General features: G+C 38.4%; 2 protein-coding genes and 3 long non-coding RNA genes across 9 annotated transcripts in view; 3 read left to right on the top strand and 2 right to left on the bottom strand.

Annotated features, from left to right (window-relative positions):
• LOC105443022 overlaps positions 1 to 1,810 on the bottom strand; it is a 3,463-nt gene extending 1,653 nt beyond the window's left edge. The window contains exons 1-2 of the long non-coding RNA XR_004064017.1: positions 502 to 1,810; positions 1 to 462 (exon numbers count right to left, since the gene is read on the bottom strand). The exon at positions 1 to 462 is cut by the window's left edge and continues 1,653 nt beyond it. This is a non-coding gene — a long non-coding RNA (uncharacterized LOC105443022). The remainder of the gene's footprint in view (positions 463 to 501) is intronic.
• Positions 1,811 to 14,274: 12,464 nt separating this feature from the next.
• Positions 14,275 to 15,623, top strand: LOC115923626. Its single transcript, XR_004064016.1, has 2 exons — positions 14,275 to 15,236; positions 15,468 to 15,623. It is a non-coding gene; the product is annotated as an uncharacterized LOC115923626 (long non-coding RNA).
• A 16,018-nt stretch (positions 15,624 to 31,641) lies between these two features.
• Positions 31,642 to 65,885, top strand: LOC100889000. Of its 4 annotated transcripts, XM_030984695.1 has the most exons (19): positions 31,642 to 32,122; positions 34,003 to 34,086; positions 35,380 to 35,555; positions 36,616 to 36,773; positions 47,407 to 47,697; positions 48,228 to 48,420; positions 48,695 to 48,896; positions 49,383 to 49,420; positions 52,220 to 52,518; positions 53,773 to 53,955; positions 54,256 to 54,472; positions 55,775 to 55,919; positions 56,815 to 56,879; positions 57,398 to 57,462; positions 58,499 to 58,586; positions 60,385 to 60,434; positions 60,955 to 61,038; positions 62,110 to 62,171; positions 62,779 to 65,885. In XM_030984695.1, exons 1-19 carry the CDS (start codon positions 31,954 to 31,956, stop codon positions 62,793 to 62,795), a joined length of 2,586 nt encoding a protein of 861 aa, XP_030840555.1. In that variant the 5' UTR covers positions 31,642 to 31,953; the 3' UTR covers positions 62,796 to 65,885. The 4 variants fall into 4 exon arrangements, 3 of the variants coding, with proteins under 3 accessions (XP_030840555.1, XP_030840556.1, XP_030840557.1); XR_004064013.1 differs by having other exon boundaries at positions 60,385 to 60,402; positions 60,955 to 62,171; XM_030984696.1 differs by lacking the exon at positions 34,003 to 34,086.
• Positions 37,527 to 44,432, top strand: LOC105439620. Of its 2 annotated transcripts, XR_004064014.1 has the most exons (7): positions 37,527 to 37,957; positions 38,820 to 38,915; positions 39,361 to 39,431; positions 40,973 to 41,114; positions 41,625 to 41,930; positions 42,714 to 42,771; positions 43,577 to 44,432. It is a non-coding gene; the product is annotated as an uncharacterized LOC105439620 (long non-coding RNA). The 2 variants fall into 2 exon arrangements; XR_004064015.1 differs by lacking the exon at positions 38,820 to 38,915.
• LOC105439619 (V(D)J recombination-activating protein 1-like) lies at positions 42,203 to 45,330 on the bottom strand. Its single transcript, XM_011668800.2, has 6 exons — positions 44,445 to 45,330; positions 43,550 to 43,818; positions 43,162 to 43,371; positions 43,003 to 43,039; positions 42,393 to 42,469; positions 42,203 to 42,225 (listed from the first exon to the last, which is right to left on the bottom strand). Exons 1-5 carry the CDS (start codon positions 45,270 to 45,272, stop codon positions 42,431 to 42,433), a joined length of 1,383 nt encoding a protein of 460 aa, XP_011667102.2. The 5' UTR covers positions 45,273 to 45,330; the 3' UTR covers positions 42,203 to 42,225; positions 42,393 to 42,430.
• Positions 65,886 to 72,089: the final 6,204 nt, after the last annotated feature.

Below are 72,089 nucleotides of genomic sequence, written 5' to 3'. Positions count from 1 at the left end.
GCTCGAGACTCATTCCGAAGACTTTATCACAAAGATCAATTGATCACTATCGAGTGTCATCGCTTGTTTCCTTATATGACACCACAATTCATGAAACGATTTACAACTTGTTTCATCTTAGTACTTCTCATTACTCGTATTTCTGGTTTATTAAACAGCTAGCACACATGATTCTATATAACGATGCATCTAATGTAAAAATTAAAAGAAAATCAGTTTGAGGCATTCCTCAATGATGGACTCGCTTGCTAGGAAAATTTCAGCTGGTCTTCTGTCATCTGCTGTTGGTAGTGAGTTGGTTGCTGGTGGGCTACTGGCGTCTGCATCTGTAATGGCCGTTGATGGGGGTAGAAGGGTGGGTCATGAGTATACCGGTACTGGAAAGGTGCTGGGGGCTGGCTGTTGAGGATGGCGGCTTGGAGAACCCCTGGACATCCTTGACTCCACTCACTGCTCCGCCATCTATTTCCTCCCAGTAAGGGTGAAGCTTTCCTTGGCCACCTGGAGGGGCCAGACTTCGCACCAGGGCCCTATCCCCTTGCTGTAGCACCCTGCTGCGTACTGCACGGTAGCCTTTTCTCTTCTCTGTAGCTCGTCCCATTTTCTGTGATGCTGAGCCAATGTCATTGTCAAATCAGGTTCTCTCCGTCACTCTGTCTTCTGGTCCTGTATCGTTTGCTCGCTGCTCTTCTCTTTCGATTGATCCAACTGTTCGTGTCATAGGACAGCACATCGTCCTCGTGTCTCTTCGACGATGGCCGTCCTGGCAAGGTCGCCAAATTTGTAGCGCCCACACCCCGAGGGAGGGGGCATACCTATTAAAGGAAGACAAAATAAGAAAGGTGTTGACTAGGATGCATGGCAAAACAAAGTCTTTATTACTTAATCTTCTACAATAACAGTCTTTTCTTACAATAACATATATACGATCAAATGGCATAACAATACTCTTCAAGTATTAAACACAAATAAATCTACCTGTTCGCATTCATTGATTCATTAGCTCTCGGTGTTCTCTTTCTATATCACTAAGAACATCATCTGGGAAAGTTTCATTACTCTACTATCTCTAAACGAAACTATCCTTACTTCCATGCTTTATGTAAAAGTGCAACTCTTCATCGATCTCATAATCATAACTTGGCTACTAATAAATAACTTAACCCTTATCAAATGTCTATAACATTGCGGTATCAGTCAATCTACTTTGGCTTCTAATCATATAACTCTTCACTTAGCGTCTCTTTCAAGAAATCACATATATAGACCTAATACAAGAATGTTGGCATAATCATCCCTATACTATTGCCTAATAAGCTTTCTACTCTTTACGCTCCAAGACTGAGGATCCCTTGTGCACATAGACCCTTAGAATGTAATTCTACTCTCAGCCTTCACTAATCCCTAAATTCACAAGTTACTTCTTGTCTCAGGACTTCACATTAATACTGAATAAACTTATAACTCTTCCTTAACTATAGCTCATGTATTTTCCAATAGTCATCTGCATCACTTTGATCTAATACTATCTTTTTCAGCGAGACTACTGAGCTTGAAAAGATACATCTTCAACAACTTATATCCTAAACTCCTTACAATATTCACAGCACTGGCAAATAGTCTTAGTCTGCAGTCTGTACTAATAGCTCTAACAAACTTACAACCAATATTACGAATTCCTCTTACTGTATAATCTCATCTTCACATACAGTTCATATTCTAATTCTAAACAACAACCAATAGTTTTACTAAATACATGTATATTCATTTCATGGTTATAAACAAAGCAGAGTGAGAGTGAAAGAGAAAGGGTGAACCATACAGAGAGAGAGAGAGAGAGAGAGAGAGAGAAAGAGAGAAAGAGAGGGAGAGAATATAAAGAGAGAGGGGGAGAGAGAGAGAGAGGGAGATATATATATATATATATATATATATATAGAGAGAGAGAGAGAGAGAGAGAGAGAGAGAGAGAGAGAGAGAGTAATTCCCAATAACATTTAACCTGAATTATCATTCCTAACAATATAATACAATGAATTCCAGACAGTGATTATGCAAGTCTTCAACTACAATATTTCATCAACCCATCCATCACTAGCTAACTATTAGACAATTTGACCATGTGTTTCTCAACAAGTGTATTCCCCAACTCAAATCCTTTGTCTTCTCATTTTGCTGACTCTACCAAACTTTCATTCCCTAAGATACCATTTCCAGCATGGGTCAAAAACAAACACATTCTATCTCTAACACTTCTCAACATAGCATTTGGGTATAGCATATACTCTATCTACACTGTGTGCGTGTAATGCATTGCAGTGGATGGTCAAGCTTGGGGGGAGAGGGGATTAAGAACTCTGATAAGAAGTTGTGTTCACATTGAACGCACTGCCATATCCTAATAACACACTAATATTATACACATGGTGCGTCCACACTCACTCATACCATAATACTGAGAATTAAAGATAATCTGGACTTGAACCACTCATTTCACTATTAAAACTGTATCTAACCAAACAAGAATATATAACAATGTGCTTTGGCATAATGCATAGTAAATGGCACATGTCCTTGACTAAGAATGTATATATACACATGAATATCGAGCAAAAGACAAATATACTGACAGTAACAAAGTATATTCTCTTCTCAAAACTTACTTAAAATGTTGTCTAAATCAAACAACATAATCATCAATCTCACACACACGATAATACTTTCCTATCATTTCTACAAGTGATTACTATGTTCATCAATGACATTATCTCTCCCCACATGGCATCTCTTCCCACATGGCATTTCTTATATTTCCACCCATAGTCCACATGTCATATAATCCAACATCTCATAGCCAGAGACCATTAATATCTCTTTTTACACAGTAATACAAGATATATGAATAGTGAAGCTATAATAGTTTAGAAATACACATATTATGAACAACAAGAATATAACACAATTGAATAATATAAGATTCTTTCTTACCTATGAAAGGAAGACAAAATAAGAAAGGTGTTGACTAGGATGCATGGCAAAACAAAGTGAGAAGCCACTCCTGGTATCCCAGCTGGTGTGTTTAGGTTAGTTGTGGGTGAGGCCACTCTCGCAGGAGGGGGTACCTAATTAACTAAGAGGAGGGACTATATGGGGGCTAGAAATATACTTGTGTCATACATACATAGTCAAAGATATACAAAAAAATAGGGGGGGGGGTATTCTGTGGGGCTCCATGATAAAAGCTTGCAGAATGGTCTGAGTAATTGAACTTTGCATAGAAAAATATTCATTGTTTTACCAACATTTGGCTTTTTATTTTTAACAAGCCAAAAACCTGGCTTTCATTGTGTTCACCATTTTCCAATTATCCACTTATGTTGTTAATGTAGTCTGTACCTTGTTTCTCTTTGATTGCTATACTTTTTTTCTTCTTAATCGTTTGATTGAAATGTCATAGTTTTATAATGTTTTTATTGCCCATTGACTGTTTTTTACACATTGTTTTTAATTGATGTTGGAATTTGGAAATAAATGATTTGATTTGATTTGACATTTTCTCTTTTCAGAAATTTAGACAAGGCCAGAGAGTCATACCCACCTGCCCTACAGAGTAGAAATGCCAGTTCAAGTGATGGACAGATTGGAAAGATTCTGTTCAAACAGAAGTGGCATATCTTTAATGAACAGAATACTTTCTTCAAGGATAGTAAACGTGTCGCGAAAGTGTTGCTCTTCCCAAGAACAAAGGTGAATGACTCTGTGCCTTCAGGTTGCGATGAGGAATTGGCTTTTCTCATTGATTCTTCAAAACTTCAATACTCAGAAGATCTCACCTGTGATGAGATGGGAAAGTACCTGAAAAGTAGCCAATCAAAGTGCACTGTAGTACTGGATGAAAATGAAGCATACACTTTAGTTCGAAAGTACTACAAGCACAAAGACACTCCAAACTTTCAGAGAACAATCTATGAACTGCACAAAGAAGAAGATGTACACGCAATCTGCATGATTCGCTATGAATGGAGAGGGGAAAAAACTGAGCTTGTCTTCACTCCTCATGGCAACCAAAAGATTGCAGATCGACTACACATCAAATCCAAGAAACAACTCATTGAGAATCTTAAAACCTCCAAAATGTCCTCAGCTCAGAAAGTAATTAATGAATTCTATGGCAAGGAAGGAGGTGTTAACATTCAGTCCTTTACTTAAGTTCCAAGGGACGCCAGACAAGTGTATAGACACAATGCTGCAAAAGGAAGTGAATCACACTTCAGTGAACTGTTCAAGTTGAACTTGAAAGGAGAATTTGTCATAAGTATTGAGTTACGTCATGTGAAAAGCAAGGGGTCAATGCCAAGGTGTGTTTAAAACTGGGGGTAAATGCAACAGCTAGCGATATCATCAAGGAGGGGAGGAGACATTTCTTTCCAGATAATATGTCATTCATGTAGGTCATGTGGATGATTTCTATTTCCATGTGGAAGATTTTTGAGGAAAGCTATTTTCCAAGGGTAATGTAGAAGATCTAAAAAAGACAGAAGTAAACACAAGTTGCTTTACAGAAGAAAGATAAGTGGGGGTGGTCGAAGGCTCAACAGGAAGCGTATGGGAAATGCAAGCGCATGTTAACTAGTGATGCTCTTCTCGTCTATTATGATAAGAGACGGGATTTGAAGCTAGCCTGTGATGCATCGAGCAACGGTATAGGAGCAGTGATTAACCATGTAATGGACAATGGGAAAGAGAAGCCGATAGCCTTCGCATCTTGCACGTTGACAAAAAGTGAGTGTAAAGGGTACCAAGCCCACGATTGGAAAAAACATTAGAGTTCAACTATGTGGTAAAATCATACAAAGTCTCAGCCATGGGATTCTTTTTCCTAACTTGCATGAGCAGTATGACTGTGATTTTAGGAGAAATCATGTATTACAGCTCATCAAGGACTTTGTACATCACTACCTGGTTACAAGGTTACACTTTGTTGCTTTCACATACACCAGGGACATTCGTGGGCAAAGCATTCGAAATCATCTGTCACGGATGGCGATTTTTCAAAATCAGTAGCACACAATCAGTGCGTTTATCTTCATTGCTTTGAAGCAGCACTAACACTGGAAAAAATCTGATGGAACTATCTGAGTATGTGGAGACTACAAGATGAGGGTTAACCAAGCAGCGAAGGTTGACACATGCCCACTCCCGTTGATTGAAGGTTTATTTGCCCAGGTTGGAGGAGGCAAACTCTTCACGACTTGATTTTTTGTTAGGTTTTAATGGATTGATACATTCGCAGGGCTTGATACACTTGCAGGGATTTATACACTCGCAGGGATATATAGCATCTTGTGGAGGCATCCCAGTCAATTGCATGGCAGTGAAATTGCGTTCACTCTCTATTTGATGTCAAAGTTGAGAATGACGATAAGTCATGATAAAAGCTTGCAGAACAGTCTGAGTAATAGAACTTTGTATAGACAGATCTTAATTGTTCTGCCAACATATGGATTTTTATTTTAACATTTTCTCTTTTCAGAAATTTAGACGAGGCCAGAGAGTCATACCCACCTGCCCTACAGAGTATAAATGCCAGTTTAAGTGATGGACAGATTGGACAATTCTGTTCAAACAGAAGTGGCATATCTTCAATGAACAGAATACTTTCTTTAAGGACAGTAAACGTGTTGCGAAAGTGTTGCTGTTACCAAGATCAAAGGTGAATGACTCTGTGCCTTCAGGTTGCGATGAGGAATTGGCTTTTCTCGTTGATGCATCAATACTTTGCTACTCAGAAGATCTCACCTGTGATGAGACGGGGAAAGTACCTGAAAAGAAGACGATCAAAGTGCACTGTAGTACTGGATGAAAATGAAGCATACACTTTAGTTCGAAAGTACTACAAGCACAAAGACACTCAAAATTTTCAGAGAACAATCTATGAACTGCACAAAGAAGAACATGTACATGCAATCTGCATGACTCGCTGTGAATGGAAAGGGGAAAAAACTGAGCTTGTCTTCACTCCTCACGGCAACCAGAAGATTGCAGATCGACCATACATCAGATCCAAGAAACAACCCATCGAGGATCTGAAAACCTCCAAACGGTCCTCAGCTCAGAAGGTGATGACAATTTCTATGACAAGGAAGGAGGTGTGAACATGCAGTCATTCAGTTCAGTTCCAAGGGACACCAGCCAAGTGTATATGCATGTAGTAGGGCACAAATCCAGCTGAGCAGAGCTAGCAGACGACAGGTGCCGCCCTCACCTCTAGAGGGCGATATTGCACTTTGGGGCCTAGCTGAGCTACACCCAGAGATCCTCTCGTGACTTACGTGTGCAGGGAAGGATAAACTCTCTCTTCAGCAACGACCGACAACCAGAACTCAGGCACCTACCAGACCTTAGGAGGACATATTACCCTCAAGGACTTTAGGTGAGTGAGACATGGTTGTTATTACCAGGTAGACACACAGTCTACTTTATACACAATGCAAAGGTAATTTTCCTTCGAAACATAAATTTAGACCTGATCATCACGCCAAAAACAAAATCATCACATTATTAAATGTGATTATATTAAATCATTACAACGTATCAATCACATTACAACAAAAAGAAAATTGCGATCCAATGACTATGTTAACTGTGAGCTGAACAAAAGCTAGAATTGAATGTTATGCTGGAATAAGAATCACTTGAAATCTATTAATGAATTATTGGAAATTTATATGGGAAATTATTGGAAAATTATATCACCAGCCAGTGATCAGATTAATTCATATCCTTCTTTCGTTCATCTTGCAGGTTCTGGAAGCAGATAGTGAGTGTAAGGAGGTCAAATTTTCATACTTAGAAGAAGTTTCCCCATCGACCTTCTCCTAACCATCCGTCACTGATGCAGTATATTGGCATCCCCTTGCCGATGTGGTGGCATCGATGGGAATACCCTCTGTCAAAGAAACTGGCTCAAGATTAAAACTTACTTTCAAAGATGTCTTTAAGTTTATAGTTCTGAACACTAGGTGATACAGTTACAGTTGGATATAACTTGACACATATGTTTTTCATATGTATGTAAAAAAAATCCCAACATTGAGACTAAAATTCACTCAAATTGAACACTTTAGGAGCTTGAACTGTCCTGCTTTTCATGAATTATTTAAGATTGATTAATCAATCCAAATTTGGTCAGCCAAAATACAGTGGAAACTCACTATAACGAGGTCCTTGGGACCATGAAGATTACCTTGTTATATCAGGAATCTCCTTATATCAGTTTTAAAAAACAAAAGAACATAAAGACTTGGGACCAGCAAAATTACCTTGTTATATCAGGAAACTTGTTATATTGGAGCTCTTTATACTGAGTTTCCACTGTACCAACTTATGCCTATGTATTTAAATTGAATAGCATTTTGTATGTATAATTCAGTGAGAATCCGTTTTCTTTTTTCAATCTTGCAATTTAATGTAGTAGATAATGAAAGTTTTATGGTTTTCAGCACACAAACAATATTGATGTTAAAGCTGTTTTTACCCTTTGGTCAGTAGGTTATGGAGGTGTTTGTCAGACAGGATGTGTTGTGATGGATCCGAGTTACATCGAAAACTAATATTGGTCTTTTTGTAATAATATCGACAACAGAAAATATTGTATGCCTTGTATAGAGTTGTCTTGTTTCATGAAGAAAAAAAAAATGCTTGCAATTTAATAACGTTTTTGCATTTTTGTCTCGAGTCCTTGCAGAAGCTCCTTCCATATTAATGTGGATGTAACTGGACACTTTGCTTTTGTTCTAGTTACATCCACAACCAAGTTGAGTGATTTATTAAAATTTTATTGTTTTAAAAAGTGTTTTCCACCTCTAGTTACTAAAATTAAAGCAGAACCCATTATTGAACCTATAATACTTGAAAATGTGATTAATATTTGCAATTTGATGAATCCATCAAAATGCTGTTGTGGATGTAATTCGGACACAATTTCTGAGTTATGTCCATAACCTATTTTTGTGTTTTTGAAAGTATTATCCCTCACAGAAGTGATGCATGCATTTGATTACATAACTGAAGACTAATTTGTATAGAAAAGAATAAAAATGTGACTTGCATGTTATTTTTTCAATCAACTGGCATATCTGGTTGTGGATGTAACAGGACACCCTGTCCCGGCTCTATTTGTTACATCCACAACCAATCTGTGAGGTATGGCTTAACTGTTTTATGCCAGTTGGTAATTTGACGATAACAAGATTCTAAGTATAATGGACTTTGTTTCTCATACTGCAGAAATAACCTGTTTTGTGACTAAGGTAATATTTTTGGGCAAACTTAGGTAAATCATGTTGTGGATGTAACTGGACGGTGCATTCGACTATAGTTCCAGTTACATCCACAACACAAATTTTTAAAGTGGCTTGGTTTAGTTGTTTGAAGTTACACTAGAATGTTGTTATATTCAAAAGATATTACAAGGAACAAGACACATGAACTCAAGGTTAGATCAACCATTGTTTGAAATTGAGAGTTTAACAAGAACTTCTAACTGTGAAATTTCAATCAATTATGCTTGAAGTCAATGTAAATGCATTCTTTTTTGTCTTTGAAGAGTGTTTATGACAATTTTAGTACTTTGCTCTCATTTTTTGATTTAGTAGTGTTAACGCTTTGAGAGAGTTGATTGAGATTGATAGTTCATGTTTTTCAGAGGAAATGGGGCCCCTTATTTGATAGTGTGGTGTCCCATGTTACATCCACAACACATGCTGACATGATTATATAACCAGCATTATTAATGGTCTATTAAGGAAGTTGGCAGTAGAATCCTTGATGATTCCATGAAGTCCATGGACTAGAGTACTGAGAAATAATAGAATGAAATCATAAAGAGTAACTTGAAATTTTACTTCCTATGTCAGTTTGTGCCCCAACTTTGTGAACAGACCCATATACATTATATACGTAGCTAACTGATGACGCACTTTGATTGGCCTTTAGATTGGCGCGTGCTACGATCAGGGTTGGGGATATGGATGCGTTCTGACTTTAATAAAGAAATCGACCCCAGAGAATTTTGGTTGCAGGTACGTTCGGTATAAATACGGTGCATTCGGGCTGCTAGCTCAGCTCAGTCTCTGATCCCAGCTATGACAGGAAAAACTTCACACGTTTTGGGGTCGATTTTGTTATCAAACCTAAACTTCTGTGATAGTTCTTGGATTAATCTAGGAATATTTTCTCAAACAAGGTTCCAGTTTGCCGTAATATTTACCGTTACTGAGTGTTTTGTTTATTTCTAACGGTTACGAATATTCATTTCGATTAGTTCACTACACAATCACAAACTTAGACCATGCACGCTACACACAGTACATACGACCATACATCTGACACATTTACGTACGATTTACCATGCAGAAGTACCAAACACAAACAACGAGCGATCGCTCGACAGCGAATCATGTATACGCAAACAACGCTTTATCTCACGTGTGACGCATTTTAGACTTAAAAATCGAAGATTGAAATAGCCGGCCGTCCGAGATGAATTTAGAAAAAAGGGCACGTCCAGTTTGAAAAAAAGGCATGTCGGCCAGTTTGAAAAAAAAGGCCTTTTTGGCCGTGAATTTCTCTTTTTTTGGGAGGGCACTACGGCCAGTCAAAGGGGCATCGACGGCCTGGCCGTCGATGGCTGTCGATTAATTTAAGGCCTGTATGGTATGTGGTTCCCAAGCAACTATTTGTCCGCACCTCAGAAACGCAGAAAGCCACCAGGTAAGGATAATTATCTCCAATATCTAGATAAGACCAGAGCCATCTATACACAGAGTTTGGCCAACTTGGTTTCACTGGGTCACAACATGCTGCATATTCTTTTGTTTTGTGATTGCCCAATAAAGCAGTAGTCGCCATATTATGTCCTAGTCGAACCAGGTTGGCCATACGTTGTGTATAGATGGCTCTGGATATCACCATATTCCTCCATTTTGGGTGAATTTTCAATTTATGTAGCATTTATTTTCAGTTAGCATTATGTTTCTCATCTATTATTTGACTATGGATGCCTATGACTTTCCAAGAACAAAGGTGAACAACTCTGTGCCTTTAGGTTGTGATGATCAAATAGTATTTCTAATTGATGCATCAAAACTTCGCTACTTAGAAGATCTGACTTGTAGACTGGAAAATACTTAAAAAGAAGCTGCTCAAAAAACACTATTATACTAGATAAGAATGACAATGTCGGATCTGAGGTAAACACTGCAGATAGCTAAGCTTACACATTAGTCTGAATATACTGTACTACAATCATGAAGATGCACCAAACTTCCAAAGAACATTGTATGAGCTACACAACAAATAAAATGTACTCCAAATGTGCATGATTCGCTATGAATGGAGAGGCGAAAAAACTGAGCTTGTCTTCACTCCTCATGGCAACCAGAAGAATGCAGATAGACAATTCATTGATTCAAAGAAAGAACTTATTGAGGATCCATAAAACCTCCTCAGCTCAGAAAGAAATGAACGATTTCTATGGCAAGGAAGGAGGTGTTGACATGCAGTCATTCAGTTCAGTTCCAAGGGACACCAGAAAAGTGTATAGACACAATGCTGAAAAAGGTAATGCATCAGACTTCAGAAAAGGGCAGCAATCTAGTCCACGAGCTGCGCAACAATGACAAGACGCAAGTGTCCGTCCTGGTGTCCCTCAATGCAGCGGGGGATGTCATGCCACCCCTCATCATCGTTCCGGCAAAGCGGACGGAGCTTTGTGGTCGATATATGGACGGTGCCCCAAATGATGCGATGTTTTCGGCTACAGAGAACGGCTGGATTGATTCCAAGTCATTTTTTTCTTTTGTCGCCAACATGTTTTACCCGTATATCGTAAGCAATAACATTCCACTCCCAGTCCTGCTTTTGGTAGATGGGCACTCTTCCCATCAGTCACCAGAAGTCCACCAATTCTGCAGCGACCATAACATCGTTTTATACAGATTCCCACCCCACGCAACACACATCCTACAGCCGTGCGACGTGTCATTTTTTAAATGCCTCAAAGCGGAATGGTATCTGGCGGAGAGAGCATTTAGGATAGACCATCCAGGATTCTTTGTCACAAAGACAGGGTTTGCCGGATCGTCATGATAAAAGCTTGCAGAATGGTCTGAGTAATTGAACTTTACATAGACAAATTTTAATTGTTTTGCCAAAAATTTTGCTATTTACTTTTATACATTTTCTCCTTTCAGAAATTTAGATGAGGCCATACCTACCTGTCCAACAGAGTAGAAATGCCAGTTCAAGTGATGGACAGATTGGAAAGATTCTGTTCAAACAGAAGTGGCATATCTTTGATAAACAGAATACTTTCTTCAAGGATAGTAAACGTGTCGCAAAAGTGTTGCTCTTCCCAAGATCAGAGGTGAATGACTCTGTGCCTTCAGGTTGCGATGAGGAATTGGCTTTTCTCATTGATTCTTCAAAACTTTGATACTCGGAAGATCTCACCTGTGATGAGACAGGAAAGTACCTGAAAAGTAGACGATCAAAGTGCACTGTAGTACTGGATGAAAATGAAGCGTACACTTTAGTTCGAAAGTACTACAAGCACAAAGACACTCCAAACTTTCAGAGAACAATCTATGAACTGCACAAAGAAGAAGATGTACACGCAATCTGCATGATTCGCTATGAATGGAGAGGGGAAAAAACTGAGCTTGTCTTCACTCCTCATGGCAACCAAAAGATTGCAGATCGACTACACATCAAATCCAAGAAATAACTTATAGAGGATCTGAAAACCTCCTAACGGTCCTCAGCTCGAAAGGTGATGAACAATTTCTATGGCAAGGAAGGAGGTGTAAATAAAGCAAGGAAAATAAACTTTGAAACTCAAATTAAAGAAATGAGAAATATACTTGCTAAATGGAAAAACAGAGGACTAACATTGATTGGCAAAACACAAATCTTAAAAACCTTTATAATGTCCAAAGTAATTTATCTCTTGTCCAACATTTCATTGCCCACTGAATTTGTCAAAGAAATTGAGAAGCTCATGTTTTCATTTATGTGGAACGGTCCGGACAAAATCTCAAGAGCAACTATGTATGCCGATTACTCAGAAGGCACGTACGTGCGCGCGCCATAGACGTACGTCAGCTTAGTGCAGCGCTCCATTGTTTACATTGTCTCTGCTTTTAGCGTGCGAGGTGCACTTCATTTGGCGAGGCATTTAAATTTTTGAGGTTGCTAGGGACGACGTGAGGAGGTTCCAGCTTTAGAGAAGCATGGATAAAAGAGAAATGATTGGCTAAGAGGTCAGAACAAACGATGAATATGCATGAGTAAGAGGTTCCCCAGGGGCCCCGGGAAATTCAAGGCCAGGCGAATGATAAAAATTAAGTAATCCCTTCGTACATCGGACCTTCAGTTCACGTACGAGGGGAGAGTTACAAGAGTCATTTAAGTACATAAATTATCATTTCATTCATTCATTTCATTTCAAACCTCAGCTATATTCTTACTTGAGTTTTTCTGTACTATCTATTGGTGTATTAAGTTTTTTTAATACTGAGTTAATAGTTTATAAACTTAGATTATAGCTTTCATTTTTTTTTTCATCAGAATTTGCCGTCAAAGTAGGGTCACTTTTTTGTTTACGTACGTGTACGTGTGGGGAAGATGAGTGGGTTGGACGCCCATAAGCTTGCTCTCAGCAAATTGTGTAGGTTTTGTGGGGGTAGGCTAATCAGCTCTGGATATTCTTATTTTGTTTGTAATTACCAACATTTGTGGGACAATTCTGATTTTAATTTTTGTAGTGATGATCATGTAATTCACCCCAAATCTTTCTGTCATAAATGCTATTGCAAGCTAAGTAATTCCAATAGGCGCAACAAAATCAATGACTGGGAACCGAAAAATGATTGGACGAAACACAAACGAACGGAGGAGGCCTGCACTACATGTAACCTAATGATACCAGCTAAGGGTGGGAGGCCCCTCAAAACCAAGTCAACTGGCAGACCCCCAAATCCAGCCATTTCAATGTCAGCCCATTTTTCAGCACTTTTTAACAATTGTCTTGTGTATTCTATGTCCAAATTTATCTCGTCAGATCATTTCATGTTGTGTAAACTGTGTAATAATGTGTTGGTTAATCCATGTGTGGGTTCATGTGAGCATGTATTTTGTTTGAGTTGTGTACATAAGTCCTTTGTCAGTGCAAGTCGTGTCAGTGTTCCATGTTGTACCTGTCAACCACCAATTCACTACACATCAGTCACACTAATACCACAGTTTCACCTCGACACAATACACTCCACAAACATCATATGCACAGTCTGCAATACAAACCTACCATACATCAACACTAAAATACACACTTGTATACATGACACACATGATCACACATACGCAAAACACACACATGTCACACCAACAAATCTCTCCCGCATCGAAAAAGACTTGTTGGGTACGGCCATTTTTAAAGAGAAGTTAAAAGAATCTAACGATGGCACAGCAACTTTTCACACAAAGGGCAAGGTAAACATAAAATAATATATGTATTCATAAAATTAATATGATTCTAATTTTATTATAATGCATGATTCATACAAGATCTGCGTATTCACTAAATTAATATAAGCCTTCAGTGGAAAATCCCAAAATGAGGTCCTTGGAACTGGACAAAGTTTGCTTGTTTTACATGTACCAGGTATCTTGTTATATCAGTAGTCAATACAAAACAAAGCAAATTGATTTCATTTTGACCAGAGAAAATAGCTTTTATATCAGGTATTTCCTTACATCAGATCTCTTTATATATGTATTAATTATCTACATTACATGTTCGAGGATAAAATTTTTCTGAGCAATTATATTTTTTATAATAAAATGTGTTTCATAACTAACTTAAAATGGATTTTCACTTTATATTTTATTCATACGATCATGATAGGTTCTCAAGAGAAGTATATACAGTCTACTTCAATTATAACGAGCGCTGATACAACAAGATCTCATTAAAACGAGGCAGTTTTCCCAATTCCGAATTCAAACTGCGCACATGTGTCTATGTGTTCAGAAAAACAAAATTTTGTTTATAAATTGGCTTGGTCCTGAAATCCTCCTAATAATTGAAGTGGACTGTAATTTTAAAAATGTGTATAGAACAATATGTGTATGTTAAAATTTATTAAGTTGCAACACACATCCAAAATATCTCAATCAAGTAATAAATAGATTAAAAATCAAGCCTCCCTTTTGTTATGCATATGGGCATTTCCACGGTAATAGGGTACTTCTGTGTGTGAAAGAATAAAGCGCTTACAGAAAAATTAAATAAATATCCTGTGGCTTTCTGTGTTTTTATTTTCATTGTTGATGGTATAAAGAAATAAAAAAGACAATTCCATGCACTAATAATGTCATTTGGTTGTGTTGTCCTCTTTTCTTTAATGATTATTATTAAAAATTCCAAAGTACAATCAGTAAATGTTGAGTGGTGTGATTTTGAGGGTGATGCAAATAAAAATTCTAAAAAGAAATTGATGTTTCATGTTTTGAAAAGAGATTTTGATGCGGGTGGATTACGGCATTGATCATAGTTACGGCGATTGAGCTTTAAAGAGAGAGAGTGAGAGAGTTGAAAATTACATTGGCTGAATGAGAGATTCTGTCCACCTGTGTTACGTACGTTCAGAGTGAATTTTCCCACAATTATTAGTTGTGTCACCCAACAGTTTTATGTGCTTTGCAACTCTTTTGATGAAGGTTGAAATGTAGACCAAGAAAAAAATCGTCAAAATAAACGCAAATAGAGATAAAATCTATTCAAAATTTGGAGTGCAATATTCGGTCCAACTCACGAACGTACGTAACAACTAAAAAAACGGACCGTGGCGTCCGCGAATATGACGCATGGATAATCCACGTATCAGTCAAGTGAACCAAGGCACTGCAACGTTTGATTGTACTTGCAATCCATGCGCTGACTTCTACAATCGCGGGGCCGTGTAGCTCTATATAACTTCTGTCCAGTTTGTGCGTACGTTCACGGTTGCTGGTAGTTAGAACGACACGTACGCACGATGGACAGAAATGCTATTCGGTCTTATTTACGTACGTTTTTTCGCGGGGTTTCGTGAGCAGCAGACGACATCCGATCGTAATCATTGGAGTATCAACTCAACATTAGATTAGATCTAGGCTTTGAAAATCGTGGAATGGTACGTATTTGTTATTCAAAATCTTTTTGAAATACAGTAAAAGATCATGTTTCCGAAAATGAGTCATGTGTAACTTTAGTGGTGTACGATTATATTTTCCTCTTCTTGTCTAGCTAGTGGTCTGCTAGTGCTAAATTTTAACGTGTAGTGATATTATTACATTACAGTCCCATATGTAGCTTTTCATGTATGCAACACTGGTAACTCTCGCCGATCTCGCATTTTCAATAGGTGCAACCGCAACCCAATTTAGCTCACGCAAAAAAAGCAACTGCAGTTGCCTAAATCAAGAACAAAAAAAAACAAATTTATACTTACCAACAGCTTGCTTGATTACTTAATGTTGGTTATCTTCAATAAATTGTGTTTTCTTCAAAAGGTCGCATTGTTGTTATGGTTGAAGAAGGATATTACTGTTAAATAATTTACAGCATACAAGAGTGTTTTGTTGTACACAATTAAGTTTTATCTCAATTAGAATAATTACATGAATTAATTCACTTTGAAACATTAATCAGCCCCAGAATATATGATTTCATTTTTCTCCAGCTGAGTGAAGTCTACAGAAAAAAATCATTTGGAATAATAATTAATTGTAACAGTATCAAGTCAATATTTCTTGGGGAAATTGGAGTAAATAATGTTTCACAAGTAGCAATTTTAAGGGTTGAAACATCACCTTTTTGAAATGAGACACTTTTATTTGCAATAGATATTTAATCTGCCAATCCACATGTATTGTTCTTCATTTCAGCTGCCAGAGAAAGGTAGAAGACTTCATATCACAGTGTACCAATACTTGTGCAAGCAAACATGACATTAACTGTAAAGCTTCGTTCGCCAACTCGACCCCCATCACCAACAGCTGATACATCAAAATCTAACGCTGCAGAGAGGATGAGGAAGAAACGAGCAAAATTAAAGGAAGATCCCTCTGCATATGCAGCTTTTTGTGCCAAGGAAGCTGCACGCCAACGACAATATCGGAAGAATCTGACTGCTGAAAAGCGGAAACAATTGAATGAAAAATCAATATTAAGAATAAAAAAACTGAGGGAAAGTAAACATGATAGAAACATGTCCAGCACACCTGCACCTTCACTTACCACTCCTCGGACCCGCTTGAGTGACCAGAAAAGAGGAAGGAGGAGAGAACTGTGGAGAGAACAAAAGAGACGATACCGGTTGCGGATGTCAGCACAGAAGAAGCGACGTGTTCGGGAACGTGATGTTGCACATAAGAGAGGGCACTACGGCCAGTCAAAGGGGCATCGACGGCCTGGCCGTCGATGGCTGTCGATTAATTTAAGGCCTGTATGGTATGTGGTTCCCAAGCAACTATTTGTCCGCACCTCAGAAACGCAGAAAGCCACCAGGTAAGGATAATTATCTCCAATATCTAGATAAGACCAGAGCCATCTATACACAGAGTTTGGCCAACTTGGTTTCACTGGGTCACAACATGCTGCATATTCTTTTGTTTTGTGATTGCCCAATAAAGCAGTAGTCGCCATATTATGTCCTAGTCGAACCAGGTTGGCCATACGTTGTGTATAGATGGCTCTGGATATCACCATATTCCTCCATTTTGGGTGAATTTTCAATTTATGTAGCATTTATTTTCAGTTAGCATTATGTTTCTCATCTCTTCCCATCAGTCACCAGAAGTCCACCAATTCTGCAGCGACCATAACATCGTTTTATACAGATTCCCACCCCACGCAACACACATCCTACAGCCGTGCGACGTGTCATTTTTTAAATGCCTCAAAGCGGAATGGTATCTGGCGGAGAGAGCATTTAGGATAGACCATCCAGGATTCTTTGTCACAAAGACAGGGTTTGCCGGATCGTCATGATAAAAGCTTGCAGAATGGTCTGAGTAATTGAACTTTACATAGACAAATTTTAATTGTTTTGCCAAAAATTTTGCTATTTACCTTTATACATTTTCTCCTTTCAGAAATTTAGATGAGGCCATACCTACCTGTCCAACAGAGTAGAAATGCCAGTTCAAGTGATGGACAGATTGGAAAGATTCTGTTCAAACAGAAGTGGCATATCTTTGATAAACAGAATACTTTCTTCAAGGATAGTAAACGTGTCGCAAAAGTGTTGCTCTTCCCAAGATCAGAGGTGAATGACTCTGTGCCTTCAGGTTGCGATGAGGAATTGGCTTTTCTCATTGATTCTTCAAAACTTTGATACTCGGAAGATCTCACCTGTGATGAGACAGGAAAGTACCTGAAAAGTAGACGATCAAAGTGCACTGTAGTACTGGATGAAAATGAAGCGTACACTTTAGTTCGAAAGTACTACAAGCACAAAGACACTCCAAACTTTCAGAGAACAATCTATGAACTGCACAAAGAAGAAGATAGTCATACTATTATTATTACATATTTATTATTATTATGACATATGGGCATGTGGTTCCCAAGCAACGATCTGTCTGCACCTCAGAAACGCAGAAAGCCACCAGGTAAGGATAATCTCCAATATCTAGATAAGATCAGAACCATCTATACACAGAGTTTGGCCAACTTGGTTTCACTGGGGTCACCACATGGCGCATATTCTTTTGTTTTGTGCTTGCCCAATAAAGCAGTAGTAGCCATATTGTGTCCTAGTCGAACCAGGTTGGCCGAAACTCTGTATATAGATGGCTCTGGATAAGACTATATTCCTACATTTTGGGTGAATTTTCAATTTATGTAGCATCTATTTTCAGTTAGCATTATGTTTCTCATCTATTATTTGACTATGGATGCCTATGACTTCCCAAGAACAAAGGGGAACAACTCTGTGCCTTTAGGTTGTGATGATCAAATAGTATTTCTGATTGATGCATCAAAACTTCGCTACTTAGAAGATCTGACTTGTAGACTGGAAAATACTTAAAAAGTAGCTGCTCAAAAAACACTATTATACTAGATAAGAATGACAATGTCGGATCTGAGGTAAACACTGCAGATAGCTAAGCTTACACATTAGTCCGAATATACTGTACTACAATCATGAAGATGCACCAAACTTCCAAAGAACATTGTATGAGCTACACAACAAATAAAATGTACTCCAAATGTGCATGATTCGCTATGAATGGAGAGGCGAAAAAACTGAGCTTGTCTTCACTCCTCATGGCAACCAGAAGAATGCGGATAGACAATTCATTGATTCAAAGAAAGAACTTATTGAGGATCCATAAAACCTCCTCAGCTCAGAAAGAAATGAATGATTTCTATGGCAAGGAAGGAGGTGTTGACATGCAGTCATTCAGTTCAGTTCCAAGGGACACCAGAAAAGTGTATAGACACAATGCTGAAAAAAGTAATGCATGAGACTTCAGAAAAGGGCAGCAATCTAGTCCACGAGCTGCGCAACACTGACAAGACGCAAGTGTCCGTCCTGGTGTCCCTCAATGCAGCGGGGGATGTCATGCCACCCCTCATCATCGTTCAGGCAAAGCGGACGGAGCTTTGTGGTCGATATATGGACGGTGCCCCAAATGATGCGATGTTTTCGGCTACAGAGAACGGCTGGATTGATTCCAAGTCATTTTTTTCTTTTGTCGCCAACATGTTTTACCCGTATATCGTAAGCAATAACATTCCACTCCCAGTCCTGCTTTTGGTAGATGGGCACTCTTCCCATCAGTCACCAGAAGTCCACCAATTCTGCAGCGACCATAACATCGTTTTATACAGATTCCCACCCCACGCAACACACATCTTACAGCCGTGCGACGTGTCATTTTTTAAATGCCTCAAAGCGGAATGGTATCTGGCGGAGAGAGCATTTAGGATAGACCATCCAGGATTCTTTGTCACAAAGACAGGGTTTGCCGGATCGTCATGTTAAAAGCTTGCAGAATGGTCTGAGTAATTGAACTTTACATAGACAAATTTTAATTGTTTTGCCAAAAATTTTGCTATTTATTTTTATACATTTTCTCCTTTCAGAAATTTAGATGAGGCCATACCTACCTGTCCAACAGAGTAGAAATGCCAGTTCAAGTGATGGACAGATTGGAAAGATTCTGTTCAAACAGAAGTGGCATATCTTTGATGAACAGAATACTTTCTTCAAGGATAGTAAACGTGTCGCAAAAGTGTTGCTGTTCCCAAGATCAAAGGTGAATGACTCTGTGCCTTCAGGTTGAGATGAGGAATTGGCTTTTCTCATTGATTCTTCAAAACTTTGATACTCAGAAGATCTCACCTGTGATGAGACAGGAAAGTACCTGAAAAGTAGACGATCAAAGTGCACTGTAGTACTGGATAAAAATGAAGTGTACACCTTAGTTCGAAAGTACTACAAGCACAAAGACACTCCAAACTTTCAGAGAACAATCTATGAACTGCACAAAGAAGAAGATGTACACGCAATCTGCATGATTCGCTATGAATGGAGAGGGGAAAAAACTGAGCTTGTCTTCACTCCTCATGGCAACCAGAAGAATGCGGATAGACCATACATCAGATCCAAGAAACAACTCATCAAGGATCTGAAAACCTCCAAACGGTCCTCAGCTCGGAAGGTGATGAACAATTTCTATGGCAAGGAAGGAGGTGTTAACATTCAGTCATTCAGTTCAGTTCCAAGGGACACCAGCCAAGTGTATAGGCACAATGCTGCAAAAGGAAGTGCATCAGACTTCAGTGAACTGCTCAAGTTGAACTTGAAAGGAGAATTTGTGAAGAGTGTTGAGTTTCGTCATGTGAAAAGCAAGGGGTCAATGCCAAGGCATGTTTAATATTGGGGGAAAATGCAACATGTAGCGATATCATCATGGAGGGGAGGAGACATTTCTTTCCAGATAATATGTCATTCATGTAGGTCATGTGGATGATTTCTATTTTCATGAGGAATATTTTTGATGAGGAAAGCTATTTTCCTAGGGTAATGTAGAAGATCTAAAAAAAAGACGGAAGGAAATATTTTGTGACTACATGTATATATTAGCTCAAAGAAGAAGGAAAAGAGTCAAAAGACATCCAATGACACTGATGAAGAAATCTCAGGCAGATGAGGACTCAGATGAAACATTACCAATGATTCTGTTGACTCTGGAAACAGGTATTAGCCTTACTGCCGTTGAGTCAGTAGATGATCTAACCGTCTTAGAATCTGTGTTGCTTTGAATAACTATGCGAATGAGCAAACGCTGATGTAAGATATATAAATGTACCATTTAACTTTCAAATTTCATTTATTTGTTATTACGCTTTCATCTGTGGTTCTTATAAAGGTCAATCTCAGATGTTTTACCCCATTTGTTTCCCAGGGTTGGTATTATACTTACCTTCACCGACACCAACCAAGAGCCAATATGGCCTCCAACACGAAATAACAAACTGGTGACCAGCCCCACTTGTTTTATTTCAAAGCTAGTCTGACAAGTATAGTGTGGTGTCGCGCTCAGTGAGTACGCTGGCCCTGCAATCGATGCTGTAGCAATTAAAATTACCTCCATTTTGGCGAGACGACCCTGAAATTTGAATTGCGCAGGCAGAGGCGCAATTTGCAACTTGTGGTATATCGTCTAAGCAAATAAATTGCATGTAATTTTTGCATTACCACCCGAGGTAGAGCAAGGAGTACGTGACATTCTAATTGATTCTCCCACAACCGGGCAATATGCTGAAATTTAGACTCGTTTGAGTGAGGGAACAACCGCTTCTTAGCAAAGACGGTACTGCTCCTTACCAAAGAGGAGCTTGGCGACAGGAAGCCATCTCAGCTGCTCCGTCGCATGAATCAATCGTTTGGTGACAAAAAGATCGAGGGCGGAATTAAGAAGCAAATTGTTCTTACAACATTTACCGTCTAATGTTCAGTTGATTTTGGCATCCACCAGTGATAGTTTACCATTGGTGGAGCTGGCGCAGTTAGCTGACCGCAGATTGGATGCTTAAGGTTTTGTCAGTGGCTGCTTCAAAGACCTTTCTGCTTCCTGGATAACTTCCTCATTGGAGATGAGTCTGGCTTGGCCTTGAATGCCCAAGTGATTACCCACAACCTGAGGGCATATCGAGAGCAGGGACACCCTCCTCCTGAGTTTCACTATGAACGTAGTAATAGCAGATCTAAGGTGACTGCTTGGGCCGGCGGCTTCACAGGGAATGGAAACATCATCAGACCTGTTTACTTGAATAATAAAAAAGTGGGATCTCAGTAGAAGACACAGAGGAGATAGGCATTCGAGAGGCCATAGAGCAGATGATACAAGAGGAGGACATCGAGTTGGCACCCAAGGAGAGACGAGAGATGAGCAAAAGAAGAAGGCTGAAGGTGAAGAACTAAGAGGTCCTGCGTTCATTCATTGTTCAATGGATAGATGAGTTTTGGTAAAGAGAGTCGTAAATGTATCATGAAAATGTTCATATGTCCTCATGTTATCTCAGATTACTTTAACCATTATTTTATCAATATTGCTGGAAAAAATTCTCAGGATATACCTACCTCTTCTCATATATTTCATGACTTCATGCCAGTTGATAAGAGCCACTCTTCTTCATTCCTAAAACCTACATCTGTATATGAAATTCTAAAAATTGTTTCTTCTATGAATTCATAAAAGTATTGTATTCAATTAAATGACATCCTCATACCTGAAAAATTTGATTTCCATGAATTTTTAAAAACTTTTATGGGTGTATTTAATATCGCAAGTTTTATATCACAAAAAATTGACGAAGGCAAGTACTATATTGGATTATTTATGGATCTGTCAAAAGCCTTTAGATTTTTACCCAAAAAAATTTGAAGATATGTTTACCCTTAATTCGTCTGTACATAATTACAACACGCGTCAATGTAAATAATTTCATCAACCTGAGGTTTTCACTTCCATGGCCTCAAACTCATTCCGTGTAAAAAATATTAAATTGTGGAACAGCCTTGATCAAAGTATTCAGCAAAGCTCAACTCTTTCAAAATTCAAATTTTACCAATATTAATGCGTGCTTTTTAAAAATTACTTTTTCCTTTGGAGCTCATCCAGCTTCTGGTTAGGGAAACCAATCGGTACACCCAGCAAAATCGAGTTACCAATCCAAATCTCCCTCGATGGAAACCGGTGTCAGTATCAGAAATACAAGAGTATTTGGGAATTCGCATTTACATGAGGGTGGTTGTCCTCCCTTCTTTGCGAATGGATTGGCGTACCGATAGAATATTTGGTAAATTTGGGGACGCGAAAGTTACAATACGAGTTTGGTATGAAGAGATTTGCGTTAATTTACATGCAAACAACCGCCAGGAAAGACTTCCTAGAGAAGATCCAAACTTTGACAAGCTATTTTTGATAAAAACTGTTCTTGATGTTGTTTTAGCAAATTGCTTGTGCTAGTACCACCCACACCAAAACAGTTCAGTAAATGAAGCCGTGACAGGCTTCCGTGGTCGCCTTGGATTTCGTCAATACATGCCAAAGAAGCCAACCAAAGTGTGGATGAGGGCAGCTCCTGAGTATGGTTATTGCAACGACTTTCAGGTTTATACTGGGAGAGAGGTAAGAAATGTACAGGAGAAGGGTTTGTCTAAGCATGTTGTGCTTGACTTGTGTGAAAGGCTGAGAGGGATGCATCACGTTATCAAGAGGAGGCGATGGAGGAGGTTTATACCTGCGGAGATTGTGGAGGAGAGTTCAACAAAGACAAAGACGACGACTGGGTGGAGTGTGACGTCTCGTCACGGGTGGTACCATGTAGTTTGTACAGATCTTGCGAATCTTACAAATGGTGAGATTGCAAAGATTGAATTCAAATGTAATAACTGTTAAACACGATCAAAGAGCTTAAAGGCAAGAAAAGATTAACACAATTTTTCAAAAACATAAATAAATAAAATCCATAATAGATTCTAGTTCTTTTTGAAGGTTAGGGCCCACAATGCTCATTACATATAAAGGTACATGTTTAAATGTTTAAATGTAGCGACTTGTTGAAATACATTTTGTTTGATACTGTTGAAATATGGCCAATCATGTGGATGCTGGTGGTGGATGTCTGGATGTATTGGTCTCAGTGATGATGAAGTGAGTGATTTTAATGGATTTGGTGTTGATGAATTAGAGATTGGTACTTGTGATGATGGGTATATTGATGCTGGTGTTGATGTTATGGATGTATTAGGAGGTGCAGGTGATGATGATGTTGGCATGGCGAGTGTTTCCTTTGGTGAGGTTTCCTTTGGTGCTCATTCAGCTCTTGGATCAGGAAACCAATCGGTACGCCCAGCAAAATAGGGTTACCAATCCAAATCTCCCTCGATTGAAACCGGTGTCAGTATCAGAAATGCGAAAGTATTTGGGAATTCGCATTTACATGAGTGGGGTTGTCCTACCTTCTTTGCGAATGTATTGGAGTACCGATAAAATAATTGGTAACATTTGGGTCGCAAAAGTTATGACACGAGTCCGATTTTGAAGAGATCTGCATTAAATTACATGCAAACATCCGCGAGAAAAGACTTCCTAGAGAAGATCCAAACTCTGACAAGCTATTTTTTATGAGTCCAGTTCTTGATGTAGTTCTAGCGAATTGCTTGTGCTACAGTACCACCCACACCAAAACAGTTCAGTAGATGAGGCCATGACAGGCTTCCGTGGTCGCCTTGGATTTCGCCAATACATGCCAAAGAAGCTAACCAAGTATGGAGTGAAAGTGCGGATGAGAGCAGATCCTGAGAATGGTTATTGCAACGGCTTTCAGGTTTATACTGGGAGAGTGGTTAGAGATGTACAGGAGAAGGGTTTGTCTATGCGTGTTGCGCTCGACTTGTGTGAGAGGCTGAGAGGGATGCATCACGTTATCAACAAGGACAATTTTTTCAGTTCTGTTGAACTGTGTGAGAGGCTGAGAAGTATGACCATCTTCACTCAAGGGACGGTTCGTATCAACCGTAAAGGTTTACTACGCAACCATTTCTCCAGGACTTGTTTGGTAGAGCAAGGCGACTATAACATGGCTCAAAGTGGGAACTTTTCTGCCTACTCCTGGAAAGATAAGGGTGTGGTAAATCTCCTCTCGACCACTGACGATCCTGCGATACAGACAGTCGTAGAGAGGAAGTAGCAAAGAGGTCCCTTGTCCCAGTGCCCTCCTTTAGTACAACAAGTACATAAATGGCGTAGATCGTGCCAACCAGATGAGGATGGAAACCCTACTTCGCGCAAGAGCAGGAGATGGTGGGTCTACATCTTCTGGTTTCTCTTTGATGTTTCTGTGTCGAATGCCTACATTCTTATGAACGAGTCAGAAACACATCGTAGATTGAACCGCAAGGGTGACCACGTACCATTCACCATGCTGAGATTCCGCAAGCAGCTTACCAAGCAGTTCCTGGCAGAGCAGGATGACGATGACAACAACAATAACGCCCTACGTCGTCATGAGATCAGGACAGGGGATAAGCGACGTTTATGTCAGGGGTGTAAAGGTTCGGGAGATGTTGCAAGACTAAGACGTTCACATACACTTGGAATAACTCAAAGAACAGTCTTGTACACTATCAACAAAAAAAGAGGGCAATTCATTTCTGTGCCACTGACAGGCAAGGCAAACTTGTGTCCCCCTCCAAAAAAATCTTCCACAGATATCCTTGATGGCAAATAAAGCCACAATTACAATTCAAGGTGATGAAGTCGCACTACTGCAGGGCTTCATCAAAACGAGAATATTTGCCCTCAGAACTAAGCATCAGAAAAATATATCACATGTACCAATCAGAAGTACAGAACCCAGCATCAGAGAAAATGTACAGAAAGGTGTTTAACACTGATTTCAATCTTTCATTTCATGCATCTTCGCTTCCCTTCTATCACCCTCCCTCCAAATAAGCAGAGAGAAGTCATGCCACATGCCATCGCAACAGAGAAATACATCGCACATCTGGAAACAAAGATGTAGGAGAATGAAGAAAAGAAGAATATCGAGAGAAAGAAAAAAGAAAGAGAAGAAGTGAATAAGAAGAAGACTTTTACATGTAGTAGTGTCGACATGCTAGTTCGCCAAAAACCATCTGCTAGGATAGCAAGCCTGGAAGCAATAATAATGTGGGCTAATAATAAAACATCACAGTGGGTCCACAATCTGGATGAAGACACAAGAGGGCATTGTTGGCAGAGGCACAAGCAAGAGCACCCAAACTTCTGGAAAAATTCAAAGCTTGAACGGAAAAGCTAAAGAGAGAAAAATGGAGTCAGTTGCAGGTAAAACAGAAGAAGAAAGCGGAGAAAGACCAGAAGCAAGTTTCAGACAAGCTATATTTAGTAGATGGGGTGATGAAGCAGGGAGGGGCGTGGTCCAAGTCCAAGGAATCAATTGAGGAAGAAGTGACAAAGATGGAAGGGGAAGAGGAGATAAAACGGTGTGCCATATTCCAACAACTCGCTTTCTGCCCAAAGATTCCAGACGAGTAGCAGTGGAAGCTGGCACTGAGAAGAAAGTTCTACTTCTGTCACAACAGATACTGCAGCAGGCTGCATATATATGGCAACCCCTCTCGGGACTGCACTTGCACATCATCTTTACAACTCAACTAGAATAGAAATGTTGAGATTATATTAATTGCAAAGTCTAGATCTAGATCAAGGTTTTATACTGAGTAACAAAACCAAACAACAATCTTGTGATCAAAAGGGTTTGATAGTACCGTCAAACTTGGTTTAACAGAACTTTTGTTTTTTCATTGTAGGAAACATATGACTGGGCGTGATGTGCGTTGCCTGGCGGATTTTGTGAAGAAGAATCGGCAAGCTTTGTTTGGCAAAGCAGGGAACAGCGTGGGAAAGATTTGTAAAATCCAATGCAGATCTATTTACGAAAATTTCCAGAACATTACTACGATTTCAAATTTGAATAACGAAATTGATTATCTAACTTATTTTTAATTGCCTTCTTACAACTTTTCTTTTAATACGTAAAATTATATTTTGGTGTTCTGATGTCCAAGACAGAATGCAGTCCACTCTCTTTGGAGACAGTTGGATGCTGCCATATGAGAGTATACATTCAAAATAATTAGGGGTGAATTAATATGTTTATCATCTATTGCATATATGATCAAAGAGAACTTGGGTATGATCCAATTTGTATTGTACATTTTTAATCTTGAATTTAAAAGGAGGAAACATGGCATCTTTCGAGGAAGATCATAAGGAATGAAGGGCAAGTGCAAGCTGAAGGATTCTCTTGATGCATTCATTGATTTTCATCCAGTAAGTTGGAAAATGTTGGTTGGAGGGCGTCCTTCAAAGAAAAAAAGCCCAGGTGGTCCCAGGATAGACCGGTCACTCCATGCCATCCTGGATTCCCTGAAAGTAAATTCAAGGGTGGCCGACATTGTAATTGACGATGAAGTTTCATTTAAAGAGAGGTTTGGGGTAGCCAATGGCAGCCAATTTTGTTGCAGAATATGTGAATGTGTCTTTGTTTGTCCTGTCTCAACACCTTGTGAAAAAAAATTGCATGTCTTGTGTACATACATGTAACTTGTTTGTGTCTAATTTTCATGTACATATTTCATGCCCGCCTGCCATTCACAGATACATTTCCAGTGTCTAACTCCATCTTTCCACTAATGGTAGTGGATCAACAGTCACACATGATCACAATCTGCCCAAACAAACAACTTAATCAGCCAACTCACCCCTCAGCAGAAAGAGGAAATTGGCAGTCATACTCAGAGTCTAAAAATTCCAAAATACCCTGGTCTAGTTAGGGTTTTTCTTGAATTGTAGATAGTATTAAGAAGTGTCAGTGTTATGCTGACCACCACAGCACACCCCAACCCCCCCCCCTAATTCTACTTGAAAATGTTATCCCATTGAACATGAGATGATGATGTACAACAATTTTTTCACTTGCTATTTCTGAGAGGTTTTTAAACCGTTATTTCAAACATATCAATGATTAGATAAACCTTTTACTGACATTGTTACTAAGAAGAAAAACTTAAGGTTATAAAGGGTGCGCTTCACGTGTTTAATCAGAAAGAGGCTTAAATGTACCATGTCCCATCTGGCTGAGAAACCAGAATCAAAGGCACAACCTTTCATCCTTCTGTTGGGGGGAACGAGAAGCAGTCCAGGACAGGTCTTCGCCATCTTGGAAAATAGGGCCCTGGAGTCGCCATCTGTGACCAAGGCAGTTGATTATGCCTTGAAAGTAACTTACATGCTTGACCTCAACTACCAACCCTAGTGGTTTGCTGCCTGCAATTTTTAGAAGAAATTTATGAATTGCCCGACACAGTGACTGGAAAAGTCACTACTTATGCCTCTATCAGAGAATTCCGTAGATTTGCGAAGACAGTTGAGAAGTAGAATCAACAGTAGATGTAGATCTTCTACAGAGAAGAACTTTGCATCCAGTGTGCTGCCCGGCATCTTTCAAGGAAGATGATAAGGAATGAAGGTCAACCGAAGCTGAAGGATTATCTTGATACTTTCATTGATTTTCGTCCAGTAAGTTATTTTAATTAGCAATCAGAACCTGAATTACACTATGAGACAAAAACTATATAGATTTATGGGCATATCTCCATCATTTGTAGATTTGGGAACAGTAGAAAATGGAATTAACTTTATTCAATACAGGTACATGTACAAGCTCTTTAATTGCTTCTCTACATGCACAACTAATATCATAATTATAGTCAAGTCTTGCACATTAATAATGTGTTTCTGAAAAAAGAAAAAAAATTATGATGGACTATTTGAGTAAAGTGTGCAAAATCATCTGAATCTGATGTCAAACAGACCTTTCAAAGCTGAGTTTTAAGGAGAGTAAAAATTGCCCCACCCCTAGCCCATATTCACTTTGAAAAAAGACCAACTTGAATAATTGCATTAAATAAAAATCTGTGGAAGCAAAGACAGGACAACCAGGCACCTCTTATAAGGAGACAAATCTAGCAGTTTGTTTGATTCATATTTCTATTTTATAAGTGTATTTATTTATACGTTTATATCGAAGTACCACTTATAACGGGGTTAAATTAGGGGTCCCAATGACATTTTGATAATGGGGTTTCTATGTAGAACCATTTTACGGGAAATCAAATTTGATGTGTGGGTATAATTACTAATTCAGGGAGATATTCACAACCTTGTCACATTTCTATCTCGTCATTGTGTAAATTAAAATGAAATATCAGGAAGGAACCAGCCTAGACCAATATCTGGCTTCTAAACCAAAAAACAAAAGCACAGCCTTACATCCTTCTGTTGGGCAGAACAAGAAGCAGTCCAGGACAGGTCTTTGCCATCTTGGAAAATAGGGCCCTGGATACGCCATCTGTGACCAAGGCAGTTGATTATGCCTTGAAAGTGACATACATGCTTGACCTTGACTACCAACCCTAGTGGTTTGCTACTTGGCAATCTTTACAAGACATCTATGAATTACCCGACACAGTGACTGGAAAAGTCACTACTTCTACCTCTATCAGAGAATTCTGTGGATTTTTGAAGACTGTTGAGAAGTAGAATAAATAGTAGATCTTCTACAGAGAAAAACTTGGCATTCAGTGTGCTGCCTGGCATCTTTTGAGGAAGATCATAAGTAATATAGGGCGAGTGCAAGCTGAAGGATTCTCTTGATGCATTCATTGATTTTCGTCCAGTAAGTTGGAAAATGTTGGTTGGAGGGCGTCAAGTTAATCTGATCAAGAAGTCACTAGCAGAGAAACTCCACTTGACTGGTACCAGAACTAGAATCACCATTAAAAAACTTGGTCAAGTTGAGGAAGAGTTGGAGACATTCAAATACAAGGTGCCGATTCGGGAAGCGAATACATCCAAGAAACATCAGTTCATCGAAGTTGTAGGTGTACCTTCAATCACGGAGGAAGAAGCTGTAAGTGTGAAAGACCTAGCAGATCAGTTCGATATTCCCAACCTGAATCAAGATAGTGGACCTGTAGAAGTTCTGATTGGCATTGACCATCCAAGATACATTGTAGGCGGAAAACTGAAGAAGAGAAAAAACTGTATCGCAAGAAAGACTCCGTTAGGATGGGTAATCTTCGGCGGCACAGACAAGAGAACCATTTGTGTGAATGTGCTACATGTCGCAGTCCAGAACCCCGATCTGTCAGAATTTGGCGACTGGAATCACAAGGGGTAGGTTGTCAGTGCCAAGAGACTACCAAGCTAACCAAGCAAGAACAGATGGAGGAAGAAAACATCAAGAGCTTCTTCGCAGGATAAAGGAAAGAAATGGGAGATAGCCTATCCATGGCAACGGGATCCTCATGAACTCCCAGATAACAAAAGTCAAGCAGTGAAAATACTGGAGTCTACTGAGAAGAGACTTGCTAGAAATCCAGGGCATGCAGAGGCCTATAACAAGCAAATTCATGAACTGGAAGAAATGGGATTTGCCAAGAAACTAACAGTAGCAGATATCAAGAATTATGAAGGGCCAGTTCATTACATATCACACCATGCAGTTGTAAGGCCAGAAAAGAAGAGCACCCCTATGGTTTTATCCCTTGGTGTGCGTATAATTTACAATAAGCAGGTAATTAGTGCAATATACATTTTCAATCATTCAATATTCTTTTGAACTTGTACCCCGACATATGCAGCTGGTTTTTAGTTATATACACTACTGCCTAAAGGTTTTGGCAGCGGGCTGCGGGCGCAGGCAAGCTACTCGCGGGTCGCGTATTTTTTTTGAGTGTCAATTGCCAAAAATGTGAGCAAGTTCGGGCAGATTTCGGGCAGGTTTCGGGCAGATTTCGGGCAGGTTTCGGGCAGCTGAATTGAACGCACGCGCGGAATTTGGGGGAGCGCCCGAACTTCGGGAAGTTCCCTAACTTCGAGCTGCTTTGTTTACTTTGTTGCTATGCGCCGTTGCTTTGCGCGCAATGTCTGTGAAAAAATGCGCATCTGCGTGGAATGCTAGTGCTACGCGGCTTTGTGATGTCATAATGGTTATCTCCAAACGTCACAATAGTCACTCTAACTCGATGTTTTTGTCAAGAAAACAACCATTAAACAGATTTAATTTACATGCGGTGAACGTCTGCCGAGTCGGCGTTCTCGAACTCATGTCATTTTGTCCAAGTTAAAATAACACGATGGAAGGACATAGCTAAAAATTAAATCAATTTACAATTTAAGTATTTAGTGTTGAAGTATTATCACTTATTTTGGTACAGTTGTCGCCTAACTTTTTTGTCAACTGCGGACTAACGCAGATTTTTTTCTTCTCCAGGCGGCTAATTACAAAATAGACGAAATTAACCGTCTGGTACGAGGATAAATGCTTTGATAAAACCAGGGAGGTGACCCACACGCATCCGGTAACCCTTGCTTCACACTCAAAGAGGGATTGACTGGCGATTTTTACCGGAATCTGGCGAACAGTTTACCTTTGCTTTTGTTCATCTGGAATCAACCGAAAATATCAAAACATCCAAATAATTATAAAGACTTACTTCAGAGTTCGTACACTTACACATTTTAAAAAATTCCATGACTTTTCATGACTTTCCAGAGCAGGATAATGTAAATTTCCATGACCATTTTCAATGATGAACATGCACTATGAACATGACTGACAATGAGAGCGGACAAAATATACAGTTCCTCAGGTAGACAAAGGAACATCCCTTACTGCTATTATGTAAAAATGTGTAGAACAGGTGTCACATGCATATTCACCTTTTTACATAATAGCTGTGAAGGGATGTTCCTTTGTCTACCTGAGGAACTGTATATTTTGTCCGCTCTCATTGTCAGTCATGTTCATAGTGATGTCTTAATTTAAAGCGTACAACTATACATCATCGCAATACTAGAAAGGAAATCACAAAACTATAAGGCGCACCCCTATTTCGAAGATCCCCCCCCCCCCCAAAAAAAAAAAAAAAAAAAATCAGAAAAAAAAAAAATCTGGAAAAAAAAAAATCTGTCATCTTTAGTTGAAAAAAAAAAACATTGTTAGTTGTTACTAGACCTAGGTCTAACTTAGTTCACAAGCACTTCAACTGTGCCTCGTATAATGAAAAGTGAAAGTATTTTTCGAACACTGAAATAAGACGCGATCTGATCTGGTTAACAAAAAGCCACCAAAAAAAAGCCAACATTGGTCTTTTTGTTAACATCAGATCGGCTCTTATTTCAGTGACAGTGTTAAAAAATACTTTCATTTTATTACGAGGCACGGTTGAAGTGCTTGTGAACTGAGTTAGACCCAGTAACAATGTTGTTTTTAAAACTAAAGATGACAGAATTTTCCTCCGAGTCCAAACAGAAATGTGGACAGGCTAGTTTTCGTGTGGTGATTCGTTATCCCTTGTGTGAGCTGCATCATACAGGCGAGTGAGCTGAAGACACGGTAGAGCTTCGGCCGGTGTGGTAGGCGATTTGTTCCGGGTTCCGCGGAACGAATCTACTGGATCGACTCGTTCGCAGATACGTTCGAAAGCCGCCGTTCTTATCCTACATTGGCCGAACGTTTCTGCTTATATAATCGCGTATATTTTTATTACTTGTGTCGAATAAACATGGTAAAAATAAATTTTAGCTTTATCTTGATACTTTTGTATTTATTGTTGGAATGAAAACCAATATTATTTTTTTTTAAATATTACTTAATGATAAGGTTTATAACCTCGTACGGAAGCGCGGTACGAAAAATAAATGAATAAATAACCACGCACGTGCACGTGCATACTCGGAATTTCGACAGTCATAAAAATGGCAGATAATCAATTTGTAGAGGAATGTACCAACATCGCAAGATTTCTTGCGGATGGAACTTATCCGGAATTAGGGATGAGCGTCAACAAGAAGAGGGGGCTGCGGAAGAAAGCAGCCACCTTCAAGCTGAGTTCGATTGATGGGCTCACAGAATTAGTTTATACAGGTAAGTTATGCATTGTGTTTCTGAAAAAAAATTCTTAGGTAATTATACCCTAGACCTCTAGATCTATATCTTGATATCACATAACTGAGTACGAGTGCGACTATGACTGTGTATGACTAGATCTACGAGGTCAACCTATCGATAGATCGACCTCGGAGTTGTAACCGAACTCAGTCAAATGGGTATAGGTCTAGGTCTAGGCCTAGACCTAGGTCTAGGCCTAGTCATAGAACGTTAGATCTAGACTAGATCTAGGTCTAGAGGAATCTAGTAGATCTAACGTTTAACTTGGACCTCTATGATAATATGCTTATGCCTGGCTTCATAATGTATGGTGGCTTCTAAGGGATACGCAAACGCAAAATTTGACGTATAGGCTACCTAGACTAGATCTAGGTCTAGATCTAGAGATCTATGCAACAAAAAAGTGGATTTTCACGTCAAAGACGAGAAAATCCACAAAATTGACGTAGCCTAGGTCTAGACTATATCTATGCAAGGGTTTTATTGTCTTTTTACGTCCAAGACGTGAAGAAGAAGAAAATCTGCGTCCAATTTCACGTCTGCGTGTCCGGGAGACGCAGACATGAATATCGGACGCAGATTTTTATGTCTGCGTGTCCCTTCAGGGCCATTGAGCACAGAAAAACGAAAAAAATTGCCTAGCAACAAATTTGTGGATTTTCACGTCTTTGACGTGAACATCCACTTTTTTTTGTTGCATAGATCTAGGTACACGTCAAATTTTGTTGCATAGACTATAGGCCTAGGTAGATCTATACGTCAAATTTGTGGATTTTCACGTCTTTGACGATCCACTTTTTTGTTGCATAGGTAGACCTAGATCTATACGTCAAATTTTGCGTTTGCGTGTCCCTTAGAAGCCACCATAATAATGGGTGTCTATTTTGCACTTGAAAATCATTTTATTTGAAATCCTTAACTCTTAAGTTAAGTCTAACGTTCATTGTTTAAAACTAGAAGTCTCAAGTAGATTTAGGCATTCCGGACAATGTCAGACTAGATCTAGGCTATATTTGATCAGTTTCATGCCATTCAATAAAGTAGTAAACATTCTGTTTATTCAGTTCCCAGATGTTAGTAATTTCATTCCATAAAGTAGTAAACATTCTGTTTATTCAGTCCCCAGATGTTAGTAATTTCATTCCCTAGTAATAAGTCTAATGGAGGTATAAACTTGTTCAGACTATACATAGGCCATTTGTATCTTGCGAGGGGGATGCTATGCTTTGTGTTTCCTTGTTTTCGTTCACATGCAGATCGAGCATCCGATCTAACACAATGAGAGTTACAGTAAAAATTCTTTCTTAAGAAATCCTCTCGTGAAGCATAAAGTTGTAATAACTATTGACGTAGCCTACATGTACCTTATGATATTGATTGAGAATTAGGCCATATAAAGTTTATTAAAAGACATTAGAAAGAAGATTGATAAGGTGGCTGAAGACGAGACCCAGGCGGCCGACGACTGGCTCCATTTAAGCTTTTTCTATTTTTCCTGTTGCCATGGAAATACTTTTACCATATTTGCCTATCTTAATATTAAGGAAGTATTTGTATCAATTTTTAGTACGGGGTACCAAAATCACACTTTTTTTGTTGTTTATTCAAGAAAAATCTTTGAAAAATGCTTAAGTGGCTGAACTTAACTGGCTCCCTTATCTCTAACTTTTCCTACAGATCTGGATCTACAATTGCATGTAGATCTATATCTGGACTCTAGATTGATTAAGTTTTATGTCTAGGGACTAGGGTCTGAATTAACTGTTTGTTGGATATTAGTTACATTGTTTTCCTGGGCATATATTTTCAGACTGATGTAACTTTACTGTAATTACTTAAATTTAATTCAATTCAAGGGCGAGGATGTGAAGAAAGACGGGTAATCCCAAGAAAAGAAGAACAAAAGAAAATCCTGGCCGAGTTGCATGTCAACTCTGGAGGTAAGATACTGCCGAGATGAAAGTTTTTCATGAATGATTTTTACTCTTTAAAGGGGAAGTCCATGCTGAAATTAAGTTGGCTTTAATAAAAGCACAAGAACGAGAGAAACATTAGTGAAGTTTGACGTAAATCCATCAAAGGATAGCGAAGTTATGAATTTTTAAAGTTTTAATTTTTTGACGTCATTTGCGAGCTGCTCTCCCATATGTTGTGTTCTGTAATTTTCATAAATTGCCTATCGTTCATGGTTCTTGATGAAGGAATTTATTGTGGCGCGGGACGCAAAACACCTTCTCAACAAATGAGTCTCAATAGAAATTGCTGCCACCACATGATATAGGGACATGACCCCTGGATCAACTGAGGTTTCTCCAATTGATCCCAATCTAAATGGAAAACTACGTCACAATATGAATTGTCTTTCCTTGTGACGTAACAATACGAGACTGCAAGAGAGTTAATTATGCATAGAAAATGGGCGGAAAGGATTGCCGCTGATTGGCTAATAGTAATGCGTGTCTAGTATAATACCATTCAATCAGACACCATGCGCCCATGTTACAAAATAATTAGGAGCCATTCGTCTTAGTGTGCTCAAGAAAACCCGACAGAAATTACCAAGATGTTCCTCATGATGCATTCAGCTTCTTGAAGATTAAATAGGAACAAGTCAAGAAATACTGGTAATATTCTGTATTCTGATACTCTGTCTAATTGTTTATTCTGAATAATCTCTCTTCCATCATAGGCTTGTCGCTACTCATTCACATACCATTAGCACACGTGTATCAGTATTACACGATAACCACGTACAGAACTTAGGCATTTTCTCGCACATGCATACGTTCGCTCCACACTACTACTCAGGGATAGGTACCACAGAGTACTCACTTAGCCTCTCGCTGCATAGTCTTTAATAGTGCAAGTTGAAGGTCTTTAGAACCTACTTTGACGTAATTACACTGGGGTTGGGTCTCCCATGATCTCAGAGATTGAATACTAAAGGCCATAGAAATTTTGCACTTGTGATGGATGTACTACATGCCCTCAGGGCAAACATTATTTTCTGATAATTGATCAATTGTTTGTCAATGAGTGACAATGTAAATCTTATGAATGTTCCTCCCTCCTTTACTTTCACCCAAGCAAGGTTGAGGGGGAAAAGAGATTGATTTAGAAGCGTGCACAATACAAGTATGATTCTTCATGTATTATCATTATGCCAATGACCATTGCAAAATGTGTGCTCTAATTGTATGCAAATCAAGTGTTTGGGGTTTCCTCCTCTGTAGGGCATCTAGGAAGGGACAGAACGAGGCATGTCGTTCTGCAACGATTTTACTGGCCGGGGATCTCACATGATGTTGCCCAGTACATCAAATGCTGTGTCCCATGCCAAAAGGCAGCACCCTCCATAAAGCACAAGCAGCCTCTGCATCCAATTCCAGTGACTGGTGTGTGGGATCAGGTATGTGATGATGTGGAGAAAAAAAAATTCTGTCCAAATCCTAAATGTGATGAGAATTTTGACCCTATAATGAAGTCAGTTTTAAAACATTAAAAGGACTACCCCCCCCCCCCCCTGTAGCACATGAAAACAAAATTCTTCATGCTTTCATAACTGTTTTTCATTTGAGTCCCACGCATCTTTTATCACCAAGTTTATGGAAATCAGATGTAGTGCTGTAAAGTCACATGACCTCATGTCTGTCAAAAAATGAAAAATTTATGGTTTTGTGTACAACATGAAAAATGCATAAGCCATAACTAATCTTTTATTTGCCCCTTTCTAAGACAAAATGATATTTCATACTTGTTTTAAAGGTACATGTAGTAGCCCTCATTTGCAAAACAGTACCAATTCTCAGAGTTGGCATGGAATTTGGATATGATCACAAAATATAATTTCAGTCGGCCTCTTATTTTGGTAAAAACAAATAATAATGTTACATCCTGTTCCTTCAGATTACCTCTTGTTGAGTAATTTTACCACCCTTGCTGCTATTGAAATCCTACACTGATTATTTTATGGACTCGCTTTACTTTAAAAATTGATCTTAACGTCCTTGTTTTCTCTCTTAAATTGAAAGTTTTGACAAAAGATGATAGGTGAGGTATGGTACTGTTATAACTTGTCTGTTAAAGTCATATTGGACTTGTTTCATTGGGCTTTGATTTTTGTGGGTTTGCAAATCACTATCTTTCATTTTTTAAGACAATTAATGGCATGTACCTCAAAGTGGAGAAACATTATAAATAGAATGTTTAAGGAAGTGTTAAGGGAGAGCTGTGCATGAATTTCTATACGAATGTCTAATGGTAGGTCCATGATTGGTGCATGACTTCAGATGAAAGTCAACTAGCCCCTCCCAATAAACAAATATGAAAAATTATAATAAAAAATGGGAAAGAAAATTAATTTGCAATTTTCTTAAAATTAATATATAAAATGGTGGTTGAGTCCAGTAATTAATGGTAATTGTGCATTCTTTAATGATACTTTTCCCTCGTACTGTAAATTCATATAGATTGGAGTGGACTTAATAGGACCGCTAAAGGAGACTGGAAGAGGTCATAAGTACATAGTGACTTTAACAGACTACTTTTCGAAGTGGGCTGAGGCAGCGCCAATCCCGAACAAGGAAGCGAAGACAATTGCCCAGTTTCTGCATCAAGTGATGCTTAGGTAAACCTAAGATTTCTGGGGTTTTTTTTATAATGAGTTATGAACAAAATATCTGTTATTATAGCAAATTATGAAATATCCAGGGCGATTGGGAGATTTGTGTGCTTGATCAGAATTAGATCAATATTTATCTACATGTACTTTTAAGTTCTGGATTTTCACTTATCTGCAGACTGGAATTTTTGTTAATTGTGATTATTTGCCCCATGCATAAGTGCCATTTTATTTGACATTAATCAATTCTGAACATTTTAGATTAGTCTGCATATTATGTCACTTTGTCACAGAATTATTCATCCCATATATGATGATTATTTTTGCAGATACATGTTCAACCTTTTCTAGCATAATCCCTGATCCCACAACCGAAATAGTAAATAACAAGCCAATGTGACTGCATCTCCTATATGCCTCTGCATGTCCTCTGTGACCTTTGACCTTGTTACTTAAAAAATCAGATCTTGTTACCAAGGCCAATACCTGGAATTTCATAAGTTGCCCACTGTGACCGTTGACCTTTGACCTATCTTTATATATTTGAAAAATCTAATCAGATAGTCTTCCTATGGGGATACATACTATCATCAAGTTTGAAGTTTATATCTCGAGTGGTTCTTGATATATCGCAATAATAGGAAAGTGGGATGGACGAATTAACGGACAGACCGAAAAAACAATGCCTCTGGTTCCACCTTCATTGGCGGGGCACGTGTGTGCGCAGCATATAATTAGCTCCTACGCACGAGCGCGCCAGCTGGTAGACGCGCATGCGCAAATGCGCGCATTTGTTTACATAATATTATCAAAGATGACTCATTTATTGCCTATTTTGAACGGATGTTCCCACGCCGCCCTCATCCAAATCAATGTTGCAACCACGTGACTCGCAATCAGATGCTCTCGATTCCCAATTCCCACTATGGGGAAAACAAACTTTTGTATTTTAATACTTTGTTTTGGCAACTATAAATACCCTTATTTTTCATTAATTACATAAATAAAATTTTTGGTAAAATAGCCCTTTTTAAAATAACCATGGCAACAAAGAAACAGTTTTTTGCATTTAGGGAATGAATGACTTCGAAAGAGACTGACCCATGACGTCATTTCATACGTAACGATAGAAATCCTACTTTTTATTACTGGTAGCTACCACCGCTGGAAATCCATGTTAAATCATGAAGGTAAAATACAAATATACTTTATTTACTGTTTTATTTACATATAAACATGTGTATCAATGTAATATATGTTTATTTTTATCAACTCTGATTAGCCCCTGATTAGCCTTAATTCATATTTTTGTATCGAAGTTTTCAAACGTTTTCGCATTCCGTGCATAGCCACTGTATACAGTACTGTAGCTAGGCCGTAGTACTGTAGCTAGGCAGTAGCATTGTAGCAGCAGGTGTATTGGAATGGGGTTCCATTACGTGTGTATAGCAGGTGTATGTGGAGCAACAGTACCCATTCCGGATCCGGTGCCAGTATAGTAAACACGTATATAAGGCGGATGGCGGGACCTGCTACAGTGCTACACAGTAATTTTTGTTATGAATATGAATATTACTGATTATATCCCGATTTATATTAAAATGCCTTCAGAAAGGCCAACAGCTGGTTTCTGTACATTTGTAGAAGCCTGGCTTTGATATGATCTTTTTGGGGGCTAGCTGGTGCAGCCCCATTTTCTTGTATCCACGAAATGACGAACTATACATTTCCTATCATTCATAAGTGTAGTAATAGGGTTGCCATGATTGTTAACAAAGAAATTGCCCATGATCAGACTTAGTACCAAGGGATTCTAATAATTTTATTGAAAAAAAGAAAACTTAACAATTTATATAAATATTAGTATACCGACAGATATCGACAGATATCGACAGATTTAAAATGATTTGGAATTTTGGGTTGTGGCCTAGTTACAGTAGATTTTAAAAATGAAACAGGAAACCCATAATAGCCATCTTTTCGGTGGTGACCCCTTTTTGTGGCTGTGAATGAAAATGTTAATAATTTGTTTTTCCACAACTCGAAATTAAGTCGAAACAAGGCAAAGCCGCAGTCAACCTCGGGCTCAAGCATCATCCAATCGTTCGCAGACAACACTCTGACAGACATTTCTTCATAAGTTAGCAGGTTTGTTATCTCAGTTAATAAAAATAATGATCATTATTAGATTATTATTGTTTTTAAATACTTTTTATTTCAATCTGTGAAACAAGATCAATATTGAAGAGTACAGTCAATGAATGCAAGTCAACAGAATACAAATATATAAGACGGTATAATCACAAACATGAAGACTAGAATACACAAAACAGGAGTCAAAATTACAAATTATATCTTATTCAGTCACATATAAATAATATATAATACCATAATATTTCTTCATTATTTCAATTCATCTTCTTTAAATATACATTAGAACAAGCAGTGCCTGCTAATCAACCTAGATAACATTTTTTGTTTTAATACACCGAATTAACATTTCATCGTACCAAAGTACGGGATCATTATTACTCCTTTGATTTTCAGAGTCCGGTTGTTAATGTACTTGATAATCTTTATCATTTCTGCACAGGAATAAAAGATCGATGCGACCAAGCGATTTACAGGCTGGTCCTGCTGGAATGCCTCAAGCTGGCCTTCAAGGTATTGCAGTTGCTTTTAAAGATTAAAAAAAAATTCCCTGAAATCATACTTATCAATCTGCCAGATAGTGAAACCATGGTGTATGTAAATTCAGAATAGTCTAAATAAAATTAAATACTCAAAGAGATCCGGTAACTTTGTCTTAGATCCTTTAAAGGCACACTGCCATACTTGTAGCTATTTGCTCCCTCTATATAGAAAACTTCCCCAATCGGTGCCTGTTGGTCCCCCATGATCCTCTTTTTCTTATGTTAAATGAGAGCTGAGTTAATGAGATAGCCACCTGTCACAGTGACCTCGACGGCTCTCTGTGTGGTCTAATCCCTTCTGGCCCAGTAGTGGTGACGGCCTTTAAAAAAATCCTTGATTTAGCTCATGCTGCAATGATAATTATAAACCTTTAGGTCAGTCAGGAACTCCATGACTTTTACAAGCCGGTCTCCTGTCTGATTATCACGATATTTATGATTGAAAATGGAAATCAAATTTTGTGTTTGCCAAACAGTTTTCATAACACTACAGTCTATTGGGGAAAACGAGTATGGTAAAACCGTTCACTCAAAGGTGTTTACTCTTTTGAGGCACTTCATGATCATTTTGAAGTGCAATTATTTTAGGGCTTCAATATAACACCATATCACAGACACTGATAACACGTAGGGCCGTGCATCTCAGATTTAACATTGTTAAACAATTCCTTTAATATGGGTATGTGGGACCTATTTCAATTGTTGAATTTTTTGCTATGACTAACGATAAAAATCTCTATTATAATCTCAAAACATACAAAAATTCAATGCATTTATGGTGAATTACTAACCACATACACTGGAAATGGAATGTTCTTTCAGGTGGAATTAAATGATAGCTCTCAAAGGAGATCACTTTCATTCTTGACCAGTACTCTTGACCAGTACCTGTAAAGGTGAATTACATGTATAGTTTGTATGTCTGGGGGTTACTGGCCAGCCATTGGCCTCTGACACTCCTCAAGAGCAGGTCCAGGTCATTGTTATAACCTCGCAGGTCCCTCTTGATATTGTTTATCTGCGCATGTACACTCTCCCCTCCTTGTTCCCCCATCGTTCCCATCGTTGCTCGCCATCTTCGAAGCCATGGCACAATGTGTTCCTCGAGGAGGTGCATTTTGGGGGGCACTGATTCGGTGGGGAAATTGGTTCTAAAGAAGTGCAGGTAGTCCTTGATGTTACTCTCTGTAGAAAAGAAAATAATGAGTATGGGTTTATAAATGCACATTTTCTGTTCTACATTCTTGGCTTAAAGATTCTGATGATGAATAAATCTTAGCATATTAGGTACAAGTTTATTTGGTTGTGCATGACAGATCAAGGGAGTGTATGCATTGACAGAGGGGGGGGGGGGATAATACCTAAAATACCCTTCCCTTTTATCAAGTACCAATTTATAAAGTGCCTCATGAGTAAAAAGCATAATTGTTTACTTTTAATTTTTTAATATGAATTTATTCAAGTTTTTTAAGACCTTTATCTACCTAGTTCATTTATTTTGTCGTCCTTCAGAAACCCACATGTGTTGATGGCAACATGACAGCGACCAAAGAGAGTGAAAAGATTGCGGTACGTAGCTGCAACCCGTTCTGCTTCCCTGATGAGTGGCTCACTGTCTGGACACAGCTGTTTCATTGTATCAGCTACTCTTGTCGTAAGTCTGATGATGTTGTCAGGCTGTAAGGATACATGAAGATATGATATCAATTAGAATAGAGTTATGGCCATTATTCTGTGAGGAAGAAAAAATTAAATTTTTCACATGTTATTTTCAACTTGCACATTTGGTGCCATGCACTTGTAGTTGTAGTAAAAGAGGCTCTACTATACTCACTTTGAGGCACTTGTGAACGTGGTTGCCTATAAAACTCTTTCCGTGATATGCCTGTCTCTGCACATGCATATCTTGCAAGGCTTGATCCAAACTGGCTGCTATCATCCCACTGGCTACGGAAACCTTTGATGACTTGTTCAGGTCAACTTTCTGTATTGGTAAGACAAAGAGAAACCTCAGACTTTATAATGATATCAGCTATACAAGCAAATTGGATTTAATAGGGGAGAGGATAAGCTGTTAGTTTTATTGAATACATGTATTATACAGTGTATAAAAAGAAATCAATACGCACCACATCATTTATCTCGGAATCCTTTTCCTTGACAGATTCTTGGAGAAGTTGGACCGGTTGAGAAGCAGCTTCCTCAGGATAAAGGAGAATGAAGCATGATAGCTGCTCCATCAAATCCTTGCGCTCCTCTTCCTTCTCTGCCAGCATAGCCTCCAGTCGATGTCGCTCCACCATGTTGATCATGTTCTTCGATAGGTTGCTTGGGGCGTCCTGGGGAGCGAGGTACGCCACAGTCTGGATGTCTAGCTGGTGGCATGCCTTCTCCATACTGTTAAAGTGCTTCAAAAACAACCCGAGACTGATGTGTAGGCCAGGGGGGCATACCTGCAAGAAAAGAAAGAGTAAATGAATGAATCAATTGCATGCATGTTGATTGAATGTTGAAAGGAAAAAATGGTCATATGTAGAAATTAGATTTTTATTACAACTTTTGTCATACCTGATCGATGGGGATTGTAACAAGGGGCTGCCGCACTACGTTGAAGTGGTCCTTTGCACTTTTGGAGCCAGAGTGCTGGAACTGGTGGAGGTGTTCCTCAAGAGTTGCTAGAGTCCTACTCTGTCTCTCCCCTCTTTCAGTTGCTGGCTTCATCATGTCCTGCTTGCTGACAAGACAGTAGAGGCAGCAGTGACGACCTTGATAGAGGGGGAGGGGGATGAATATACATTAAATTTTGTCCTGATGTGGGATAATGGGGGAACATCATGATAAAGGTAGTATTAAAGTCATTTATTTAATGATTTTCCCTTCCCATATCAAATCATGCAAAAATAAGTTTTGTTCCTTCTAAAATTGCACTTACCATTTGGACCTGTTAAGCCATAGATTTTGGAGAGGTACTCATAGTCTCCAAAGTGGAATGCTCGCAGTGGTCTGCCTCTGAGGAAGAAGAGAGGAATTGTTGACTTGAATTAAACTTGTGCCAGCTGTTCATGAATTATGTACCATTTCATATTATTGAGGCCTTATATGTTTTGAATTGCACTAATGCATTGTTTTCTTGTTGTTTATCCTCGTACCATTTTATCTGTTACTTTCCATTATGGTATTTATATACTTATTTATCTTTTTCATCTACATGTATATAATTATATTATAATTTTTTTTATATCATTTTCTACAGGATTTTAGAAAGCCTCTGCCTGCAGGATACTATCAATCATTATCTTCAAATATATAAGGTATGTAAATATTAGACAAAGACAACTGTACCTCCATGTTGTAGTTGTGAGATGTTCTATCTCGGCCGAAAACCCCTGAAGAGCCAGCTGTAAATTAAATATATTATCTACAGCATCAAACATCAGGACGATTGTTGTGTTCTGGACACTGTTGGGCTTGGACACATTGGCGATTTGCATCATCATTTTGAAGGAGGAACCTCCCTTGTCACCGCCAACCTTTAACCATACCTCCCCTCCTGTGTCGTCAAAGGATAGAAGGTTCAGCCTGTGGAGAAGAGATGGGAAAATGAATGTTAGATTTGCTGTTACTATCCGAACAAGCAATGTATATTTTATGGAGTAATATTGCAGATAGTAATAAAAATATTAGTGGGTATAGTGACTTACTTCTCGTATTCGTCCAGGAGGGACATGACCTTCCTCTCCAATGAGGAAACTTTGACAAGTGGAGTCTTGATAATCTCCGTCTCCTTCCTCTCCTCGTTATGGAATTGGAGGGGAACCCATTCCCCCTCCAGGTTGTCCCCGATCAATTTCGACTCTTGGGCCCGCACCTTCTTTTCACAATCGGAAGCAATGTTGTGTTCCTTAAGCCATCTGAAAAAAAGAATAACAAAATTATTAACTGCTTGACTTCTTGGTGTTTCCCCTCTTCCCCGCAAAATGTAAAGTTCTTAAAAAGAATTAATGTTGTCACAAACTGATATTTAATAAGAATGTTAAATGATAAAAGTTCATAGACTACTAGTACCACTGCCAAAAATGTGTTCCTTACGATTTTAGTTTTCTTGTCATCTTCCAGCTTAGCCGAAGCATGGACCTCATGTTGACCATGTCTATGTCGTTGATTTTGACGCTGGAGGATGGGTCATCCAGAGCCCCTGCCTTGTGAGCCCTGGAGACTTCGTGCCTAAACTGGACGTCTGGTGAGTGGGAGATCTCATCCCGGATGGCAGCAAGTTGCATGCTTCTTCTCCGCCTTGTTGATGGAGTGCTGTCTGCAGAGCTTATTCTGGGCTTAGTTATCAGTTTCGTAACCAGGGGCTTTTCATATGTGAAGAAATGCAGGAAAAAAAGTTAAAATGATTATCTTAATATTATAGTACAACATTTGTTGTAGAGATCATGACCCAGTTTTCATGATGGGGAACAAATAGAACAGGAAAGTTTTGGAAGGGGTATTCCACATGGCACAAAAACAAAATATGAAATGAAATCATTTAAATGTCGACAAAGATCAGCAAATTATTTTTTCCCCTTCATGATATCAACTAAATTAGAGCAAGACTTGATTAAAATGATATATTACGAGTATAATTTCTGTACTGCCATGTATTGTGTTCTTTAATCTTAAATACAGTTCCCTTTGTGAGAAGTTGTCCCTTTAACCTTATATTATAATTGCATTTGACCATAGGACAAATTTAGTAGCTTAACAATTTATCCTTACAGGACAGTTGTGAAACTTACCATGTTTATATAACCTTTGTTAACTGTGAAAGTTTAACATGATGGCAAACCTGCATAAAAATTTAATACAGTTCATTTGATGATTAGCTCCCTTAAATCTATTCATTTTTGTTTTATCTTGGATACATGTAATGTTAATACCAGCAGATTGTAAGTATGAAAGATATTTGAAAAAAAAAGGAAAAAAAGATGCGACTTACTTGTCCTTTTGTTCTAAATACAGCAGTAGCACCATCATTAGAAGTACGTAATTTTTCTCGGAGTAGTACGGTACCAATTTCCTCCTTTTGCTGAGGGGTGAGTTGGCTTATGAGGTTGTCAGTGGTTTGTTTGTGATCAGTATGTGTGATTGTTGGATGGTGTGAAGGATGGCTGTGATGTGTGGCTATGTCATATGTGAGGTTTGTGTTGCATTGCTTGCATGATATGTCTGATTTTTTAAGAATGTTATGGAAGTATGTGGGTGCTGGAGTTAGTGACTGGAAATGTACGTGTGAATGGCAGGTGGGGCATGAAATATTTACACGAGAATCGGACCCAAACAAGTTTTGTACACAAGACATACAAAACAAATGTTGACATGGTGTTGAAACGGGACAAACAAAGACACATTCACATACTCTACAACAAAATTGACTGTCATTGGGTACCCAAAACCTCTCTTTAAACAAAACTTCATCATCAATTGCAATGTCGGGCACCCTTGAATTAGCTTTCAAGGAGTCGAGGGTGGCATGAAGTGATCGGTCTATCCTGGGACGACCTGTGCTTTTTTTCTTAGAAGGGCGCCCTCCAACTGACATTTTTTTAGAATGGGAACACACCACACAGGTTTGACTTCGTCTGTGTGGTGCCCAGATAGCTGTTGGCACCCATTTTTTGTTTCTGGGCGATTTCATCCCAGTGTAGCACCCCTTGCAAAATGCCTTAGGATGGATGTCGGGCTCATCATTCTCTACTGAAACAAACTTACTTATTAAAACAAGATAATCAGCTATGTCAAATGATGCAGGGTGTTTGGTGAGCATTTGGCCGCAAAGCCTACAAAGCTTTGCCAAATGGGCCAAATGCTCATCCAACCCCCCACCCCCCTCCAATCCCCCTCCCCCCTCCCCACCTTGACTCCCAAGCCTGTGCTTACACGACATTAAAGGGGTGCCCTTACCGAACTGAAGGCCTTCGCTAAGCAGTCGCATAAGCAGTCACAAGCAGTCGATATAAGCAGTCGCAAGCCTTCATTTGCAACATGCATGTCAATGTATTGCTGCAAGCCTTCGAAGGCTTGTAAGCAGTCGATAGGCCTTCCCACAGCCAAGTTAATATGCAAATTAGCTTCGACTGCTTATAATGAAGCTCTAAATAAGCAGTCGACTGCTTATAATGAAGCTCTAAATAAGCAGTCGACTGCTTATAATGAAGCTCTAAATTAGCAGTCGACTGCTTATAATGAAGCTCTATATAAGCAGTCGTGTTTAAACCTTCCTAAGCCTTCGAAGGCTTATAAGCAGTCCGTAGGCCTTCCCACAGCCAAGTTAATATGCAAATTAGCTAAGCCTTCATCATTGACTGCTTATACCTTCGTCGTTGAATCACCTAAACCTTCGTTGTCGACTGCTTATCCCGTAAACCTTCGAGCGTTGTCCACTGGGTACAAACCTTCGACTGCCTATATTACCTAAACCTTCCGTCATCAACTGCAGCTGCGCTAATTTGCTCAAATATATTTGTGAACAAGTATTTACAAAATCAATGACCATGCAATTTCCTAATCTGTACAGAAAGCAACCTCAATTTCGTATTGTGTAATTGTATTACTCACCTTCTGGACAAAATGAAGATGTTTAAAGTAGCTCCAGCAGCTAGCAGTCCAGTGCAAAGCAAAGTTGATCGTATTTCTCCAACACAAGAGTGCTTGTGTGGGACTGTAATCTTGGTAACAAAATTCGATCCTTTCTCATTTTGTTAAATTCTTGCTCTAGAATACTCTCAAAATTCTTCTTTCCTGGTGTAAATAATCTACCCCTTATTCCCTATACTGTGGGATTTACAGGAAGACAAATCTGGCAAAATTGCAAAGTAATGATTGAAATATGCGCCGTTCAGCTCAGCTCAGAGTCTCAGTGAAGATTTGAATTTGAAAATTACCGGTTGGCCTATTCGCCTTCTACCACTAGATGGCAGCACACATTTGGAAAATGAAGGCCTTCGCGGTCTTCTTTAAAAGTGACTGCTTATCTTTGAAGGCTTATTTTCAGCGACTGCTTATCTTGAAGGCTTATTTTCTACTGACTGCTTAATAAGCAGTCAACATTTTTGGACTGCTTATATGAAAGTCTTTGAAGGCTTAGCTCTCGCAAACTAATAAGCAGTCGAAGACTAAAACAAGCCTTCGAAGGCTTATGAAGTCTTTGAAGGCTTTGTGAAGGCTTAGCGAAGGCTTATCGAAGGCTTATTAAGCAGTTTTCTTTGGTAAGGGTGGGGCCACAGTGATGGTGTGAAAGGGGTTAAGTGAGGCCGATGATAAGATGAGAGTTATTGACAGATAAAAAAAGTAGGAAGCATAGAGACCAAAAAAGGGATTAGGAAGAACACTTTGACAACTTAAAACAGAATGCCACCAGCCCTTTAAAACTCTTGACTTTTTGTGATAATACTATAAAAAGTTTGTTGATAAAATGATGAAAAACTATAGTGTAAAAGCTCACCCCCGCCGTACGTAACAATGATCGTCAACGTACGCGGGGATTCCAAGAAAATTCTATGACCTCATATGATTAACATGACGTATACGTTTTGTATTGTTGATCTGACATCTCATTGGTCAAATCACAGGTCTAAACTTGTCCAAAAGTTTGTTTACCCTACCCCCTTTCAAATGAACTTTGAGTTTCCCGCGCCCGCGAAATGAACTTGAAATGTAAACAAATGTCGCCCTCAGCGGCCAATCTTGGACAGTCTTAATCATCACACGGTCAATGTGCAGTGCGCGTACGTGGGGGGCATAAAAATTGGTGGTGTGAAAATCCAGCTTTGTGGTATTTGCACCAACGTTTTGGGCTTGCAATTTAAACTTATCCAAAGTATGGCTGTAGATCTTAAATTTCTGTCCGTACCAAACCGTAAATATAATTTTTATGAATCTATTTTAAAAATTTGTTTCAGATTTGGATTTGTTGATCGTTTGATTACGGATCAAGGGAGAGAATTTAACAACGAGTTGGTGACTTCCCTTCTAAAGTTCAGCGGTACAAGGCACTGCGTTAGCAGTGCTTATCATCCCCAAACAAACGGGCTGGTTGAACGATTCAACCAGACTTTGATATGTGCACTACAGAAGGTGACAAATGAAGAGTGCAATGATTGGGATGAGAAGATTGATGCCATTCTCTTTGCATACCGGACATCCCCCCAAGGGTCTACGCGCTACTCACCCTTTCAACTTATGTTCAACAGGTGATGAAGCAGCTGTAAATTGCTTTAAAGTTTAAGTGTACATGTATGTTTTGTAGCTGACATCTTTTCATGAAACCTTTGCAACAAAATATATCTCTCGTCTTGAATCCACACAAATTTTCAGATTTTCCCCCTTATTCCTCATATCTCTGATTGTCTCCTTCTGACCTTGACAAATGTGGTGTGAAATATATTTTCCCATGACATATTTTGAGCTCAGAAGGAGGTAAGACGCACTTTGAAAAATAATGGAAGAAATCTGAAAAATTGTGTACAAAACGGATGGAGAGTTGTCCACAAAATCAGCCATTTTGAAGCAGTTTTGCCAATTTGAGGATCCCCATAGAAAGTACAACAAGACTTTTCAAACTCCCATAACTCTCTTATTTTATAACCAATTTTGATAAAACTTTTTAAAATTGCTCCTCTCATTTTACTCTTTCCTATGAGATTGATTCTCTCCTTGGGTTTTGGTTTCCTTTAAGTAAAGCACTAACCTACTGGTCATAAACGACTTTTTACCTCCACAGAGAACCACGTCTCCCCATAGATGTAGTGACCAGCTCCTCAACTATCTCAGCGCCCTCCCCTGAGGAAGTTGAACAAGTTTTTGTCAAGGTCCAGGCAATGAGCGATAAAATCAGGGATCATACCAAGATCAACGTGAAGGCGGCCCAGCAAAAGCAAAAGAGGCATTATGATGAGAGGCATCATGTCAGCAAGGCAAGTTTTTTATTCCTACACCCCACCAAAACTATTTGGAATACATATCTTTCTTACCTATCCGTAATGTCCTTGATCACATGTTTAGGGCAAGATATTCAAATTTTTGCATGTTCATATACTATAAATGGAAGTCATGCATACTTTCTTACATCAGAAAAAATGAAAGCTGAATAAGTGGTTATTCAGGCGAGTCAGATCTCGCGAAAATATCCACAATATAAGGCTGTTTATAGTACTTATAAAGAGAGTTGTGTTTATATATCCTTAAAAGGTTTTCTCTGAAGGAAGTTGGGTTCTGAAGAAGAACATGAGAAGAGACACCCGGCAAGGAGACAAGCTAACCCACAGGACGACAGGACCATTTATCATCGAGAAGTATGTGAGCAAAGGTGTCTACATACTGCGCAATCCTCTTACCGATACCCTTCTAAAACAGAAAGTGAATGGAAGCCACCTCATTCCTTTCAATAGAGGTAAGAATCTGGCAACATGACACAAAATGCTTCTTCCACATTTCTCAATTTCCATTTCAATTTTGATTATGTAGGTTATATCTACTAATTCTTTAATGAGATACATGTACACAAATAGCTTACACAGAATTTCGACATTTTGCCTCAACATTAATTATGGTAATTTATTCAAAATTTATTCAAAATGTCCTAATTTCCCAACCAATGAAATAGAGAAGGCCATTTTCCTGTCAATTGTGCATTGCATTTCTGTCAAATACATTCCATTTCCAACTTTGCAAGTAACCAGAATGGAGCAGCTGCTTGAATTAAAATGCATGAATTAACAATTGGCTTGTGTGATGTTTTTCTTCATATTTCAAAAGTTTTGCATGTGAAAAAGGGACCAATGCTGGTCCATGGCACAACCACAATGAACTAAAAACAATACCCTAGCTCCCCTGATTCATTCGATTTGCATTTGTTGGACGGAATATTTATTTTCAGATAGTGGTCTGAGTACAGACACGAGTACAAACAAGGATGTGAGTGAAAACCTGCATGACAAAAAAAAAAATTATGTTCCTAATTAAAGATTCATGCATGGTTGTTCCAAAATTCACTTTTGAATTACTAACATTGAAAATTAAAATTACATTAATGTTTCATTCCACCACAGAGAAGTGTAGTGTATTTCATGCCATTTGCAAGGATGGCCCAATGACTGCATGCTTATTTGTCAGTCTGCATGAATATTATGGTGTAGACATTTTTATCATTTCATTTCTTTCTAATATATCAGGTTCCTCTGTTGAGTTGAGGTTGCTGTCTTCAGCCGTAAGACTAGTTGTAACCAAACTGTCAAAGGGGGTCCTTTCACCACTGCTTACCTCTCTCGCGTTTATACTTTTCATAGCAAATACATGTAGCTCCTCTGCATTCCCACAAGTACAAAATAGACTGCCAGGTACACACCCAAGACCCCATTTTCCCCTTCTCATTTGCTCCTTAAATCCCCATTTTGGAACTGGCCTCTACACACCCCTGAATACAAATAAATTTGATAATTGGGAAATGCATATTTTGAGATGATTTCGGGTAGAGAGGATGTTGAGTAAGTAAGTGGAACGATCGTAGAGCCCCAACGACCATTCTCTCAAGTAATAAAATCTTTTATTAGATGGCGAGTGTCGTCAAATAAAGTAATAACCTCCATCAATTGGCTGCATTCTTTTGTGATTTCGATTGGTATTACTGCTGTCAGGTGGGCTGTATCTAATACAACCACCTTATATTTTTGTTAAAATCGCCTTTATTATTTATTTATTATTTATTTATTTTTCTTATTTCGACCCACTTTTTTCTTAGCATGATAACTTTGTAATGGTTCATTCAAATGCTTTGAAATTTAGCACACATATGTATAGGCATATGGACATAACACAGTAAGGTTTTCAACCTTGACCTTGACATATGACGTCATCTAGGCGCCATTTTGTGAAATTTTCTGAAAATTTACTCATGATCATATCTTCATAACCAAAAGGTATTTCTCATTCATGTTTATCATGATCAAGGTCAATATCAGTCTGGTCAATTTCATGTCCAAATTTTGATATGTTGTAGCTAAAATAATTCTCTATAAGTTTGATAATAACCATTTTTCATTTTGATGACGTCATCAGAGTAAAATTACGAATAAAGGGCACATATCAGAAATTTCTTAAGTTGCATGTCATGACTATAGAAGGTGAATTTCGTTCACGTAATGAATTTACATGATATTGTTTTAACAAAAAAAAATTAAGCAGTATCTCTCTTATTTTTGCTCTATTTTGTTTTCAAATTTTAGTTGACCAGCCCACCTATACTTGTTCCAAACAAGTATTATATGTATAGTTATTATTATTATTATTGGTGTTTTTTTTTTTTTGTTGTTCTAACTAATTTAATCATTATCATCATTCAAATTGTTTTACATACCTCATTTTAAGAATCTTTACTAATACAAGTGTCTTCTGATTGGTTAAAAGTGTAGTCATGTCCTTAACCATGCCTGTTAAGAAATTCATCGTTCAATTTTTCCCAGTCGCCCCGGTTTATATCCATTTTGTACCCGCCTGTAACGCATTTTGCCGCGATCCCCTTTGGTTAACCTGTGTTATTAATTTCCTCTGCGCGATGTGTAGCGAAGATACCATAGACGCAAAGGAATTTTCCCTAGTCGCTACATTTAGGCGATTGACTAGTGTCGACTATGATTTGTATTCTAGTCTCGCTTCGGTTTTAGGGAACTTTATTTCCAAAGAGGCAAAAATGGATAAACCAACAAATGCCAGGATCACTTAATGGGTACCTTTAAGTCCCATATTGACATCATAAAAAGAACAGGAAATCAAAACTAACAGTTACTCAGGCACGGCGGGCTACCGGCTTCTTTGCATCACGTCCAATTGCTTTTGTGCTGTCATGTCCAACATACTCGACTGTCAATGTAGAGTGTCGGATGTCCCGTCTAAACTACGATCTTGTTAAGTTAGATCTTCTTGTTTTTCGGTATATAAACGATATATTGACTGCTTTTAATATTCAAGACATGGTCGTTTCTATGGGCTCTGGGGGACCTCACAACCTGCCATGACCCTGCGACTACGTTTTGGGGTCATAGCACTTGTGAGGTCCCCTCGAGCATAGAAACAACTAGATCTATCATTGTATGCCTCTCAAAGCAGTCAATATATCTATATTATTGACTAATTATTTTTCTAATTCAAATCACATGTTACATTTTATTAACTTGTCATTTACTGTAGTCAACGTCTTTCATACTCACCTATTAAATCACTTACTCACGACTTTTATCTAATGTGAGCAACAACAGATGCCATGTCTGGCAGTATTATAAATGGTGCTTATTTTGTGGAAGTTCTCATGTTCATTATTATCTTACTTACTTTTTGTTACTTTGAAAGAAAAAAATCTTTACAATTCATGCCGTCTAATAATTCTAGCCACCCACAAAAAGTAAACATCTTCATGATCAGTACTGTACGAGCCGAAAATTGTGTACAAAACGCGTGGCAAAGTGAAGTTTCTGGTTTGGTTTATAAATCAGTAACATTTCAATCTTTAGACTTGATTTATCATTTATGCAAGCTAAAAAATTGATCTAGATAATGACCTTAAATATCAGAAGTCTCAAATCAATAAAATACATCAGAATTAAAAACAATAGCATACATAAGAAATTTGTAAAACGATGTTATAGGCCTTCAAAAGAATTGACAGATTCTTTTAAAATAATTTTGTTGTCGCCTCTTCATTCCTATTTTTTTCTCTCATAGGGTATAAGAAATACCGGGAATACGTGCTATATGAATGCCACTGCACAAATTCTTGTAGCATCTCCAGTTGTCCACTTGTACAGGGAACAGAGTGTACACAAGATCCCTGCCCTTGATGGAGTCTTACAACTTTATAATGCAGATAACACTGCTGCAGTGAAGAAGGCTGTACAGAGTTTGAAGGATCTTCTGCCTTCCTACAACGATGCAGAGCAACACGATGCTGGACGGTTTATGCTTGACATCCTGTCCTCGCAATGTCTCCATTGTGGTTCAAGTAAATGCACTTTCCTTCAAAGGTATAAGTTTTGATTCTACATGAATTCCCTATTTTATTTTTTTTTTTTTATTACGTAAACCTACTATAAAAATAAAATGTGCATGAGTGTCACAGTCCTAATTGCCATTTTTAAATTACCTCTTTAAAATGTGTTGTGGGTTTTCAAATAATTTTTTTAGGACTTCTTTAGGGAAGGTAGGCTAGGCTGAAAAAAGTGATACCTCAAAATTTCCAAATGTACGGGGGTCCGGAAATATGCCCAAAGCTCCAGGTCAATTAAATTTATTTCAAGGGGGCAAGACTAAACTAACAGTCTGTGCTTGGTACATGAACCTCATAGGCCCCAGACTGAGATGTGCCTGTAAAGAGCCATGATGCTCGTAAAAAACATCAGCTCTTTAAATAAACAAATATCCTGAAATGGCAGACCAGACTTGCCAAATGCTATTCAACAAACATTTCAGTATATCTATGAGTATTGATTGGGCAGTGAATATAACAAATTGGTCGGATTATTGTATCCCCCGAACAGTGGTTCGGAGGATACTATGGATTTGGCCTTGTCGCGCCGCCGCCGCCGCCCCCGCGTCCGCCGCAGAGATTTTCTTGTGAACGCTCTACAGGTCCGAGTTCTTGTCCGATCATTTTCAAATTTGGTATGAAGATGTATTAAGGAAAGAGGATGAAGCCTTTGTGGGGCAGAGCCCTGGTTGCCACAGTAACCATGATGTAAAGAAATAGTTAAGATTACTTTGTGAACACTTTACAGGTTCAAGTAATTGTTTGACCATTTTCTAATCTAGTATGAAGGTGTATTAAAGAAAAGGGATAAAGCCTATTTTGGCATGTATTTGTTTTTTTTTTTTTTTTTTTTTAGTTTCATATTAGTTTCTACTATAATACCTTTCATGTAGATTATATTTCTACCAAAATGAATACAGACCAGAATCCATGGACCTGTAATTGAAAACAAGTTGAAAAGAAAGCTACAGTACCTTAGCCTCCACCTTTTCCCCAAAATCAAACATCTGCCGCGAGCCTAGTAGAACAACATACACCACTAAACTTGTTCTGTTGACATTAACACCCACAAAAGTGCAATGCAGTTGGTTCGGGGGATACATGTGCTCGGCTGCGCAACCCGCCGAGCGCACGGTTTCTAGTTTCATATCTTTATTTGACACAAGTTCTCCTTTATCAAACAGAAAACTGCTTATAGATATTTGTTTCTCATTTATTTTATTTTTTCCATTTGGTTTACCTTCTGTTTTAGCTGTTGTCATTTGCAGGGGCACAATGAACTTAAGTGCCCTAATTGTGACGCATCAAGGCTTGGGGGAGAGCTTGATTACGGCTCCATGCCAGTAGAATGCAGAAGCAACAAATCACTCGACACCACTCTCGAGGAATTTTTCAGTTGGGCTACTGTTGACTTCAAAGGCCTTTGCGACAAGTGGTATGTCCATTTTTTTTTTCACTTAAGAACTTTAAACATGAAATCATGTTACCCTTTTTTCAGATTCCTGCACTTGTTGATATTTCTGATTTAGAAATCATTATTTTTTATGCTATTTTAAAAAAAATCATTGAGCACATTCTTTTTATTGAGATACCATGCCATTGTTATTTTACTGTTCCTAATATTGCACAGCTAGTGTATATCAAATGAGTAAAACTGTTTTTGTTTTTTCTATTAAAAAAAAAAAAATTGTTGAGAGCTTTATAATTGACATCTTCCCACTAATTTGATTTAAAGTGGACAGACCCTGACCAAGATGGAAAAGAGGCCAGTGGCAGAGTCACCGCCAGACTTTCTGTGGGTCACGCTACAGCGCTGGAAAGAATCGGAGGTCCGGCAAGCTTTGTCCGAATCTCGACTTACCAAAAATACAGAAAGGATGAATGTCAGCCATTGCCTCTCCCTTCCACTTAAAGACGGATTTATGCAGGAATATCACCTTGGAAGCTTAATGGTGAGAGTTAAAACGTATATGGTAGTATTTGACAATTTTTAGGTCAATAGGCCCAATATGAACTTATTGCCGTTGTTGTTTTGTAGTGGGTTACTAGAGGTACAAATAATTTCTACACATGTATGATTTTGAAATTCTGTTCCAAATATTACTTATGGTAATCTATGTGTATGACTCAGACGAGTACAAGACGTAAAGCAAGCTTAAAGATATTTATTTACATATTTAGAATAAAATAAAACTCATTTTGTTTCTTGAAAATGGTATAAACATGAGTTATAGTTTTAAAATACCAATCTGAAAGTCTCATAAAGAAATATCAATGGGAAATATTTTTAAATGGTTAAAATCAGTGCCAATTAATCTTTGGAAAAGATATCGATCTTTTTTTAACAGCCATTTAAATTTTCTTGTCAGATTAACTAGATGGAATTCGACTGCACGCAGTCGAAAATGATGCCTCCGTCGTAGAGCAATTTTACCAACCAAAACAGTAGAAATTTTTCAAATTCAAGTTCATTTGTAATCCATTAACAGGTTCTCAAAATATTGTGATTACAAGCAATTTCTCATATACATATATGACCCTTTGAACTTTGACATCATGACCCTCAAATATACTCAGTACATCGGCTCTGCAAGATACATACATGACCAAAGTTTGGCACGAATCCATCAATCGGTTCTTCAGATAACGCGATCACGAGAACGGGACGTACGGACGGACGTACGGACGGACGGACAACCCGAAAACATAATGCCTCCGGCTACTTCGTAACGGAGGCATAAAAATATCTAATTATGGTACTTGAAAATGGTATATGAGGTATATGAGTTTATAGTTTAAAAATACCAATCTGAATGTCTCAAATTGTGATATAAATGGGAAGTATTTTCAAATAGTGAAAATCTCAGTAAGTGTTTGAAAATGATATCTAAAGATCAGTTCTTGTAACTGCCATTTTAATTTTTTTTTTGGCGGGAATAAATACTCAAAATTTCTTTTTGTAACCTATCTAAAGCGTTGATTTCAGAGTTTTTGAGTAGATATAAAGCTATCCATATACATATTTCATCTTTACTTCTATTTAAAAAGAAGTTATATGCTCACAATGTAATCTTATGTCGTCGTTTCGTGCTATTTTTGGTTTTTGTGGTAGTAATCACCCCTTTGAATAAGTTGCTGTACAATCCCTTGATGAGAATATTTATTCCATCAAAAAAAAGAAAAAGAAAATGAAAGTGGATATTTTATGCAGTTAGGAAATGGGAGTCCCAATCCTCTTTCATTCTTGTCATTAGATGCATGAAGGAAGCAGCATGTCCAGTGGACATTACACTGCACTTGTTTGTAAGGAAACGTGGATCCTGTATGATGATGAGAAGGTGTCTGTGACTGATATTGATCTGGCATCACCTTCTATAGCTGGTGTGGGATATAAGAAAGGTATGTTTCTGTCTTTTGTAATCTACTTATCTTTAATAAATTTCCACGATTATTGACGAGACAAATGTAACTGAGAGGGATTACAAGGTATTCATTTCTGGTATGAATTTTTATTATTCATTCATGTCAGAGAGGAGGGGGAAATAGAACAAAGTTATTTTTATACATGTACAAGTATGTAAAGCTATGGTCACAAATCTGAGCGGCGACCGGCCGATCAGTAGCCTGCTCGGTCGCTGCTGGAATTAGGCATCGCCCAGCGACTAGGTTGGTGCCCGGGCGGCGACCTACCAGGCACCGAGCGTATTTTGGGCGGCGAGTGAAAAGTGAGCAGGCGCCGCCCAAATTTTAACTCCGCGCTAAAACTTCAGCGGCGACCGAGCGATGCCCTAAAATCGAGCGGTGCCTGGGCGGCCTTCGCTCGGTGGCCGGGCAGCTGCCGGGCAGAATTGGTTAAAAACTCGCCGCTCGGCCGCCGACCAGCCTACTTTTGGGTAATGTGACCATAGCATAAGTACCCTAGGACCCTCTATAGGCCAGTGATTAAAAACCCTGAAATCTGGTTGATGCTAGAATACCTGGTACTTGTTCCAAAATAGAAGAGAAACAATAATTCTGTCTCAACCACGTTAAGATAAATGAACTATTACATTAATGATTAGATTGAGGGTCAAATTCACATAGTCCAGATCCTGTATGGAGTTATCATTAGCATACAGACATATTATTTCAACTTTTCTATAATGAATTATTTTAATTAAAAAATTGTAGATACATTTTCCAATTAATTCTTTCAATTATTAATTGTAGATATGTTTTCCACAACACCCATTCGATATGGATTCAATTTAAATTCTAATTACTAATGAATTTTAATGATAATTTTTCATTACAGGTCATATGTATAAGGTTGAGAAGGCATCCTCCCAAGAAGCTGTCAACGCTGCTGCAGACTTGAAGGTAGGTTTATATATTGCTGAAAATTATACCTCTAAGTTTTACATGTATTATTGTGTAGGGATCGTATAATTATATGAGGAGTCCGTAAATAAAGCGAAGAGGTACAAGTTGATGTATTTACAATTCAATTATATTTATCAGGCAGAGTCCAGATGGCATAGGTAAAGTTGAAGAACAATATGAATATATCGAGTAAGGAGCAAAGCTCCTCAATTCGATAGTCTACCAGAATTATGTGGTGATGAGTTGGTAGCTAGATGAGAAGTTTCTCTATAATGGAGAAACTCCACTATCAGGTAAAATTTGGGGGCATCTTATTCTTACTGGGGTAAAAGTGTAAATGGTTCTAATTGGTCTATAGCACTTGCCAAAGAACCAAGACAAGATTCCTGTTGTGACTCGGTGATCAAAGTCCAAATAAAGTCTGGGTAGGGGCCCTTGAGCATTTAATGTTTCTTTCATCTGGGCCATAGATTGTGACTGCAGACATACACTTTGAACATATTTGTTTCTCTTAGATGGCTGCTGTACCATTTGCTGATGTACTTAACCACGTGGAAGCTATTGTTGCCGGAAAAGTGAGGTAATATTAATTATATTTATTTATTTATTATAAAGTTATTATCCCCTCGATGACGAAGTTGGCCGGAGAGATATAGTAACGCTGCAGTCTGTCCTTACTTCCTTCCGTCCTTCCGCCCTTCCTTCCTTCCTTCCTTCCTTCCTTCCTTCTTTCCGTACGTAACAAATGTGGTTTCCATTTGATAACTTCAGTAGCGTTTGACGGATTTTAATAAAACTTGATATGAAGGTATCAAAATACAGCCTAAGTTCAATTTTGGACAATGTAGGTCAAAGTTCATAGCTCATTATATGCGAGAATGTAGTTCCGTTTGATAACTTTCGCAATTTGTTTGACGAATTTTAATAAAATTTGATATGAAGGTACGTGGTATCAAAATACAGCCTGAGTTTGATTTCTGAGTATGTAGGTCAAAGGTCAAAGGTCATTCCATAAAGTAGTAAACATTCTGTTCATTCAATCCCCAGATATTAATATATGCCTTGGCTAGTAATAATGGACATAACTTGTTCTGACGTGCATAGGCCATTTGTACCTAGCGAGGGGATGCTATGCTTTGCGTTGTCCTTGTTTAGTTATTGACTGATATTTTTATGATTATTAGTGCGTAAATGATTTTCTATGTTTTAAGTTTATCTTGTAAATTATTGAATGTATATGCCATGTCATTCAGCCTTTGAGCTGCAATGTGGTTTTGAATAATAAAATACCATTTCAATCAATCAATCTTACGTAATGGTAAGATCGGAGATAAGTTTTAGTTATGTAAGTAGGAGCCTGTTTTGAGCATCCTTTAATGGGGGCTATTTAGACCGAGTCATGCTTCGATAGGAATGGGTTTGTTTCTTTGAAGCGTCTGGCCTTAGAGACCCCTTCCCCAACCCCCTCCTTTCTTGAGAGTAAATTGTAAGTAGTCTATGACTTATGACTCACCTGAGTACAAGTAAACTAAAAGATCATATTTGTTATTCTAGAAACCTTTTATTCAAACTATAACTGTTTAACAAAATATTTCTTTGTTTGTAATGTAACTTAGATCATCAAGACATGACCTGTTCATCGAGAGGAAATTGGTCGTATTGAAGCAACTCAGCTATGATGGACTAGGAGAGTTTTCAAATGAGGTACTAATAACAGTTTTTCATATTGCATAATTGTTGACACGCACCTGTGAAGAATTGTCTCTATTTTTGGAGAAAGAATGAGCATTTTTCACTTTTGACAAGCATGTGTCCCTATTTTTGTAAAAAAAAAGTCTGTATATATAATTGTATTTAAGATTCATGGATGTTCCTATTTTGACATTTTTTTGTCCCAGCCAAACAAACTTTGCGAGGGGGCTATAAAACAGGCTCCATACATGTGTGCGTTCTTGTGTCCATCCATGCAAAATCACAAAAAAAGGCTACTCCTCTTTCATTTGTTGACCGGTTTGGATTTTTTTTTTGTTCCATTTGGTAAAACTACATGAAACACACAGAAGTTCTACACAAATATTATTTATGCAAATTGATTCAATTTATTCCAATATAAAAATAAAAAAATGCTTCTTTTCCTTATTAAATTTAGCTATTCCAATGATGTACACTTCTGGCAGGGACATATATTTCGCACTGAGTAATTTACTCATTCTCTTGTTTTTAATCATTTGACCATATTTCTTGACTTTGAGGGTTGGCAGATAGGGTAATCTATTGTATAGGTTGATTAGGGCTATGTGTCTCCCTTGAGCAAATAAGGGATAACTTTCACTTACATGTATCATGGGTACACAGGTGAATTTGTACCTACAAAGTACATTCTGTCCATTATATTCTGTGAGAGAAGATATTGGGTCAGATGTTTATATGGGGTCACATAAATGGAACATCTTTGTCAATCCATTGATACATATAGACAATGGTCTTTTAACCCTATATAGCCCGGGCTATTTTGAAACTGTATAGCCCGGGGGGGGGGGGGGGGGGGGGGGGGGGGGGGGGGGGGGGGGGCTTGTCAGGCCCCCTTCTGAGATCTCGGCCGTTGACTGCGCATTCGCAATGAAAATCAGCACGCACGTTGCCCATGACGTAATCTCCAGTCTTATCATTAATTTTTTCCAAAACATTGTAATTTTCTTGATTATGCTAATTATACTAATTTATGCATGAAATCAGATATTTGCTGCAAATCACTATTATTAAGCTTCAAATAGGCTATTTTTTTTGTCTAGATACTTGTAGTATTCTCAACAAATTAACCTGAAAAAAATTGTGGTATAAAAATTAATTCCTTATGTATTTCATTGTTTTTTCTAATTTCTTATGTATTTCATTGTTTTTCAAACTTTTTAATTTTATTGTTTTATTTTGAGGACATTTTTTTGGCAACATTTTTTTGCAATCATAAACAGCATAAAATTAATTGACTTTAATAAATAAAAGCAAAAATAATCAAACATTAATGAATTTTAGCTGAAATCACAATTTGTATTGAAATTATACATGAAATCACGTTTTTGAGCAATTTTTGGTCTGACATGCAGGTACAAAATTATGTGTAACTTTGGAACAGGGTACCCAAGTGTCACGAATTTGGTCTCAAAAAATGAGCGAGACTTGAAAGAAAAAAGTCATGATACATGCGACAAGAGCTTCTCGCGTCTAAAAATTATCGTGAAAAATGTCAAGGGGAAGGGGGGGGGGCCTATCAGGCCCCTCCCCCCCCCCCCAAGGCTATAGGGTTCAGAAATGATACTGCACAGACCAATTGAATTGTTGTATTGTTGTATACTTGTACCCTAGCTCCATGTCACTTTCAGTGAACATTCTTTACACTGTATAAGTGAAGTTTATGGATTACTTAATGCAGGATATGCACTTGTACAGAAGTTGATTCGGTAAAATTTGACATGCAATTGTATACATCTGATTTTTCTTACAGATGGAGCGTTCAATGATGGTACGATTGTTTAAACAATACCACACAGTTTGGTAAGCTTCTGTTTCTTACCCAGCATTAAGTTGATCAAAATATAGATAATTTGCGACACAATCTAAAAAGTATAGTAATAATAATAATAATAGCCTAATAGTCCACTCCAAATTTTATTAAACCGGTAGTATGAAGATGTGATTTCAGAAACTGTCTATGATGGCAAGTATGGTATTAAAGGTAACAGAATATCTTTATTTCAAAGTGTCAGAAATTGACATCACCTATGTGGTAGATTACTAATACCACTTCCATGGTTCATCATATATTGCCCTGGCACAAAAAGATTTCTTTTACTGTTCAAGAGTTTTTGAAATGGATACCTGAAATGACATGCTCACATGACTGTTGTCACGGGGTAAGTGGTTAACAGAGGCATATCACTGAAAATTATGTTGGCCTGATAATTTTTTTTTTTTAATTACCGGTACATATGTTTGGAATTGAGTAGCAACCAACCAACCAGGATATTATATTATGCTATTTTTATGAATAACTTGAAAATATTATTGATCACAGCATTGGACAAGACTTGATTTGCAGGAATTGGATTGAACCCAAGTTTGCTGAGAAACTGAAGCTGATTGGCATTCCTAATGACATGTAAGATTATTACCCATAGAAGGCATTTTAGCTACAAGATAAAAAGCCATATTTTGCGCACCACTTCTAATCTGAACCCGAAGCAGGCAACATTTGCCATATTGCCCCCTTCCGGGTTTTCCCCGTAGACAACTGTACAAAATTTGAGGACAACATTGGGCCATAATCCATTCTTTCTTGGAGAGTGCGCTTTAACAAAGTTCAAATGTACGCGATCTAGTTTTAAGCAATGGATACCCGCGGTAAAAATTTACGTAACAATCGCTTAGGCAGGATTACATACATGCCTGAATAAACTGAAATCAGACAGACCGACAGGCAAACACACATGTCTGTCATTATTACCAAAAAAATTAATGACATGCATGAATTATACAGCTGTAGGTAATAATAATTATATTGACTGGCTCTGCCTTCGGGGAACATCGGAAATGTTACCCTTAAAAGAACCATATTGCCCTTGTCTACGACTCTGGACAATATGAATCTTTTGCAGGCAATATATTCAATGTTTCCTCAAGGCCAGTCAATATAATATAATTATGATACTAAACAATGGTGTAGCAAAGCATTATTTGGACACACACATAAATCATCCCATTGAAAGAATTCTATTGAAATTTATTGGGAAATCTATTGAATTGTCTAATTGAAGACAAAGGAACCGTCTTTGATTTTCTTGAGGTTACACATGTTATTTGACGCATGTACAGGTGGACCTATTCTATGTTCCTTGATGATGGAAATTGTAAATTGGTGTAGTTTTGATCAACAAAAATGTGGTTTGATAATTTTGTCCCCCAAAAGTCATATTTTCAGTTAGAATTTATTTGATGGATGTGTTTTTAGTTCCAATTCAATAAATGATATGTGCTGATATCTAATTGAGCAAATTGAAATAGTACATTTTGTGTTGGTGGCTAGCGAGTTGCAGCTCTTCACTGTATGAAATACATTTTCCTGCAAGCTGAGAAATTAGCCTGCGGCAGCTTGCCAGTAGTGGCGCTGTTAATCGTGAATATATAGACCATAACAATGTTGCTTTTGTTGTGTGTTTTTTCTCTTTCTCAGGGCAAGTTTTTACCTGAATTACGTCTTATACCCAGAGGCATTCAGCTTTGTGTTCAATGCAGGTATATATGTCTCTAGGAATACACATTTCTTCCTCAATAAGAAAATTTCAAGAATGTCACACTGCCATATGTCCTTCTGTCTGTCCAGCCATTCGTAAAAGTCTTGTGAACGCTACTTTCCATTCGATAACTTTTGTAATGTTTGACAGATTTTGATGAAATTTGATATGAAGGTACATATACATGGTATCATACTATAGCCAAGAATGATTTTGGAGTATGTAGGTCAAAGATCATGGTTCATCCCATAAAGTCATAAACTTTATGTTCATTCAGTCCCCAGATGTTAGTGACTTCCTTGCCTAGTAATATAATAGTATAGTCCTGTAGACATACACTGTTCTGACTGTCCTTGTTGTTTTTGTGTTGTATTTTTTTGTGATCTCTCTGAACAAGAACTACAGTGGGCAAGTCAATTATATTACTGTTTTGTTAGCTTAATGATGTAATAATCAAAATTAATTGAGCTTTCTTTGGAAAACATGATCTTAACCTGTTACTGTTGTGATAAGTGCTTGCTGAAACCCTAGAATACTTTACATACCATGTGGTACAACATTGACCGTTTCATACCTTTCATACATGTATGTGCTTTTTCTATCTGCAGAAGCTCCAGGTATCTAACTTGGGAAACAACTGATTGAAGAGGACACTCGATCTGTGTGAGATGAGGAGCTCATATATTTCCTTAGAAGATGTTCATTTAAGTTCTCAAATTTTTACAGACATAATACACTATGCGGGTACCAGTCAGTCTACAGGTCCGCAGAAAGTGGCTTCTTTCATCCAACTTGTATACATGACCGGAACAGGTTCTGCATATTTAACGAGTCAGAACCTGTCAGAAGACCACTTTTATTTTGGCCCTTGCTGCTCTTAAACATCAAATTTGATGTTTTTGGTTATAAGGTGAAGAATCAATCTGTTATTGTATTTGATTGAGTTTAATTGAATATTCGGTAAGATAGGTGAAATTGTGGATCTAGAAAGAATACAAATGTGACTTTTTCACTTGCCAAAAGTGTCATTACATCTGCATGAAGCTGAACATCTATGCTTCGTGATAAAAACACTCCTAACACATGATACAATTTAATCGGCTCAAGAACTGTACGTCAGTTGGTCCCACTGCTTGGCAATATATCATTTGAGGTAGGAACTTCAAACTTGGTACAGTCCACACTCATTTTAACGACGTGCTCAAGACCATGCCAATTACCTCATTATACATGTACTGAACACATAGACACATGTGCACATGACTGGGAGAATCTTGTTGTATCCATGCTTGTTATAACGGTAGTGGGCTGTAGTAGTATGTATCAACATAGGAAGATCAAGCAATAAGATATTGGAGTAAGTAGGTCAAAGGTCACAGTGGTATATTTACATGAAGTTAAAGGTTTTTATTATCTCAAGATCCGTTTGAGGTTAGAACTTCAAACTTGGTAATAGTATGTATCGCCATATATCAAGGAGTAATCGGTTAAGGGTCTCATATTTCTCTTATCTTGTAAGGGCATTCATTCAGACTGTGCAGTCGAGAATGGTTTTTGACACGCCATGCTCAAAACAATAGAGCTCGGTGAAGTGTGTATGGATCAGTGTCATTAAGGTATCATTTGAAAGCATATGACTTGGAATTAGTTTATAGAGCACTACCTAGTCTGCATAAATTAACCCTTTGATTTAGGGTTTTTGTTCTTTGGGGACGCACTGCATATCAGATCTGGTGAAGACTGGAATTCATTTGGAATTTGTGAAATCGAGAATCATTCCTGTCTTAATGACACTTCAATGTCTTTTGAGATCACAATGAAGTCACAATGGTCCAAATTGTCTTTGTCCGTTTTCAGTGCAAGCCAATTTGTAAACAACATTAGGTCATAATTATGTTTATCACTTTATATTTGATGAAAAAAATTATCTTGGAAGTGTACGCCCATGTAAATGAGTATGAAGCGGTAATTTTGATTCCATAAACATTCCATAAAATAAAGAATCTTGAAATATTGTGTATGGATGTATTAATGGTGCACCGTCCTCTAACATTATGCTGATGGTCCTGGTTACGAAAGGAATAGGGCATACACTGTAAAGCTACGTTTTGATACAATGATTGACAATACATTGTACATTTCAGTATAAATTAGCCTATAATTGGATTAATGATAACATTTTGTTACTTGGAGACATAGCAGTTGTATGAATGTTATGAATTATAAAGATACAAAAGAATAGATACATTTGTAATATTTTTAATGGGCATATATAGTACAAGATCAGAATATTGCAATCTGGATTAGAAGACAGGACATTTTGAGTACATGTAGTTCCGGACTCAAGGTGGTGCACTACAGGGCTGCTGTGGCTTTAAAAGCTGTGGTAAAATATTGAAGTTTTTATACTGTTAATGTTTGGCATTGGTAAAGTGGAGATCACAGTGAAGCAGAACATATTTTTAATGGTACAAATATTACCATGTAACTGACAAATCAAAAATTTAAACCATACACACTGGAGTGGCAATGATGTTATAAGATAAGATTAAGGGGCAACATGGTCTCTGCGCTAATTTCAGATATACAAGGGACCAGAAAGTGAGGGATCATGGGGAAAGTTTATCATACGGAATTTGCAAAATGCCTGTTTGCATTATAACCCATCCGTCGTGCGAGGCCGTCGGACTAACTGTAATAAATGTTTGCGGACAGTACGAAGTTGACCGACTCAGTCCATTCAAATACTTTGGGTTCTGGCATTTCTCAACAATACTTGGTCTTTAACCATATTCACTATCGAAGAAACAACTTGTATACTAATGCTCCAACATTTCCAAATACAAAACACAGGCTAGTTTACTTCTGGTTGGTTAGCCTAACCTTGGAGAAAATCCAGGTCTTGCAATCTCTTTATTTGCTTTTCCCCCAGACAGTTTGTCACCGGGGATTATGTAACACCCATCAGGCCCTCTCTCTAACGCCCGCAGTCACATTTCCGCTGTACTGCACCTTATGCAAATGGTAAAAAACTGTTTTCTACACGCCGTGCGGGCCCGCAGTGGAAATGTGACTGCGCCATCAGAGAGCTGGCTATGTAATTGTTTCATCCGAGGATACCATGCCTTTCCCCATGATCTCTCACTTTCTGGTCCCTCTAATGCATCAGAAAACAATATTTTAGTTAAGAATATCGTAGAGGAATACGTAAGTGTTCCATTTTAGAGTTCATGGGAATGCAACAGAAGTGTGAGATATATTTCAGATCAGAATTTTTTTCTCGAGATCGATTACTTTCAGTGATATTTCAAGTCTCACTTTGTCATTGATTGGAGTTTTAATAGTATCTTTCATCGATGGGAATTCTTGTTTTACTAATATATTATCAAGGCTTTTAAACTATGAGGATTTTAGTTCATTCAATCGAGAATAATGAGCTTGATTACGATAGCTAAATGTTGGTACATAAATACGTAGAACATTCTGAAATGTTTGACATGCTTAATTCATGTACATATGTATCATAACATGTATCATATCATATCGTTTTACTTCCATTGTAAAAAAAAAGAAAAAGAAATTATGTCCAGCGCTTGCCTATTGCATCATTTCATGTGGTGCTTCAAAGCGTGATTCTTTGATGTGCCGTTGTGAAAAGAAAAGCATATCATATTTTGAAGAATAAAAGTTTTGACATTTAAAATAAATACATAAATCTTTATGTTCATTTTCAGTGTACATTAATTCAAGCTGTATGATAATATTAATATTTGCAGAAAAATCATTTGGGTATTGTACAAGAACATAAAAAGTACATTTGACTTTTAGTTCAAAAATATATATTTAAAGAAGAATAAGCCACACAGTACAATTTTGGTTTAGAAGAGAGTGTAGGAGAGTCGGAGCGAAAGAGGGTGAGAAGCATGCGGTAGATCCAGAGAGCTTCTTGCTTCTGGTAAACAAGTGACTGTAGATATTAATGTAGTAGTACTGCTTAATAAATTCACATGTACATGCATTGCAATTTTAATCAGTTGCTATTCACATTCAGTTTGTCGCATAGACGATACATTTCAGAACTAGCGGTCGAAGAATTTAAATGAATGGCAATTTGACAAGATAAATAGAAAAAAAAAATGAAATTGGTTTAAACAGTAATGAACACATTCAGAAAATAACAAGGTGCTTGCGACCAAGCCAATTACCTTGTAATGAAATAGGCACATAGACCCATGTGCACATGTTTGAAACAGGGACGGTTACGTAGTAGAATTGCGTCTTTAAAAGGGAATCTCGTATATGTGCTCGTTATAACGGGAGTAGACTGTGTATATGATTCCCTAAATTCCTTCACATCTCCCCTTTCACATGTCCCTCTTAGGTACCTTTCCCTTATAAAACCACCTCTCATTTGGGACCCTTTGAAATAACATTTTAATTCCCCCCTGCCCCCCCCCCCACTAACGCAACCCTTGTTACGCTGTCCCATTCCCCCCCCCCCCCCTTTTTTTGTTCTCTCTTTTTTGCTGCGTTACATGCATGCAGGCTCATGGTTTCTTTTTTAAAATTTTGTATGGATGATCGGTTAATCACAAGTATTCCTTACACCACACTGACAGGCTTCACAGTTAATCGAAAGCACATGAGAATAAAGATGACCACTCCATGCAGGCCAGTTACATGGGCAATGAGAACATTATCTGAAATTTCAGAGAATGAGGCCTTTCTGAGACTGAAGTATTCTAATTTTTTTTTTAAAGGGAAAGAAAAAAATTGTAACTTACAGATGGGACACCCATCACAGATTCAAAGGGCATGCTTAAAATGCATAAAACGTACAAGGGCCACTTTTTCAAAGTATAAGGTGCACCAGTGGCTGTTAGTTAACACCTCCCTGGGTGCACGTAGCATTTGTGACAAAATTGATATTAAAATGGCACTTGGAATTAAGTAAGGAAAGGGTTTTGTGTTGACCCCGCCCCCCCCCCCCCACCCGCATCTCTTTCATTTAAACTACATATCATGCATGCAGCCCACATGCATAATATAATTAGATTCTGTGATGAAGCCCGGTAATAGGTGGTTGACGTAACACGATATCATATAAAGCAGCATTCAAACCAAATTAGAAGGCCTGATTAGAAAACACCCCGACATTTGCATTTACAGGCAAACTAAGCCTATGGCAACAACTGCCATTTTCACTATAGACCACCCAGTCCCCGTCGCTTCGCTGTCTATAGTTACTATTTTGTGGTCAATCATTGGCCGCAATTATCAACATATTTGAACAACGGGAATCTGCATTTCTAAACAAAGTTCTCAAATTGGCAATCGTTGGTGTAGCGAATTTGGAGAAGTTTGATTGGTTGCAAAGGCCGACCAGAATAGTTCATTTTGCTTTAGGGGTGTACCATGGCGTGTATTCAATAATACGTGAGCACGCACGCTCTCCGTTGAGATTCGGAACGGATCGGCGGCTAAATATCCCGCCGATTGGTTCCACGGAACCAATCGCCTGGCCGGAACCGATCGCCTGTGACTAGTGGAACGAATCTACGAATCCGGAACAAATCGGCGGGTACATATCCAGGCGATCGGTTCCGAGGAACAGATCGCCTGCGTGGAACAAATCGCCTATGACACCGGCAAAGTGCCTTGTGACAGGGCATAATTTATCGAGACTGAAAACAAAAACTGAAAAACCCTCTCTTCCTTTCAAATTAGGAACGTAGTTTAACTTCAAATAGTAGATCCTATTCTTTATTTGCATTATGTAATTCATGTTGAGACACAGAGATTTTTGAAAACCACTAAAAAGTAGCATTTGAGGACTCAAATATCCTGTTCCTGACTATTTAAGGCGCACTCCCGACTTCCGATATTTTGCTGACGGAAAAAAGGTGTGCCTTAATTGCGGACGTTAGGGAAAGCAGCAACCACGAGGCTAGGCTAGTTAACTACTGGCTGTATGCTCGTGCTCGCATAATGGACGCCAAATGTGGAATCAAATGCGATTCAGGGTTGCGATATTCGAGTAAAGAGCAACACAATTTTTATAGGGGTTCTTAAGAAAACACGAGTGGCTCATGATGCATAGTTATTTACATTTAAATTATTGTTTTATGAATATTCTGTGGCCGCTCGCGTGGCCCCTGTCAAATTCCACCAGCCTTCAGCATGGACCTACTACGAACCATCATGATGACAGAGAAAGTGCATGTTACGCAATGTTTACGCCTTTTCTGTTCTTTCTACAAACCGCAGCGGCATGCATGTCTGAAGTGAGAGGGCAACTTCACGAAACAAAGCTTTAGTAAACAAATCAAATTTCTAAAGGGAACCGCTTTGTGTGGAAAAGGAAAGTTATTGCCCAGTCACTGAAGAGATGTTGAGTTGTTCTGATGATACCGATTTATCGATGGTGACCGTAGTGATGATGATGGTGATGATATTGATGGACGATGATGAAAATGCTGGCTGTATGTATTGATGGCGATTATTAAAATGATGATGTAGAGAGAATCCAGCCCCCCCCCCCCCACTTCACAAAAATACACACACAAGATAGCATGGCGATAAACAATGAAAATACGTTATAGATGGAAATAAAAAATCGAAAAACGAGTAATACATAAGGAAATAAAGAAATACTTGAGGATTGAGGAAAAAATAGAAAATGATTGAAAAAAATCTAAGAAATACATAAAGTGAACACATTTACGAAGGAAACCAGAAGAATGATTAATAATTGCTTCATAAAGATCTACATTACGTATGGAAAGAAAAAATGATAATCGAAAATACATGATTGATAGAAAGAAAAACATGGAATTAAACAAGGGGGTGATTGTGGAATGGGGTAATTTCCAGGGAAATGTAAATGTCCACGGGGGGGGGGGGGGGGGAGTAATTGGCCGGGGTGATTGCCCAAGGGTAATTCTCCTAGAACTAGAACCGTAATGAACAAGAGAAGGGAATATACAAGCATAGAGAGGGAGAGGGAGAGAGGGTGGAACAAAGAATTGCAAAAACAGAAAAGATGAGAAAGATTCGAACAAATGCATACGCTTAGTTTTCAGGGCAGAACTGCTCTCTCTCTCTCTCTCTCTCTCTCTCTCGAAGGTTCAATCATCACTACTAAGATCACGTGATCTTACCGCGCAAACATGATCTGTTTATAAATAACTTCTGAGATAAACGCATGTTGCCAGACACCTTGTCTCCAAAGTACCCTTTGTTTAGAAACACTTATAACATAATACGAAATATACGCTACGCTAGCTCTCCTCATTCAAACATTCAATTCATTGGTGAACAAATTAAATTTGGAATTGATTAATAAGTTCTCTGCTTGTTTCGTGTGTCTATGTTTGTTCTTATTTTTAGTTAGATTGTCTTCTTCTTTTTCTTCTCCTTCCTTTTCTTCTCCCCCTTCTTCTTATTCCTCTCCCCCTTCTTCTTATTCCTCTCCTTCCTTTTTTTTCTTCCCCCACCCCTCTGCTTCTTCATATCCACTTCTTCTTTTTCTTCCACCCCCCGGTCCCGCCCCTCTGCTTCTTCACCTACTCTTCTCCCCCCCCCCCCCTCTGCTTGTTTATCTCCCCTTCTTCTTTTTTCCTCTCCTTCCTTTGTTTTCTTCCCCAATCCCCTCTGCTTCTTCATCTCTTCTTCTTCTTTTTCTTTACCCTCACCCCTTTGCTTCTTCATCTATTCTTCTCCCCCCCCCTGCTTCTTTATATCCCCTTCCTTTTTTTCTTCCCCAATCCCCTCTGCTTCTTCATTTTCTTCTCCCCGCCCCCTCTGCTTTTCATCTACTCTTCATCTTTTTCTTCTCCTTCGTTTTCTCCCCCTGCTTCTTCATATCCCCTTCTTCTTTTTCTTCTCCTTCCTTTTCTTCTCCCCCTTTTTCTTTTTCTTCTCCTTCCTTTTCTTCTCCCCCTTCTTCTTTTTCCTCTCCTTCCTTTGTTTTCTTCCCCAATCCCCTCTGCTTCTTCATCTACAGGTGTACTCTTCCATCTTTTTCTTCACCCCCACCCATTTGCTTCTTTATCAACTCTTCCCCCCCCCCCCCCCCCTCTGCTTCTTTATATCCCGTTTATTCCTCTCCTTGGGCCTTTTTTCCTTCCCCAATCCCCTCTGCTTCTTCATCTACTCTTCTTCATTTTCTTCTCCCCCGCCCCCTCTGCTTTTCATCTACTCTTCTTCTTTTCTTCTCCTTCCTTTTCTTCCCCCTCCCCTCCTTCTACATATTTCCTTTCTTCTTTTTCCTCGCCTTCCTTTTTTTTTTTTTTAAGGTCACGAACGTGATGCAAGCAGCGCGAGCATAGGTCCTAAGTTGACCTAGATATCTACGTAAGCTTCGCGTACCACGTGCGTCCAAAATCTAGATCCAGCATGCATATAGTGTTATTAGCATAGGCTATGCCTACAGGCTACACAATGTAGCACTATTAGTATTAATTAGGACTTAGCTGTTGCAAAGAAAGTATCTCTTAATCCTTGGAATTAAAATATGGAAACAGGGACTGATGTGTCATTGGCATAATGTAAGGTGAGACCAAATTGTTCATATCATTAGTCTGATGAATGCTCAATTGAACCATTCTATTAAGTTTAGGCTAGAGCCTAGGCTAGGCATGACGATGTGGTACGGTAGATCTATGCTAGCGTTTGCCGTCCCCGTTGCCGTCCGGCTAGCGACTGCTAACTTCATGGACCCTGGGCCTAGCTCCTCGAAGATGTTTGGCAGAAAAATATCTAAAGCCTACGGTGGTCATCTACTCTTAGATCTAAATCAGGGGGTCTAGACTAGACTTTAGGCTGCCTTACTCATATTGCTGTGAGAGTTGGTGAACACCAAAACAAATTAGTGAGCGTCTTTCCTACAAACACTCGACTCTCCCATACACTCTACGTGTATTTGTGTATAATTTTCGTGCGGTGCGATTCATATTTTAACACGCAAATTGTATAGGCAAATTGATCTGCAGTTGACTTCTCGACCAATTTGACTTTTCAACGTGACGTCATCGGGTCTTGTCGCGTGCGAGTCTTAAAAACGCACGACTTCAGCACGCGCATCATTTCAAGGCGAATATAGTACCGGGCAGATTTCGGGCAGATTTCGGGCTGATTTCGGGCTGATTTCGGGCAGATTTCGGGCGCGACCCGAACATCGTTTCTTCAGCTACGCGCTTCGGGCATCGGGTCAGCCCGCTGCCAAAACCTTTAGGCAGTAGTGTATATATATATATATTACCTTTGCTTCAGAGGATCAATTTGGAATAATTATTCAGTACATGCAGTTTTTCAGTTTATACCCACACGTTGACTTTCTTTATAATTATATTATATATTTTGATATTTGGATGTAGAGTTAACTTGATTGATAATTGCAGCTTTTTCACTTCTTCACTTTCTTTTCTTTTTCCCTCTCTTGCTCCCTGTCCTTGTCTATTCAATTTTATGTTGTTTCCCCCTTTTTCTTGTAATGATTTATTTGTAATATGATATACCTGAATGATTTGTAATGTTTGTTTTTTTGTATTAATGATCTACATTGTATTTCTATTCATAATTTATCAATTTCATTGTACTGAATTTAATAATGTTCATAATCATGTTGAAAATGTATACAATCCAACCCTTTGGTTGCTATGAATGAATAAAATAAAGAAAAAAAATAAAGAAAAAAAATCAAAGAAAAAAAGCCCAGGTGGTCCTAGAATAGACCGCTCAATCCATGCCATCCTGGATTCCCTGAAAGCAAATTCAAGGGTGGCCGACATTGTCATTGACAATGAAGTTTCCTTCAAAGAGAGGTTGGGGTAGCCAATGACAGCCAATTTTCATATGAACAAATTTGACCCACATTCGTCTATGAATTACCAGACACAGTGACAGGAAAAGTCGCGAC

The sequence above is a fragment of the Strongylocentrotus purpuratus genome, unplaced genomic scaffold (genome assembly GCF_000002235.5).
Source record: "Strongylocentrotus purpuratus isolate Spur 01 unplaced genomic scaffold, Spur_5.0 spur5_scaffold_14, whole genome shotgun sequence".
Lineage (NCBI taxonomy): Eukaryota > Metazoa > Echinodermata > Echinoidea > Camarodonta > Strongylocentrotidae > Strongylocentrotus > Strongylocentrotus purpuratus.
Note: the sequence above shows the minus strand (reverse complement) of the source record. Positions and strands in the feature narration are given on the sequence as shown.

What these genes read in the sequence shown, in the direction of transcription:
- LOC100889000 (XM_030984695.1), top strand. Translation starts at nt 31,954, where the DNA reads ATGGCAGATAATCAATTTGTAGAGGAATGTACCAACATCGCAAGATTT. An exon ending in AAAGGCCTTTGCGACAAGTG is followed by an intron (nt 53,956 to 54,255) that starts GTATGTCCATTT and finishes TTTGATTTAAAG; the next exon opens with TGGACAGACCCTGACCAAGA. An exon ending in AAACAATACCACACAGTTTG is followed by an intron (nt 60,435 to 60,954) that starts GTAAGCTTCTGT and finishes TATTGATCACAG; the next exon opens with CATTGGACAAGACTTGATTT.
- LOC105439619 (XM_011668800.2), bottom strand. Translation starts at nt 45,272, where the DNA reads ATGCTCACCAAACACCCTGCATCATTTGACATAGCTGATTATCTTGTT. An exon ending in ATGACAAGAAAACTAAAATC is followed by an intron (nt 43,372 to 43,549) that starts GTAAGGAACACA and finishes TCTTTTTTTCAG; the next exon opens with ATGGCTTAAGGAACACAACA. An exon ending in TTGACGACACAGGAGGGGAG is followed by an intron (nt 42,470 to 43,002) that starts GTATGGTTAAAG and finishes CTTCTTCCTCAG; the next exon opens with AGGCAGACCACTGCGAGCAT.